Consider the following 72,089-nt stretch of genomic DNA (forward strand, 5'->3'; position numbering starts at 1 on the left):
GCCGTTTGGGCGCGGGGCCCAGGCCGCCAGGCGCCAGGCGGCACGCGCGGCGCCCAGTCCACACATTGTAGAACAGCTTTGGCTGGGCCTCTAGTATAGAAAATGACAAAGAGTTAATATCCAATTTAATTTTCGAGTATAGTTATTTTTTTTTTTTATATAGTTTTTTGTACTTTTGATCTATGAGTATTGTGGCACTGATAATTTTGATTTACAACTTTCAAATTTTGTATAATTGGCTCACTAGTATCAATTTCTTAATGTAAATGGTCATTTTAATTAAATCTTCGTCAATTTTTTACCCAAAAAAATACTTTCCGTTTATAGCAGGGGTATAATGGTCTTTTCATTTTCGTCAATTTTTAGTTTTACACTTTTGGTCCAATGAGTATTGCGACACTAACAATGTTGATTCACAACTTTCAAAACTTGCATAATTGATCCATGAATATCAATTTCTTAATGCAAATGGTCATTCCGATGAAATCCCCATCAATTTTTCATCGAAAAATTATTATCCCTTTATAACAGGGGTAAAATGGTATTTTCTTTTCTTTTTACCACCACGTTTTCTCTATCATATCCGAAAGCAGTTCTCTATATCTTTTCTCGGGATTATCCTGTATTCGGCATCACATCGGCATAGTCTTATTCCAGTTTGGAAAACATTCACCATGTACTTTGCGTTGGTGACTTGATCACCCCATTGCGAGAAGGTGATGGCCGAGGTTCCGATGGTGAGCGTTTCCATGGATGAATTCCACCCGCAATGATTCACGATACATGCCACGGAAAGGTGGGCTAGCACCTCCTCTTGCGGACAACATTGCACCATTTTGGTAAGCTCACCAGCATGAAGCTGAGCCTTTTCTATGTGGCCTCATGGACCACATGAAATGAACGCTGGAGTTCACTAACCCGTGAGCTATATGTCAACTCGGTCTTGTCTCAATAAGACAATACTACCGAATGATATGTACATCACATAATTGGTTATTCTAGTGAAACAATTGATGAAAATTAAAAGATCACTATAGCCCTGCTATAAACGAAAGATAACTTTTCAGTGAAAAATTGATAGAGATTTCATCGCAAAGGACTATTTGTACTAATGAATTGATATTCATGGATCAAGTGTGCAAGTTTTGAAAGTTGTGGATAATATTGTTAGTGCCACAATACTCGTGGGACTAAAAGTCAAACAACTAAAAATTGATGAAAAGAGAATACCATTATACCCCTGCTATAAACATAAAATAAAATTTTCGGGGAAAAATTAATGGAGTTTTCACAAGAAGGACCATTTGTGCTAAAAAATTGATACTCGTGGACCAATTATGTAAATTTTGAAAGTTGTGAATCAAATCGTTAGTGCCACAATACTCGTGGGACCAAAATTACAATTTTATTTTATTTTTTTAATTTAGTCCTAAATGACTTGTTGTGTTTAATTTGGTCATCAAGTTTGATGATTTTGTTCAATTGAATCATATGTTAAGATACCTTGATAATTTCACGTTTACTAATACTTAATTTAGTCCTCGACTATAGTTATTTTACCCAATTTAGTCATCGACTATAGTAATTTTTTCAATTTAATCATTGATTCTAACAGTCGATGACTGAATTGGGTAAAACTATCGAAGTCGATGACCTAGTTAAGCACATAAAACTATTAAAGACTAAATCAAGAAAAAACAATTATAGTCGATAACTAAATTGTGTATTAACTATGCAGTGTACATCTCTATGACATAAAATACTTATCCACTTTTTTGTTTAACCTACTCATCCACTTATAGATTCTTATGAAAAATAGTTAATACTACTTTTACTCTAAACTAGTAATTCACCCGCGCGATGCACGGGGAAAAATTATGTTATTATAAATATAAATAAAAAAATAAAAATATTTTAAATTGTTTAATATAATAATATTTTTGAGCTTCCATTGGTCAAAGTATTTATTATTTTTATAGAATACAAAATTACAATTAAAATTAAAATTAAAATTTTGTATTATTTTCTAATTATGTACATATTCAAATAAAATAGAGAGAATTTACATAATTACATTGATTTATTCTTAATTGTATTTCATCTATATTATAATTTTCACAATACGAATAATAACTAAGATAATTACATTTAGAAAACAAATTTCAAATTTTGTATGAGTAAATTTAAACTCTAATTGAACACATTTTTTTATATGATTATATAATATATTCTTTATGCATGCACATGTAATTCCATAAACCCAAATGTCATTCTATAAGCCCAAGACCACTTTTTGGGGAGATAATTCAAATGTATTTTTTTTCTTTTAAAAGTCCTAAGTTTAGAAATCCAGAAAAACATTAAAGACCCATACGATATATACATTTATATATATTTAAATTTTTATTTATGGCTCAAATGATTTTTTTTTTTAATTCTGAAGTCCAATAATTGACCCACGGCCCGCAGCATTTGCTTTCTTCATCCCTTCTCGCTTTTGCCATTTCTTTGAAGCATTTGAGAGGGAGAAAAATTATATGTAGAGGCTTGGATTAATTGCACTGTTTCAGATATCAAATAGGCTTTCATCGAAAATTTAATTAATATTGTAATCCCAAGAAACATCATAAATAACAAAAGCATATCAAATAGACGTTCATTGTAAAGCCAGAGATTTAATTAATATTGCATCGTTTCATATTTTCTATTAATCGGGAATCAGAATCTTTAATCATAATATCATAACATTTAATAACTCCATTAATTCAATAAATGTAATCCTTTGTTATGGGCGAGAAAAAAAATAGCTATTTTATTTTTCAAATTTTGTGCTTTTTTTTTTTTTTTTTTTTTTTTTTTTTTTTTTTTTAATATAGTAAAGGATGTTGTGGCTATTTTATATTAATAAGGATAGAGACAATAATTATAACAATAATTACTCACCAAAATAATAATTGTAACATTAATTACTTCACAAACCATATAGCTTTATTATAGTTAAGATTTCTACTTCATCTCTTTAAATTTTGATATTGATATTTTTTTAGGACACAAAATGAAAATAACTTATCATATTTTGTTACATCAAAAAATAAAAATGGAGTAAAAACAAGGAGTTCATGTAGTATTAATGTATTAATTATAGTGGAACTCTACTCTTATTATTTAGTAGAAGAAAAAATGATTATTTTCATCACTTTTTTCATAGCCTAGTTACAAAAAAGGACATTTTTCAATTATTATCTTTTAACCTGAGAATGACGATGCTTCCAAAAAAAGAAGAGGAGAATCACCAATCGTTATATCGTGCACAAGGACGCACAATGCATAGTTCGTTCTATCTCACAACGACGTTATTTTTATAAGTTGTGTGGGGAGTTGACTTGACGGACACCGTCCGCCCAATTTCATTACAATTTTTTATTTTTTTAAATACTTGTGTTGATGTGTATACTATTAAGAGTTTATGTGTATTATATTAAGAGTTCATGTGTATTAAGTATTATGTTAGATTATGTGTATTATATTAAGAATTTATGTTTATTTTATTATACAATTCTGTACATTCAAAACAGAGAAATTTTATTTTATTTTTAGAAGTTAACGATAGAAACAGAAAACAACGTGGTTTTGGCCATTGTGTGCGGGTGCACGATATAATTTGCCGAGAATGACGAAAATGGCTTAAAGCCCAATACAAAGGCCACATAGGCCCAATCCAAACATTCCCCAGCAAAACCAACCCGTTACATACACCGCATACTAGGGTTTTCCTTTATAAACCCTGTCCCTCCATCATTCCTCTCTGTTTCTCGATTGTCGCTTTTCTTCGTCGTCGGAGGCTATCAGAGATTTGGTCGAAAGTAGTCAAGGAATTCCCGAGACTCTCGGTTCAAAATGAGAGCTAAGGTATATCAGCCATTTCATTCCTCATCTTTTCCATATATCATCAATTACTCGGCCATGAATTTTCTGGATTTTCATATATTATTTATTCCGGAAATTGCAGTGGAAGAAGAAGCGTATGAGGAGGTTGAAGAGGAAGCGCCGAAAGATGAGGCAGAGATCCAAGTAGATTGCAGATTCTCATCTCTCGCAATCGTTTCTCTTACTTTAATTGATTACTGCTGTTTTAGGATTACTGTCTGGAATGACTCAGTAACATTATTATCGTAATGTATTTTAATGAATTTCTGCATCTTGGATTCATCGATATTTTGATATGGATTTTATAATTTTATAGTCTAAATGCTCATGTTCTTCTACTCTTCATAGTTCTCAATTAACTCCAAATCATAATCCTAATTGCTTCTTTTAAATTTTATGTTTTGATGTGGATGTGATTGTTCTTGAGGTTGTTTCTGAGCACACCGATAAGAGTTAAAATCAGTATTGATGCTGTTTATCTGTTTTGCCATGGATTTGAGGATACAATGATTTGTGTTGAGAGCAGTTCATATTATTTTTGAGATGTTTATGTGATGATATGCTGCATCTACTTCATTTTCCAGATTTTTTTGTTCATCCTTCTGTTTTCAATTTTTTTTTAAACTGCATTTTTGTTTTCTTTTATCCAGTTAGCAAATGATTGCTTATTAGATTTCAAAGTTGAGAACTGCAATTTTTTGTTTTTCTTTCTCCAGTTAGCAAATGATTGCTTATTAGATATCGAAGTTGAAAACTGCAAATTTTTGTTTTTCTTTCTCCAGTTAGTAAATGATTATTAGATGCCAAAATTGAAATTAACCCTGTGAATAAGAACATACTTTGATTTATGGGCGAGTCTGTAGCCAAGGAAAGCCTATGGCCATTATTTGAAGATCAGTCTTGTGATCTTTAGAACCAGGTTGCTCATAACTGAGGTTATCAATCTAATTGGGGTTGAGTCGTTGACCAAGGTTACCAAACTAATTTATTTGATCAATTTGGTTAGGGTTGCCCCAGAGATACTTGTTTTTACACTTGCAGACACATAGTTTTGTTACAATTTACATGTGTAATATTGAATGCAAATGAATGTGTTTAGATATCTAGTTAATGAAATAATGAGAAATGATATTTTGTCTCTAATTCACTTTCATTGTAAGTATGTCCTGCATTATCTGGGAATTACATGTTAGAGCTTGTTGATGAGAAACAATCTGGCCATGTGAAAATAGCTACATGGACTGATTACTAGGTACACAACATATTTCCAAATGGTCTGCTGTCTAAATGGCGTTTCTGGCAGCAATATCTGCATTTTGACATCTTACAACCTAATATCCTTGTAGAATCCTCCAATGAATAGCTATTGGCTTTCAATAGTTGTGCTGATTAGTTTTATCCCTTCGAATGCTTTCACAGTTTCTGCATCAAATCCCCCTGCAAACTGGATTCAGTTTGTGAAGTTATTTGTTTGCCATAGAGATAGGTAGGAGTAGGGGTGGGTGTCAGTTTGAGTGATACCCGAATTTGAATTGATAGTTAATTAGGTTGGGAGACTGCTGGTATATGAATGTATAATGTACCTGATGAACTCTATGAGCAAACCTTACTCCTTGAAGAATGAGGTCTTGTTTTTGAGGCAGTTCATGGCATTCCAACTCCATGGCTACCCTTCCCATGTACTGCTTTGCTAATTCCAACGAACTTAATTTCAACTACGAACGATATTTATTTGTGTTAGATCAAAAAATTCTAAAGTATTGGTTGACACTATATTGATTGGCAACGTGGACTTTTTGAAATCATGCATCTTACCTGACCAACAACTCCAGTGTCGAGCATCCAAGCCCAGGGAATATGAAGCTCCCTGTATCGCTTGCTTGCGCCATCTCTAACTCTCTCAATATTACCAACACTTCTTTCCAATCTGCACAGATCCACCCGAAACCTTACAGATTTCTACCAAGAAACCGAATGTAAATTCAACTACTTTGTAGTTTCCACACATACTTGCCTGTCTTGTAATGCCTGGATTTTTCTCAGGGACTGTGACAGCATCTGTTTAGGTTTATCCTTGAATGATAAAACCTCAGACTCGAGATTCTTCAACTCCCGGTAGCTGCAAGCGGCTTCCCTTAATGCGTCTGCTTTTCTTTCTGGCCACTGAGGAAAATGTTTCAGCACAGCCCTCTCATCCACCAAGCAGGATAGTTCTCCATCCAACCATTTCACAAAGGTTTCGACTTCAGAAATCTCTGTAAATGCTGCAGATTCTATTTCCCTCAGTAAGGCTTCTATGGCTTCCCCATGTGTCTCCACATCTGATTTTACCTGCATTCAAAGGAGAAGACAGAGCATGAGCCCAATCCTCGAATCTAAACTGGGGATGGCAATGGGGCGGAGCGGGAGCGGAGAGTATACTCCCCGTCCCTGAAACCCCGACCCCGTCTCCATCCCCGTCGGGGAATTGAAAATAGTTCACATCCTCGCGGAGAATTTGGCGGGAACGGGGAAACCCATCCCCGTCAATTATATATATATATATATATATATATATATATATATATATATATTTGTTTATTTATTTTTAATTATAATAATTTTTCGGGGACGGGGATACCCCTAATTTTTCGGGGACGGGGATACCCCTCCCCACGGGAAATTACATAAAATTTTCTCAATCTCCGTTCCCGTCGGGGATCCCCTCGAGGACGGGACAAATTGTCATCCTTATAGTAACGGTTATATCCATGCCCTTCAAATAGACAATTTGATCCTGATCTTCAAGGCTAAACGGACAGTAGGACTGCACGGCTATGTTTGAGCGGCCTTTTTAGCCTTCAAACCTAGGTTAGTTTACCTTGTTGTGTCAGTTAGTATCACAAAGTCAAGGAGTTTACTCAATGCACACCTAGGCTTTTCTTCGTAACCCAAATTGAAGGCTAAACTAATAGTAAGATGGTAAGATTGCTGGGTTATGTTCGATATCAAATTGAAGGATAGTGTTGTTGTGAACAAACTTACAGCAAGAAGATGAGTGGAGCGGTTCTCGATCTCTCCAATCATGTTCTTAGGATTTAGAGCCGCCATGGATGCTATGGCATTAGTCCTCCTTTCTTTCTGTGCATCCCTCTTGACAAGTGATCGGTAGAGCTCCATTACCGCGGGTACACGGCGCAGGGCTTTCGATCCGCCCGTCTTTGACGGCGGAGGTGGCGGCGGGGGCGGCGGTGCCGGACCTGCCGGCAGAGAGGGCAACTTACAAACAGGTTTCTGTGGGAATTGATAATAATAAGCTGGTTTTGTCACCATTTCCTTCTTGTTTGCCGGTTCTACTGCTTCTGTGGTCTCCGCCGGAAAAGATGGTTTCTGCACCTGTGATTTGTCGGCGATCTTGCTCTCCGGCGAACTCTGCACCTTCTTCCACAACATGGATTTCCGCTCGAGGTCATGCGATTTGAATGCATTATTAACCTGTGCTCTCAACCGAACTATTTCTTGTCTCAGCTCCTGATTTTCTTTCTCCAGAAAGTTCACCCTCGCCAATGAAGCTTCAAACTCTCTCTTGAGAAGGCTGATCCTCGACGACGATTCATCTTCTCCGACCAGCATCCTCTCTCCGGCGGCAACTGAAAGCTTGAGAGATAAGTACTCTCTTCCTTTCACTTAAGTTTCCATAGTTTATATATGCAGCTCAGATAAGAAATATATGCTTAGCTTAGTTAGTCATGTTAGGTGTCATTTCTTTTGTTCCATCACCTTTAGTATCCGGTAATCATGTTAATTAGACTATGACTAATTTTGTAGTTAAAATCTTTTGTTCCATGACCCTTAGTATACCACAACCACGTTAGATTCTGACTAATTTTTATACCGTAGTTAAAATATGATCATATCTCATTTAGAACGCGTTTTGCTATCGTTAAATATTTTATTCATGAATTTCAATCTTGAAACATTGTCCGGGAGAACTATATATACGTACTTCTTTTACTTGGATCATAAACCACTAGTCATTTTAGAGTGTAATTAAAAATTGTCGGTATTAATTATTACGGAGTATTAAAAATAAATGGAAGAAGTGTGATTTTGGCAATTCAACTTTTAGTACGTATTTGGTTGTTTCAGTCTATAACTATCATATAAATGAGTAAATGTCGCCTTTATAATTCTAAGTCATTGTAATTTTGACTCTTTTGCTAACGTTTTAAAGAAACTTTATTAGGGTTGTTAAACTACGTATGTTGCTTTGGATTTAAGAAATTTTATATTATTTTAGTGGTGTGACGCGTATGCTTTCTTAGCTTTAATGGGATTACTTCCGTTAGTAGAAGAATCAAAATTCCAACAATAATTGAGTGCAATATTTACTCATGTATAATAATTAGGGACTAAAATGACTAAACCCTAACAATCAAACATACCAAAATTGCAATATTCCCAAAAAAAAAAAAAAAAAAGAGGAAGCGAGACAAATACGTATCCTGGCCTGTTTCTTAAAACCTTAGTTTTACATGACTTAAGTAGTGTATTATACTTCATAAGACTATACAAAAAGGCCATTTCAACCAATGAAATTAGACTGATGGTGAAACATTAACTGTACGAGCCCTAATCACCTGCGGTGTTGGTGGTCGTTGAGGTGGCGGTCGGGGATTGGCACAGGAATGAGTAGGTCAAAGGGGAGTGATTGATCTGGTCAGTTTGGAAGAATTTTGATCACAGGTTTCTGCAAAATGAAACCTTCTACACATATATACAGGAAAGCATTTGTTGGAACTTTAAATTTAATATTAAATTTGCTCGCATGGCTTAGTTTAATGATTTAGTAGACAATATTTTGGGAAAAGAGATCAATGTTTGAACCTTGGCGACAACAGGGGATTATGTCTAAAGTGGACAGATCCCTCAACGACAGAGCAGTGTGTGGATTATGCTCAAAGTGGACAGATCTCTTGTGCGCACCGGCATTTGGCCCTGTCTGCTGAGCCATTGAGTCACCAGAATTTACATTTTCCCAAAAGCTCTGTTGGATTTTTGGGGTTGAGGATTTAACAATTCCTATTCTGACAATTAACATGGTAAATACAAAGTTTCAAGTTTAACTTCGATAGGAATTACTTATTGATCTTTTTAGTTTGAACGGACTAGCTATGAACAGTTAAGCTATTTTATCTTCTCGTGATTTTTTACTAGTTAAAATTATAAAGTATGCTTCGTGCAAAACCGACATTCACCCTAGGCATACAACTGATATTCTTTAATTTGCTTGTGAAGCAATATAATGTAGAAAGCAGAAAAGGAGAGGTAAATAAAGGTAACAAGTATGTATGCTGCTAGCTGCTGACAGTGGCAAAAATTAAAGAAAAAGAAAGGGTTTGATTGTTACAGCCTACCCATTATGATTATTACCTACTCGCTTTTAATTTCTTTCTGGCCTATAGCATAACAAAGAGTAAAACAATTGCCAAAAGTTTGTATAATCGAGTTAACATTACCATGTCTCTAGAGTTATTGCAGAGGTAAATTGTGAGTTGTATAGTCGATCCACGGGTTAAACTCTAATCTTTAATTTGTATTCAATCTATACCCTTCATCATCTTGAGCCTTTTTTCCATTCATGTTTTCAGTGGGTTTCGAACCCTCTCGCTTTCATCTTTAATCGTGACATTAAGTCAAACGACAGACCACTATGTTAAGCCCTAGAAGGCTACAATGTTAGATTCTTCTTTGTAGGATTGGCAATAGTATTAGGTTTAGCAAATGGACTTAACCAAGTTTCTTTTTGATAAAGAATTGAAAAAGAGAAAATAGAATGGAAATTAGGTTCTTTTTATATCTGGAAAAAGAGTAACAAAGAAGCTCGATATATACTACATAAAACAAGACCGCGCAGTCCCCATAAAGTTTTTGGTTAAGAGGGAGCAAATGCCGGACATAGGTTCAACAAACTCATGAAGGCCCGACTCTATATTTTGACTAAATGAAGCCATCCAGTGGGTATAATAGTTTAAAAAGAAAAATTAAATGTGTTTCTCTACTTTCTTATGAGGGTTATAGGGCGAGAAAATTTTGTTCATTTGTGGACAAATATAAAAGATAAGGGAAAATGAAAAAAGAATTTATATAAAATATTAGTTGATTAAAGACCATGATTGAGAATAGAACATGGAGCAATTAGGTTAGGAGCTAATTCAATCACCTTAAATGCAGTGTCTTCTCCAATGGATGAAGAACCAAAGCTTTCAAGAGGTAGTTTGGTGGTAGGTTTAAGTTGAGGACTTTTAATGCTTTGCCATCTTTTTATTATTATTAATTTTAGAATAAAACCATCTCCCTTGGCCAAGCACTTTGTACTTAGATGGCATGCATGTAGTGATCTCTTCTATGTGAGAGTTCATGAGATTGAGTCTCAGTGGAGGTATTGTTGACTCTTTGTACTTTATTAAGTTTAGAAAGTATGAACAGATACTACAATGTAATAGAGTGAGTAGCATTAAAAAAAAAAACACTATCTTCCTTGACTTAAATTGTGTTGCCCTATAATGAGGGAATTGTAAGGAGGGTTGATGGGCATGTAGTTTTGGATCCACCAAGAAAACATGTATATGTTGGAATGGAATTAATACAACAGTCAACAGTCAATGCCCTAAGCCAAAGGGAATTACACACCCCCCCCCCCCCCCCCCCCCCAAAATGACGGTTCCTTAATTAATGCCCTTCTTATACTTTGTCATTCTTCCCAAAAGTTTGAATCTTGAACTCCAATCCGATAGAGCATCTAGGAAGATGTAAATCATGGTAACTCAGCTGAATCATAGAGGCCAGCTCCTTTGCTTATTGCACACAATAAAAATCCTCTTTTGCTTATTGCGCACAAGGAACCACCTCACTTGCTGGTGAGACTCGATCCTTAATTATTCTTCCCAAACGTCACCCCTATGATCAACTGAGCTGCCCATTCAAACATACTTTGTCATGCTCTCATGTCCTTAGGATGCCCAAAAATGTTTCATTCCCCTTTTCCTCCAGTAGCTTTGAATATGAATGATTATTATTTTTCCTCCCAATGAATAACAAAGATTTAAAAAAAGAAACCAATTATATATATATATATATATATATATATATATATATATATATATATATATATATATAGAATTGCACTCAGGTGCGAATGAAGCGCCCAGGAGGGAATATGCGAACGAATCAGCGCGCGACATGTGTCTAGATCTAATGGATAAAAAAAAATGCTGTGGCATTTTCGTAAATAATTAAACATCGAAGTGTAAGTAAAATATATTACAAGTGCATGTAAAATGTATTATAGGTGCAAGTAAAATTTACACTGAGAATCAATACTAAGTGCACCTATAGTTATAAGTAGTTGCACCTATAGTTATAAGTAGGTGCATCTAGGTGCATGAATGTTTGCGGGAAGTGAATGTTAACAATGCAAAATCACATACACTTATAGGTGAAAGTAAGTGCACTTGTAAGTGATTTTACTTGCACTTCGATGTTCATATATATATATATATATATATATATATATATATATATATATCTTTTAATTAAGAATTGACTTATCCAATATATTTCTATCGCTATCTCTAATTAATGTAACACCCAAGTAACACTGAGACGAGGGTAGAGATACTGGGATACTTCTCCCTGTTCAGCATATGTGCCCACACAATTATAAAAAAAAGTCTCTCTATACTCACCCATGTAACCTAAACCTTGCATGGAAGTGAGTAACTAACTTATGTGGAATCAATGTAATATCTTTGCTTAACATGATATGAAGTACTATTTTTGCCTTCAGCGCAGTGGTCCAATAATTAAGAAGTTGCATTTAAAACGTGCTTCTAGCCGCAGTAGGGACGTAGGGTTAGAGTTTAAATTTTGATACTGATAATTTAGAGATAGGGCTCTAAGAGTTGGACATAGATTAAATTAGACCCCTTGTGCGCACAAGTGTGCAGGTAGAAATCTCCTCGGAGTTAAATTGAACTCATTATGCACAGAAATGTACGGATTCATTGGGTCTAGGAAATAGTACATGAAGCTGAGATATCTAGGTTATTAAAAAAAAGGACATCATTGCAAGTGAATTGTCTTCCCTTAGGACTTTTTACCAAAAACTGCATTCCTTTCAATACCTCATAAATGTCAATCAAGGAGTTGGTGAAATAGAATTAAACATGTTTCAAATATTCAGTGTACAACCATGAAAAAGGTTGCTTAAATAATTGGAAAGACTGACCAATTCAACTCTGAATTCCTCAAATCGCCAACACTAAGACACAAAGGTTGCTTCCTTCACATATACATGTGAATATCACAAGTTCAACTTAGATGCACCGGGTCATTATTTACGTCGACATGTAAGGGTGTTCATTCGGTTAAATTTGAAACAACCTTAAGCGCTAAGGTTTTTCGACACTGCCCTGATTCCTGGCTATATATTACATCACAATGTCATGTCATGTTTCTATATAACCTTGTTCAAGTTCAGACAAACATGCAGAATTATCGAGTCCCTCAAATGATGAAAGGATTGGTTTGAAGCCACAGAACAATCAAAACACTGCAAAAAGTATATAGTTAGGAAGATGGGAATCATCCACACTTTGTATAAGAATATCGAAAGAAGGAAGCACAATCAGCTCAACATGTCACTATGATCGTTCAAAGAACCGAGCTTTTTTCAAAAGTGATTTGGTTATGACCAATAATAATATAAGAGGCGTTTCGCTAAGACTTGGATCTGTTTGTAGCTTCTTCACCCGTTGGCTCGGTCTGTGCTGCCTCTTCTGCCTTCTCTCCTTTCTTGCCTGCATGTAGAAAACAACAAAATGTCATTGCTGTTGAAATCCTCGTTGAATATAAGAATGAGTTAAACTTTCTCCTACTAGAAAGAATTCACCAAAAAGACCCTCTTTTTTTTTTTTTTTTTTTTTTTTTTTTTTGTGGTTACCTTTCTTTTTCTTCCCCCCGCCTTTCTTCTTGGTCTTTGTTGGAAGGGCTAGCCATGCCTTTATCTCGGGATCATCTATTGGTTTTGTCACGTTCAGCTCCTGGAGTGGATGGGCGGTGATCCTATCAGACCCATTGGGCATTAAGAGAACCGTGAATTTTATATGAGCAACCAAATCACCTGCACGATAATAATGTGGATAGGAATGAGGATTATGTGTTTGGTGTATTTATAATTATCATTAGAACAAGGAGGATTTCCTATAAAGCCATACCGGGTTTCTCGTGTAGAACAGGATATGGCTGCAATAGGTCGTGGTTAACACATTCAACGAGTCCAAGACGGGCCCGCTTTTCCTCCAATTCCCTGCCACGATGATGATGAAAGCACTTAATTTCACGGTTTACTTATAGTCTTATAATAACAAGGGTAGTGCTGACAGACCTTGCGGTGAAGGGCATGAGCGGGAACTTCTGACTGATTTCGCTATAGATGAATCTTGATGCTTTCATCTTCAAGTTATAATTTTTGTCCACCGCTCTCTTATAAATAGTCGTTTGTTTCTCATCCAGTATCTTCGGCTGCACATTTTCATATCAAAGTATTGACAAATTCAAGAAACCGAACAGAAGGGTTCTCAATAAACAATAGAGCACAATTAATTAAAATTTAAAACCCAACCTTTCCTTCGCCCGTGCTGGTCACAATGTCAATTGAATAAACCTCGTTTTCTTCAAATTCCGCTTCATCAACTCTAGTTTCAGCGTTAGACACACTCAATACAACTTTGTTCCCGTCAATCACAAACTGCTTCATTTGATGACTCAAAACACCCTCGACGATCTTGCAATCATAGGCTGCAGCAACCTTCTGAATCGCTTCCGTCACATCTGAGTTCTGCACCGATCAAGGAACTCATCAATTAATAGAAGAAATACTAACGGTCCAAGAAACATTTAACAGCTCAAGACCCAAAAGATGTGGCCGCCAAATCATAAAGCTTAAGAGTTCCATACACACACGCATATTCTCTATCACACCAAAAGATCATTAGGAAAGATGAGCAAAATAACCGATAATTGTATATACATGGATTTTGTATTTATAGCATATATTTCTGATGCCCACACACCTTTATTGTGTTATGTAATTTAGCATTACTGCAAAACGAGCCAAGCCCATTTGTGTCAAGAAAGTACTATATAATTAAGAGGAAAAATTAACTTTTATAAATAAACATTCGTATTGAGGATTACCTTCTTTCCGGGCCTCACAAGCCTCATTGCAACCTCGGCAGCTGTATTGGCAGCTGCAATAACATCAGCAGCTCTACCGGTAACTGGCCCTTCCTGAAGCACGTGCGTGTGTGCAACTACAGCAATAAAACCGTCTATATGACACCCCATATCACTGCAAGAAAAAAAAAAAAAAGTGCAAGAATAGACAGGGGCATAAATGTTAGTTTTGGATAGTGTCGAGCTCTCTTCATTTCCACCACCAAAACTTAAAGATATCACACCAAACAAGCGTTTTGGATTTCTTATTCAAATTCGGAATTCAGAACCAATTAACCAAGCCCCTCCACGGGAAAAAACATATAAAGAGCAAACAACCACAAGAACAATTGGCTTAAAACGAGTACTTACATCTTCACCATATCGCCTTCTTCCAAAACCGCCTCATCATTAGACAAAGGAGAGAAATGGCAAACGGTATTGTTCACCGAAATGCAGGTTGGAAAAGCAACACCCCTCTCAATCTTCTTCTTTACGTTCTTGTACATATTTCCAGTTTGTCTATATCACAACCAACTCGATCAATTACTTACCAACACACATTCCACCAAAATCTATGAAACAACAAAGAGAAATAACCATACTCTCGGATAAAGGCATCGCCTTTCTCACAAATATCAACTACCCTGGCATTTGGTTTACATTGAGACACCACCAATTCCAGAGCCTCTGCAAATTGAAACACCAGTTTTCAATAAAAAAAAAAACAAAACTAAAACTTCAAAATTTTGAACACACAACAATTGAAATCAGTCCCCAAAATCCAATTTTCAGCAATCAAACATTCAAAAGACAACATTTTTTTCCACGAAAAATGCTCATTTCTTCCACCCACGTCGTAGTTTCGTAGTGTGTATGAATGGGTATATATATCTATTGAATACATACAGGTATTCAATCTATACACATGTTAGAGATAGGGATTAACTGTTAAGAATTTCGGCGGCGCTCTTGTACTTGGTGACGACCTCTGGGCTAGAGAGATCCAACTCCTTCTCTTCTCTCTCCTCGTCCGACATCTTTGTCCGAATTCACAGACTACACAACTGCAGAAACAGCGGCAGGGAAGAATGACATTAAAATTAAAATGTTGGAAAATCAGGAAACTAAAATAGGATTAAAATCAAAGAATATATAACAGGACAGAGGTGGTTACCGGAAAAATACAAAATCTTTTTTCTTTGGTATTAATATTGTAAGAAGTGGCAAAATGGGTTGAGCTAGCTAGGGTTTTTAGCAGCCGCAAATCAAGGCTTTGATGCGCAAGACAACATTGGTCACACTCTCACTGTGCAAATAGGTTTAATGTTGTCCGCAGGCCGCAGCTCTATGAACATTAAATAAATTTAGTGATTGTTTTTTTGATTGAATAATGATCAAATTGGACATTGGGCGTGAAAATGTAACTAGGTTATTGAATTATTTTTATCTTTTTTTAGTACAATCCATCTTTGATCAAGTTAAATTAATGTAATTATATCAAAATAAATTGTTCAACATGTTACAACCAATTTTATAATAAAGTTTTTTAAAATATTATTTCAATGACCTAATTACATTTTTTACGTATAAAGAGTGAAAGATTATCATTCGTGTCATCTACCATAGATATCAGATATTGTTATTTTTTGGATTAGACCATGGGATGTCATGAGTATGCCTTTTATATATATATATATATATATATATATATATATATATATATATATATATATATATATATATATATATATATGCTTAGGATCACATGTAAAAGAGCTCCTAAGTAAAAAATACACATAAATCTCAGTCATTGACTTAGTCAAGATTAACCATTCTTTAAAAAAAAAATTGACACTTCTAATATACAAAAATGTACAATAATGTGCACTCAAATGCATAACAATGTGCACTACAAGGCACAAAGATGTGCAATCGAAGCAATTATGATTGAGAAAAGGGGAATTCCTCACAAATCTTTTGTACATTTTGATATGTTCAACTCACAAATTTCATTATAAATTTAGTTATTGAAATAACTAAATTTAATAATCAAAGGCAAAAGATGTATACACAATGTATTGCTAGTATGTCAACCTTAATGGCATTTACTAATTTGTGTGTTGGTATTTAATTTAAGACCAAAACATGATCTTCAACACAAATTATAGACAGAGATTTACACGAGGAGAATGAAAACGTAAAACAAAAGGTATCCATGAAGTTTGCACTGTGCACAACAATGTGCACTCGAATGGAGAAACTGTGCTATAGAAGAGGGAAAAAAAAAACAGCACTCGAATAAGACAGATGTGCATTGGAATAAGAAAAAAAATACACCCAAAAACAACAAAATATGTTAATATGAACTTACACAAAATTACCATAATGCTACCACATTATTTTTTAAAAAAATTATCAATCTTCATTATGGACCATTGATCTAGACTAGATCAATGAATAATATTAAACCCTATTTTTTAACTAAGCAATCCTTCACATTTGATCCGGAATGTGTGAGCGCGTGCGCCAGTTTCTATTAACATTTGTTTTCACAATGTTTCCAATAACTAAGCATACTATGTATGCTTATATTTGCTACAAAAGTTACAAATGTTGATCATAACTTTAGGAATGCTCATATATTTTATATTGACGATTAGATTGTTGAATTATAAAGATCGATCAATCCTACTCAATCAAATATATTCATGTAGACACTAATATATGTGCAAATTGAATTACGTTTTTATTAATTTCTGAGTTACAAATCTTCTTTTAATGGTCTTATTTGACTTGTTTAATCTTCTCGTAATAAAAAAGAGAAAAAATTTAAAAAAAAAACACTAAAATAGTTCATATAAAAGGTTTTATTTTTTTTAGTTATTTGATTAATGCTATAAGAACTTTATATTATACAGAGTAATAATTATATTAATACAAAGGAAGGGTGGAACCCCGAGGAACAAAAACAAACTAGTCATCACGGACATGGGAGACCCCAATACAGTCATTCTGGACGCACTCCGCAAGCTTGGCGGTAGGGCAAAAATACAAAAGGGCCAACTTGTGGTCTGAGCCATAATTCTTCGCTAGCCCGTCCGCGACTTGATTTTGTTCCCGCAAGATGTGATGACATATGACATTCCAGTCTCTTTTAATCCAAGTTTTGCAATCTAAAATGATGTTGTCGAGGGTTCCACCACCTTTAGCATCAAAAAAGGGTCACTGATACGTTTGACCATGTTGACGGATGGAGTAATAATTATAATTTGCAATGAAATAAACATTTATTATAACACATTAAAGTAGACGTTTAATTAATCAATATTATCAAAATAATTAATGAATTAAAGTCTTAAATGTGATAGCTTAAACTTTTAAATGTTACATTTCAATGTATGAAGTGGTAACTTAAACAGTATGTTTTTATTTTATATTTTTACCTATCAATTTTTTATTTTTTCAAAAAGGTATTTAGGTGAGATTATGGTTTTCATATTTGAAGATCACGAGCTTAATTGTTACCAATATTTAGCCCCTATGGACGGTGGTTGCTAGTTTCCTTGTCACCCATCCAAAAGAAAAAAAAAATCAATACTTCAATCTACCAATCGTTATGCTATGGACCAGTGTCCAGCATGCATTGTGGATACGGTAACGGTGCCGTTAGTGGCACCGTTATCTTCCACCATTTAAAAAAAAAAAAAAAATTCAGACCACTTTGTTATAGGAGCATATGTTCATAATTTTATTACTATATGTTCATAATTGTAAGTTCATAATGTCAGAGCTTTGTGTTCATAATTCCATAACTGTACATTCATAATTGCGTAACTGTACATTCATAATTCAATCACTGTAAATTCATAATTTTGGAAGCTCTATGTTCACAATTTTAGAGCTCTATGTTCATAATTTTATCACTATATGTTCATAATTGTAAGTTCATAATGTCAGAGCTCTGTGTTCATAATTTCATAACTGTACATTCATAATGCCACAAACGAATAACTGCGTTAATGCCGTTAACGGTGAGACAAAATCAAATTATTATTTTTTTAAATTGGAAGGCCGCGTTTTCCCTGAAAACGTCGTCGTTTTGGACTCGTGTCCACAACAAAAATTTGCGTCAATCTACTATGTAAATTAATTTAATTGAAATTAAATTATAATTTACTCTTTCAACTAGTTATGCAAATTTTTATATATTCATGATTCAACTTTAATTTTTCAATCGTTATGCTGTGCATCCGTATGCACCATTCTTGGTGCATCCGGATGCACACGACGTCGTTTAGGAGTAACGGTGCCGTTAGTGGCACCGTTTCACTCCACCAATCAGATTTTTTTTTTAAAAAAAAAAAATATAAAACCTTGTTCCTTCGTTTCCTCTCCCATTGCATTTCACTTCCCGCACTTCCTTTCTTCTCCAACACGATACCCTCCCCAGACGCTTCGATCATCTTCATTTCCTTAGCATTTCTTCAGCATTTTCTAGGTTTCGCACACACTCGTCATCACTGTTGTCGCCGGCCTCCGATCATCACACATTCAACTGCGCTTCCTCTGTACAGCAGAGCTCATCTTCTTCCTATAATAGGTATAAATGCATTTTACGTTGATACATGATGCATTTACACAAAACAAGCATTGATTTTGAGTATATGTTTATGAAATTTTAAACTAGGGTTTTAGACTGTTTAATCTTGTATGAATGTATAATTATTTGATTATGAACGTGTATGGTTATGATTATGGGTTTATGAGTATATTTATAAGTTTATGGAACTGTAGTTGTACAATTTTGGAAGTATAGTTGTGCGTTTATGGAATTGTAGTTATACAGTTTTGGATGTAGTACTCTGTTAACCTTACTCTGTGCACCAAACTGCATTCATGCCTTTTTAGCATAATTTGCCTTGTGGGTATATTTATGGAATTGTAGTTGTACAATTTTGGAAGTATAATTGTGCGTTTATGGAATTGTAGTTATACAGTTTTGGATGTAGTACTCTGTGAACCTTACTCTGTGCACCAAACTGCATTCAAATCCTTTTTAGCATAACTTGCCTTGTGGGTATATTTATGAGATTATGGAATTGTAGTTGTACAATTCTGGAAGTATAGTTGTGCGTTTATGGAATTGTAGTTATAAAGTTTTGGATGTAGTACTCTGTGAACCTTACTTGATGTTTTTTATTTGCAGAAATGGAAGACTCAAATATGGGAGATGACACTACGCTTGGGCAATTTGTGAAGTCGGTAAAAATGACAAAAACCAGAGCAATATTGAGCTCACAGGCTGCTCAGCTCACCCCTGCCCAAGAAGATCCTGCAGAGCCTTCTACAAGGCAACAATCAGCAGCTAGGAAAAGAAAGAAGGCACCACCACCACAGCGAGAGCAAGTACGGGACCCTGACGTGGATTACTTCAGTACACGGATGGGTCTCAAAAAAATGTATGAGCTTGTCTAACGTCTAACACAGGAACAAAAGGATGTTGTGGTTGATATTGGTTTTGGAGGGCTGCTACACCTACAATTCTCAAGCAATTACTCACAACCATGGTTGCAGTAGGCGCTAGGCGCTAGTCGGGCGGCCGGGCAGCGCCTAGCGCCTAGGCGGTCTAGGCGGCGCCTAGGCGGATTCTAGGCGGCGCTAGGCGGGCACCAAAAAAATTAAAAAAATAGTAACAGACTTGTAGTTCGACAATTTTAATGAGGTTGTTTTCAACGTTCACTCAAATAACACATCTAAATAAATGAAATAATGATAATTTATAAGTCATAATGTCATAATAATATTAAAATCAATAATTAATGAAAGACGACATCGGTCAAAATCGAACAAAATCGGTCAAAAACGGTCAAAATCGGACGAAATCGGTCGACTCAGCCGAGTTGGCCGAGTTTGGCCGCCCAGGCCACCTAGCAGCCGCCCAGGCCGCCTAGCGGCCGCCTAGGCGGCCGAGTTTTGCAACCTTGCTCACAACTTGTTGAGTATCTTCTGAAAAGGTTTGATGTTTTCAAGTCAGACTTTATATTGGATGGTGACATTCTACATGTCGGTGAAGAGGATGTTGAATACACCTTGGGGATCCCCCGGGGAAAGAGAGATGTTGAGGAGGGTACAAAGTCTGAGGAAAATTCTACGGTTGCATATAATAAGCTCCTAACTGACTGGAGGAAAAGGTGGAATGTCAAGTCAGGGTCACCCATAACAACCAAGATGCCTGATGAGATAATCAGGAGAGGTGACCATGGTGATGCCTTCAAAAGAGACTTTGTGGTGTTTGCTGTTTCCTCTCTGCTCCGAGGAAACACTGGAAGATATGCCAACTACCGAGTTCTCAAGTCATTGCTCGACATCCGGGCAATCTCAAGACTGAATTGGTGTCGATACACGTACATGTCTTTCATTGATTCATATGAGATTTACAAAGACAGTCCTACAAGATCCTTTGGAGGTCCAATGGTATTCATCCTGGTAAGATCCCATTATACATAAACTGTTCTAATTATGAAATTATATTTATGCAATTATGTAATTGTAGATATGCAATTCTGGATGTGTGGTTATGCACCTATGGATGTGTAGTTTTGTAGTTATGGAATTATGGTTTTGAAATTATGGAATTATAGTTTTACAATTATGGAATTATAGTTATCCAATTATGAATGTGTGGTTTTGTAATTATGGAATTATAATCATGCAATTATGGAATTATAGTTTTGCAATTATGTAATTATAGTTATGCAATTCTGGATGTGTGGTTATGCACATATGGATGTGTAGTTTTGTAATTATGGAATTGTGGTTTTGCAATTATGGAATAATAGTTTTACAATTATGGAATTGTAGTTATGCAATTATGGATGTGTGCTTTTGTAATTATGGAATTATAGTCATCCAATTATGGAATTATAGTCATGCAATTATGGAATTATAATTATGCAATTCTGGATATGTAGTTTTATAATTATGGAATTATAGTTATGCAAATAAGAATGTGTAGCCATACAATTCTGAATATGTAGTTATTCAATTATGGAATTATAGATGTCCAATCATGGGTGTGTAACTGTGCAATTCTGGATGTGTAGTTATTCAATTCTTTAACATACTCTTCTGTAATTCTTGAAGCTCTTCTACTTTGACCGAGTAGAGTTCAAAGGCATGACTGTCAACCGAACATTCCCGGTGATCAAAGCTTAGACAAAAATGCTTGTACGAAAGCAAGTATCAGCTGAGATAAGATCAGGGGGTTTTGGTAAGGGCAAAGTTGTCCCTCGATTTCAGAGGCCTACTGCCATTGCATCAACGTCATCACCCCGACCTGCACCTCCTCCTGCTGCAATACCAAGGCCAGTGTGCAGCCCTGTTGCTACACCATCTATTCCAGCTCTATCTGTGCCTCTGTCTAATGTTGACAGAGTAACACATGTGCTTCAACGGCTTACGGCAGATGTCCTTGAGTTTGGTCAGGTCATGTCTGACATTGGCAAGCAAGGGGCCCCGGTTGACATCATGAAGAGGGCTTTTTCAGGAATCTCAACAATGCTGAGTGCTGCAAGCACAATTCAACCGACTTCTAGCCCAACTGCCTCGCAGTTGGATGACATCTTCTTTGGAAGTGAAAGCTTCACATCAGCAGTTGATTCTCTGGTAGAGGCTTTTGAAAAAACCAGAAAAGAAATGGAACTAGAATCCCCATCGTTTGAGCTACTTGGACGCTCTACACCAACCCCACCACCATCTCAACAGCAACCTTTGGACACCCTGGTGGATAACATTGTGAGGAGTGCGGGAGTATCAACCTCAACGGAGAAGGAAACAACTCCATTACTAATCAGAGTGTCATTCGAAAAATCCACCACTCCTACTACCCCTGCTGCCCAACCTGCTGCTGAGATTGATGAATTTGATAAGTAGGTTACTGCTTTCTTATACAGATTTAGACTATGAATATGGTTTTCAATTGGTCAATAATTATGAATATTAAGTTTGATTATTATAAATATATTCTTATTCAACTATTGACATTGATTGTTACAATTATGGATATGTAGTTCTCAAATTATGGACATATAGTTTACAGATTATGGAAGTGTAGTTATACAATTCTGGAATTATACTTTTGAGGTTATGAACTGCCTCTGTTTTTTTCTGAACAACAGAGCTATGGAAGAAAGTGAATCTGATGTTGAGGATGTTACTGTGAGAAAGAGACCTGTGCGCAAATTCAGAAACATCCCACTTTATTTGAGGTCACCATACTGGACTAAGAACAAAGGCTCCATCCATAATGCAACTCCCAAAGAAAATGTTGTTTCAAACTACGCATTTTTGGAAGCCTCAAGTGAGCACCCGGGAGGGTATGTTTCCATCCACCTATTTTATATAAATTTTATTCATTAATTTATGTTCTTATATTTATTTATTTATTGTATTGTAGAGAGATATTGTTCAAATATGGTGATTACTACTTGTCAAGGGATGATTTTGCAACTCTGTGCAATGGTGAGATACTGAGCAGCTTCTTAGATGTCTGGTCCCTACGTTTTACATTGCTAAACACGTCCCGTGCGGTTGGGGAGACAAAGCGGGTCTACTTCTCCACCCTAGTACATGTAAGTGTTTACAAATTATGAATATATAGTTTTCAGATTATGGATATGTAGTTATTCAGTTCTGGATGTGTACCTGTGAACCCCTGGTTTTATAGTTTTGTAATTCTGGAATTATAGTTATGCAATTATGGAACTATAGTTATGCAATTCTGGAAGTGTAGTTATATAATTCTGTATGTATAGCTTTAACATTTTGAACAAATATTATTTGGATTATGACTACTCATTCCTGCATTTGTGTATACAGCTTCAAATTGATCCCAAAGACCAGTGGATGAAGGATCTCCCAGCTGACATAAAAAGGAGGAATTTCAATGAGAGATTGAGCTATGAAATAACCAGCTTCGGGAACCTAGACATCAGCGATGCAGATCTGGTAAGTTCTATTACCCATGTCCAATTTGATTTTATCATGTCCAAAAAATACTAACATTGCTTTAATTTTGAATTGGAATTAGACATTTTTCCCAGTTCATCGCCATGATCACTACTTCTTGGTCTGCTTCAACGTGAAAGAACATAAAGTACAGGTAATGGACAACAAGGAGTTACCAGCCGATGTTTCAGAGAAGGACAAATATGGCAACTGCCCACACTTATTGGTAAAATTGATAAAAAAAAAAAACCTTGACATTCTTACCATTACCTATCTATTGACTTAAAAGCATTATCAACACTAAACTAACTTTTTTGACCAGATTGAAGCATTCAGTGGTTACCTTAAGGCCGAGTGTCACTCCTTGTATGTGAAATTGCAAAAAGTTGCAATAGAGTACTTTAAGTTGGACTGGGCAAACATTGAAAATGTCACTGATTGCGGAATCTATGTACTCCGGCATATGGAGACATACCGAGGGACTCTACAAGACTGGCAGCCAGGATTCAAGAAGAATATGCGCTTAAATGTAAGACTACAATACATATTATACTTTCAAAATACATTTAAAAAAATAAAACTGCAAATGACTAATTACTTAATGTTCTTTGTTTATAGGCAAACTTCATGTACGAACTGCGAGCGAAATATGCTGCCAATCTCATAAAGTGGAGGATGAACGCAGTCAGGGGGGAGGTTCTACAAGCGGCCAAAAGTGTCTCCAAGAAGAAGTGAATGAATATTCTTCAACATGTTGACTGAATTCTAACAATGTGAAAGTTTTTGTGATCTACACTGACAGTGTGACTTGTCTCTGTGAATGCATGATGTTAATAGCTGAATACCAATTTACATATGATCTATGCACCTCTTTTTTTTGTTTTGTTTTTTTTTTTTGTTTTTTTTTTCACGTATCAAATCTATAATTGCATGACTACTATAATTCCATAATTGCATAACTATAATTCCATAATTTCAAAACTATAATTCCATAATTGCATATCTACAATTCCATAATTGCATAACTATAGTTCCATAATTGGGTAACAATAATACCATAATTGCAAAACTATACATCCATAATTGCATAACTATACACCACAATTTGGTAACTACAAATTCCATCACTATGGAAACTACACATGCATAAATGCATAACTATATTTTCATAATTGCATGAATATAATTTCATAATTGCATACCTTTCATAATTGTATGACTATAATTCCATAATTGCATAACTATAATTCCATAATTGCATAACTATAGTTCCATAATTACAAAACTACATATCCAGAATTACAGAACTATAAGTCCAGAATTGCATAAAATCAATGATAACAACTTGTATTTCTCAATCTACACCTACATTGTCATCTAAACCCTTACTAAACTGAACAAAATTTGAACTCGAAGAACTTGAATGTACGAGGTATCCATCCCCAGCAAGCTTGGATATGTTTTCCAACACCAAAGACTGAACAACACCCTTTGTACTCAATGTAGCTTTATTTGCAGCACTCCTTCTCCCCCTTGCAAGACTGTACTTCTTTTCAATAACACCACTCCTCCTTTTATTACGCTCACCTTTCAATCTCCGGCTTGAAGGATTTTGTACACCACCACTTGAAGATGAAACACCACACTCTTCAATATGCACATGCCCAATCTCGGCTTCAACCTGTTTCTTTACATCATCAACAGCTTCGTCACACAGTTTCCTAGCTACACTACTATCTTGACTAGAAACAACTATTGAAATTTCCTACTAATATCGAACACCCAAATTGATGAAGGGACACCAACATTATAAACCATAGAATCAATGTTGACATTCCTACCATCAATGACCTTTTTAGTCCATCTTTTAAGGATATATTTGTCGGGGATACTAGAAACACAATGTACATGAATAATGCGTAGACAATGACAACATAGAATTCCCAACTCAGAAATCAACTTGCAACTACAAGAAATGTCCAAGTTGGCTGGGTTAAAACTAACCTCATGCCTTATAATATCTATATCTGGCCGCCACACGTGATACTTCTGTTGACGGCCATCATTCAACACCATCTCTTGATGACAGACACTGCCTTTCATGAATTGTTCCTCAAACAGAAAATATATCTCAATCGTGTATACCTCTCTAGCATGTGAAAGAAGTTTCACATGCTCCATCATCATAGCGGGTACCCCTTGAGCACACCGAAAGTCTTCACCATTCTCTTTACTTCTTGATGCGATCCTGGTTGGCCCGATCTTCTCTTCACACTCTGACTAAAATAATATTTTAGAACAATTTATTAGGCTAGGTGAAATCTGATTAAAAGGTTTAATTTAGGTTGGAAAAGAGCTAATTTTTGGGTTTTGATAATTCCTCGGCCACACCGGGTTATAAGGTGATACGTAGGATTTAAGACGACGCCACAAGTGAGGTTTCACACTTGATAAGTCAGGATCACCATGACTTGATCATGGTTGAACTCTCTCGAGTTCTAGAAAACACTCAGTTTCCTATCTCAAAAATTATCAACTCTATATTTCATTATGCATGCAATGACATTAAATAGCCATTAGCAAGCAAATTACAACCACATGAATGAGATAATTATTAATAATATGATAATCTAATCCTAACCAACAAACTAAGATAAACATAAATTATAATATAATTCTAACAAACTAAATCTAAAACAACTTTAAGATAATCATCCTAATTAATTAATAAAACTAATTCTAAAATATTCTAACTTTCCATTGTTGATTCTCGTGCCCACAACACTTCTCCATTTAGAAATTACGCTTACAAACGATGAATAGAAATCACAAAGACCTGCTGTCTTGGACAACCTTCTAGAAATCGAATTATTTGTAGTTTCACTCCTTTGTGACGATAAAATGCCCCCAGAAAAATAGTCCTTGTTAAATGCTGGACACCACTTCTCCCTACAGTCATATAGCTTTTCTAACCAAGTATTCTTGTGACATTTATAGTCAGTCACCAACCTGAAAATGGTAAGACAAAATCCCAAATGTTTATGAAGCAGAATATTAACAAACAGCATCACCACATCTAACACATACTCAGAATTTCTACTGCTATATATACATAATTGGAATACTATATGTCCATAATTGATAGACTATATATCCATAATCCATATACTACATTTCCAGGCACCACCAGTAAGTTCAACTGCTATATATCCATAATCGAAATACTATATATCCATAATTGATACACTATACATCCATAAACTACATTTCCAGTGACCACCAGTCAGTTCACCTGCTATACATCCATAATTACTATACTATACATCCATAATAGTTAAACTATACATCCATAATTCATATACATCTGTAATAAATATACTAAATGATCAGAACGGCTAATACTACATACATATGAAATATAATCCAATAAAAACGATTAATTACTAACATACCTTGTCAAATAGAATTGAAATTCAGCTTCGGTCTCTGTGTATTTCAACACGTAGTTAAACATATCCAAGAAATCCTTATTGTTCCTTAACGTCTTGATATGCTTCTTTGAATTCTCACCAATATGCCATATGCAAAGACGGTGACGTGATGTTGGAAACACTTTAGATATAGCAGCAGCCATAGCTGCACATTGATCTGTCATAATAGTCTGTAGACACTTGCCACTCATAGATCTTAAAAACGCTTTAAACAACCACACAAACGATTCTATCTTCTCGTTCATCAAAAACCCGCATCCAAACATTACATTCATGCAATGGTGATTCATCCCTACGAAAGGGCCACAAATCATATCATATTTGTTTGTGCGATATGTCGTATCATGCACTAACAAATCCCCAAACACCTCGTAATCTCGTCTCATTTGACCATCCCTCCAAAAAAAACTGCACAATCTTGCATCCAAATCAAGTTCAAAATCAAAGAAAAAATTAGTCTCGATAGACTGCCTCCTCCTAAAAATTTCAATTAAAGAGTTAGAATCCGTTCCATCCAATCGCTTGACTGTATTCGCAGCCATTGAATTATAAGCATCTCTATTGGTGAAACCAACTAAAGGGGACCCCCTGATTGGTGTTTTAGGAACCTAATACCATCTGCAAGTGCAAGTCCACTGTCCTTCAAACCTTGTAAATATAAGAGCTCATTATCTCCGACACTCCTATGTGAACGAAGTAGATGACTCTTGTTGAACACACATAACTCGTGATTGTGCACTTTCTCGTGTTTTGTAACTGTCCATAACTCATCATCACCCACGTCAAATTGAACAAACGCTCCACACCCTGTCCTTGTGTCAATTTTGGAATAAGCCTTAACCCCACTGTTTGCCTTATAACCAGCCTTAGAACAACAAAAGTTCTTCATTTGAATTGTGTTCGTAGATCCCTTGTATCGTTGATGACCATTCCTCACACTAAAACCAATTCTATACGCATAACTGTTATACAACTCAAAAGCCTCATCAACATTACTTACTATCAAACCAACCAAATCTTGATCAACTGCAAATATAACACAATAATAACCATTTCCATTAACATATAATTCCTAACCAGAATTTGCTAATTAAAAGGTAAACCACTATGAATAAACCTGGAATTGATGAAGATCCATCAACATCTACATCTACTTGATCTGAACTCACTGAACCATCCACAATGCCTTCACTAACTACATTATATAGACATGGTGAACATTACTTCAAACAGTTCATCAAACAGCAAAAACAGAGTGCCTACACATTCTAGATATATAGTTATGTGATTATGGAAATATAGTTATACAGTTCTGGATACACAGACGCAACAAACTGCCAAAACAGAGTACCCCGCTAATTCTGAATATATACACATGCAATTCTGGAAATATAGTTATGAAATTATGGAATTATTGTTTTGAAATTCTGGAATTGTTGTTATACAATTATGGAAATATACTTACTTGATTTTGTATACATATTTGCACAACTAATGGCAGATTCTAGACACAAACATCACTGCTAACAACAATTGTATCATAATGAATCACAGAATCATACAAAAAAGCAAAGGAACAAATGCAAAAACAATAACAAGATCACCTTGAATCGAATGCCAATCACCAACTGCGGAATTCGTCTGCTCTGTTCCATACTCCATCTAGCAATCACTTTGTAATTCTGATCCCAACTGCGATTTCGATTTGCGATTGCGATTGAGATTGCGATCGCGATTCCGGTGATATCGAATGCCAATACCACAGCGAACAACTGCCAATGATCGAGTTTGAAACTTGGAAACAAACTCAAAAGGAAATAAACGCCGTTAACGGAATTTTTTTTTTATTTTATAAAATACCGCGTCCTTAGTCTAAAACGACATCGTGTGCATTTGTATGCACCATACAGATGCACAACATAATTTGCCTCAATTTTTGAACTCACCTAACTAGTCAGGTTGGGCTAGTTTAACTTGTTTATAAGGTGAATTAGGTTCAAATAATTTTAGATAGTCATGTATGAGTCGCAAATTATATGAGTTGAACCCATATATCACATGGGTTATTCACTGATCCATTAATATAAGTAAAAATAAAAAATCAAAACCATTTTCACTGCCTTTTACAATTTTTTAAAAAAGATTTGATGTATAATGCATAATATAACATACTAATAATTTGTAGTTACAAAAAATAATAATAATAAATTATGTTAATATTAATATATGAGATTATATTTGTATTTTTAAACAATCGTTATACCCTGCACTTGTGCGCCTTCCTAAACGACGTCGTTTTGGGAGGTGCGGTAGGAAGTTGACATGATTATGTATATTTGTTTATACAATTATGTATATTTTTTATTATGTATATTTTTTATACAATTATGTATATTTTTTTTTATACAATTATGTACATCCGAATCAGGAAATTTTTGTGTATTATGTTAAGAGTTGATGTGTATTATGTTAAAAGTTTATGTTTATTATGTATTATGTTAGATTATGTGTATTATCTCTTTTAAAAAAGAGTATGTGTATTTTGTTATATAATTATGTACATTCATGTATACAATTATGTGTATTCTAGTATAACATTATGTACATTTTTAAACATGAGATTTTTTTAAGGAAAATTGACTGCCAAACACTGAGTAGTGAAATTTAAAAAATAAAAATTAAAATTAAAATGATGTCGTTTTGAATCTGGGCGCACAATGCAACGCGCGCCATAATGCAAGATATAAATTGCGATTTTTAAATTTGTTGAGGCTAATCCATTTACCATCTATCCCGCCACTATACTCTACAGTCTATACACGCTGGGTTCTCAAAATTATAACGTTTTTTAAAAGGTTGGCCTAGCCCCTATTGATACGCAAATTATGCCCCGGACCCGTGTCCACAATGCATTGTGGACATGAGTCCAAAATTACATCGTTTTCAAGGAAAACGCATCATTTCAGTTTTTTTTTTTTTTTTTTTTTTTTTTGTCTCGGCGTTAACGGCGTTATTCGTTTGTGTCATTATGAATGTACAGTTATGAGATTATGAATGTACAGTTATGGAATTATGAATGTACAGTTATAGAATTATGAATGTAAGTTATAAAATTATGAATACAGAACTCTGACATTATGAACTTACAATTATGAACATATAGTGATAAAATTATGAACATAGAACTCTAAAATTGTGAACATGGAGCTTCGAAAATTATGAATTTACAGTTATTGAATTATGAATGTACAGTTACGGAATTATGAATGTACAGTTACGAAATTATGAATGTACCGTTATGGAATTATGAATGTACAGTTATGAAATTATGAACACAGGGCTCTGACATTATGAACTTACAATATGAACATTTAGTGATAAATTTATGAACATAGAGCTCTAAAATTGTGAACATAGAGTTTCGAAAATTATGAATTTACAGTTATTGAATTATGAATGTACAGTTACGGAATTATGAATGTACAGTTATGCAATTATGAACACAGAGCTCTGACATTATGAACATATAATGATAAAATTATGAACATATACTCCTATAACAAAGTGATCTGAAATTTTAAAAAAAAATGGAAAAGAACGGTGCCACTAACAGCACCGTTACCCGTGTCCAGCATGCATGCTGGACACGGGTCCATAGCATAACGATTGCTATTGATACAAGAGTTATACCATGGACTAAGGTGGACTCGGCTTCAAAATACATAATTCACATATTGGATATTCACAATTTATATATTGAATTGAATGTTCACTTAGCTATAGTTGTCAAACCTAGCTGAAAAGGTAGTTGAAAGAAGGAACTGAAAGCTGAAAAACTATAAGCTAGGAGCTGAAAACTGAAGAGTGGTTAAGCTAGCTGTTATGCTTGAAAGTGTTTGGTAAAATTAGCATTTTGATAAGCTGATAAACATAAAAAGACAAAAAAAAAAAGAAAAAAAAGAAAAAAAAAAAGAAAGACATCTTCATAAGATTTAAATTAATTTGTTTACATATTAAAATTTAACATTTTGCCTTCAAAAGAAATTAACATTTTGAAATAAAATTATTAGCATAATCATGATCTAGCATCACATAATGAAGTAGCAATATTGTTGCGAATCTCCTTCATATAATAATAATAATAATAATAATAATAATAATAATAATAATAATAATAATAATAACAATAATTGTGGTGAAAGTTGCGGATAAACGAGAAGAGAAAGAATTTTAATTGGAAAGGGTAAAGCTAAGGATGTTATTTCTTTTAAGTAATAAGGACAAAGATAGAAAAAAAAAGTTAGGAAGCTAGTAGCCTATTTTGAATGATAGTGTTTCAAAATAAGCTCTTATTTTAAGCTACTAGCTTATTTGGGAACATTACCAAACAAACTTATAGTTTATTAGTAACTTAAAATAAGTTATAAGCTCTTAAATAATGTTCACAATTTACCAATAAACTCTACCAAACAGAGTCTTAATATTCACAATTTACCTTTTACAAAATTGTAAACATTCAGTATATAAATTGTGAATATTTAATATGTAAATTGTGTATTTTGGACCTGAGTTCACAGAATAATTTGCCCTATTGATTCATCACAAGTTGTCTCATTTTGACACCTTTACTTGGTATTCTAAATTTTATAATATTAATTTGTATAAATAATCTAGTTTTGACTAAATTATTGATTTTTATAGCTCATCCAAACAAGTGCACTAAAGTGCTAAGGTTTTCTGACATTATCCAAATCCTGCTTATATTACATCAAAATGTCATGTAAATTATCTATATAACCTTGTTCACCTTTTAGAAAAATATGCAGAACTTTTGAAGCCTCAAATGGTGAAAGGATTTGAAAGCATTGGTTTGAACCCACAGAACAATAAAAAAAAACTGCAAAAAGTATAGTTAGGAAGATGGGAATCATCCATGCTTTGTATAAGAATATTCGAAGAAGGAAGCACAATCAGCTCGACATGTCAGTATGATCGTTCAAAGAACCGAGCTTTTCAGAAGTGATTGGTTATGACCAATAATATAAGAGGCGTTTCGCTAAGACTTGGACTTGTTTGTAGCTTCATCCGTTGGCTCGGTCTGTGGTGCCTCTTCTGTCTTCTCTCCTTTCTTGCCTGCGTGTAGAAAAACGACAAAATGTCATGGCTATTGAAATCCTCGTTGAATGTGAGAATGAGTTGAAGTTTCTCCTACTAGAAAGAATTATGTTGAAAGAATTCACCAAAAAGATCGTCTTTTTTTTTGTGGTTACCTTTCTTTTTCTTCCCCCCGCCTTTCTTCTTGGTCTTTGTTGGAAGGGCTAGCCAAGCCTTTATCTCGGGATCATCTATTGGTTTTGTCACGTTCAGATCTTGGAGTGGATGGGCGGTGATCCTATCAGACCCATTGGGCATTAAGAGAACCGTGAATTTTATATGAGCAACCAAATCACCTGCACGATTATAGGAATGAGGATTATGCGTTTGGTGTATTTACGATTATGATTAGAACAAGGAGGATTTCCTATAAAGCCATACCGGGTTTCTCGTGTAGAACAGGATATGGCTGCAATAGGTCGTGGTTAACGCATTCAACCAGTCCAAGACGGGCCCGCTTCTCCTCCAGGTCCCTGCCAAGTGAAGAAACAGTTAACTAAAAAACGATGAAAGAATTTAACAAAAAAACAGTTTCACTGTACTATAGAGTCGAGGCTTGTTAGGGTGGTGCTGGCAAACCTTGCTGTGAATGGCATGAGCGGGAACTTCTGACTGATTTCGCTATAGATGAATCTTGACGCTTTCATCTTCAAGTTATAATTTTTGTCCACCGCTCTCTTATAAATAGTCGTTTGTTTTTCATCCAGTATCTTCGGCTGTGTTGAAAATAAAGAGTTAGTTTTATCTATAGGGTTGCGTCTGTTTATGAATATGTGTCAGTTTATGAATAGGTATTTACAGCTATGTATTTGTGTATATATATGTACTGTGTTTCTATATTAGAAATAGAGAATACTAATATAATTTCAGTCTTATATACATTTCCTAGTCCTTGATTCTTCATATTGCTTCCGCCTAACTGGCGGGTGGTATTATTCTCCACCCGCCAGGCCATTCCATCTTCCAAATTCAACAGGCTGCACATTTTCATATGAAAGTATTGACAAATTCAAGAAACCGAACAGAAGGGTCTCAATAAACGACAAAGCATGATTTAAACGAACCTTTCCTTCGCCTGTGCTAGTCACAATGTCAATTGAGTAAACCTCGTTTTCTTCAAATTCCGCTTCATCGACTCTAGTTTCAGGGTTAGACACGCTTAGCACAACTTTGTTTCCGTCAATCACAAACTGCTTCATTTGATGACTCAAAACACCCTCGACGATCTTGCAATCATAGGCTGCAGCAACCTTCTGAATGGCTTCTGTTACATCTGAGTTCTGCATCGATCAAGGAACTCAACGATTACTCGAAATGTAAATACTAATCGTCCAAACATGCATTTCCCATCAATACAGAAAGCTACTACTAAATTGAGACCCAATGTACTTGTTTAAATTTTTATTAAACACCCATTTGTAAGCATAACCTCTATATTCCATAGAAATAATAAATGGTATGATTTTCAACTATAACCACTAATGATGTTTAGTCATTGGGCACGACACTTCACACAATGTGTGCGCCCATGATAATTTGGGTAAAGAAAGTACTCCGTGTTGAGCATAAAACTATTAATGTGCCATCCAACTATTAGCTTAGGCTTTTAGTTGAGAAAAATTGAGATGGAGCACCTCACCCGATAAGCGACTACGGTCCACGTGTTGCTTGGAACCCACCGCACACGTGAGGGGGCGTGTTGAGCATATAACCATTAATATGCAATCCAACTATAAGCTTAAGCTTTTAGTTGAGATAGAGCACATACTTCAATTCTCCGTAATTAATTTAAAAATAAATTACTTTTATAGATAAACATTCGTATTGAGGATTACCTTCTTTCCGGGCCTCACAAGCCTCAACGCAACCTCAGCAGCTGTATTGGCAGCTGCAATAACATCGGCAGCTCTACCGGTGACTGGCCCTTCCTGAAGAAGGTGCGTGTGTCCAACTACAGCAATAAAACCGTCTATATGACACCCCATATCACTGCAACAAATCTTTTACCGTCAGACATTTCACAATGAAAAGATTAGAAAAAAAAAAAAAACGAAAGTAAACAACAAAGCACTGCTTGTAGGAGAATAGAAGGTGCATAAATGTTAGGTTCGGATAGCTATAACTTAAAGATATCATACCAAGCAAGCATTTTGGATTTCTTATTCAATATATATAACTAAAGAAACAACAATTGGCTTAAAATGGGTACTTACATCTTCACCATATCACCGTCTTCCAAAACCGTGTCATCATTAGACAAAGGAGAGAAATGGCAAACGGTATTGTTCACCGAAATGCAGGTTGGAAAAGCAACACCCCTCTCAATCTTCTTCTTTACGTTCTTGTACATATTCCCAGTTTGTCTGTGTCACAGCCATCTCGATCAATTACTCCAAAATACGTTTAACGGTTTAACCAAAACCAAATGAAATAACAAAGAGAAATAACCATACTCTCGAATAAAAGCATCGCCTTTCTCACAAATATCAACTATCTTGGCATTCGGTTTACATTGAGACACCACCAATTCCAGACCCTCTGCAAATTCAAACACCAATTTCCAGCATAAACTATTTAAGCAATCAAACATTGAAAAGAGTGAAAAGACAACATTTTTTTCCACGAAAACGCCCATTTGTTCCATCCACAAATCGTAGTGTATATGAATGCATATGAATAGAGATAGATATTCGATCTTGCAGATGTTAGAGATAGTGATTAGGGAAAGGGATTAACTGTTAAGAATTTCGGCGGCGCTCTTGTACTTGGTGACGACCTCTGGGGTAGTGAGATCCAACTCCTTCTCTTCTCTCTCCTCGTCCGACATCTTTGTCCGAATTCACAACTGCAGAAACAGTGGCAGCGCTGATTAACATTAAAATGTTGGAAAATCAGGAAACTAAAATAGGATTAAAATCAAAGAACAGAGGTAATTACCGGGGGGAAAAGAAAAAGAAAAAAAAAAAGTTATTGGTTTTAGTATTGTAAGAAGTTGGGGTAGGGGAAGAAGCGAAAATGGGTTGAGGTAGCTAGGGTTTTTAGCAGCCGCAAATGAAGGCTTTGGTGCGGAAGACAACATTGGTCACACTCTCACTGTGCCAATAGGTTTATGTTGTCCGCAGTTTAGCTAAATCCACTGATTTTTTTTTATTTTTTTTTTATTTTTGTACCGAAGATTATAGGTGGCCACTGGCCAGGTGGGTTTAAGAATTAGGAGTGTTTGGTAAGATGAAATTATAGTTTTGTTCTTATCAAATTCTATTCTATGAAATTACGTAATTTCATGATTTCGTTGGAGCGCGGATTTGCAATTCGTTCTGAATAGATTTGTGATATAAATATTATTATTATTATGGCCATTATTACAAGACCTTTCATTTGCCTTAAATTTATTCTATTATTTATGTTATAGAAAATGAAGAGTTATATGGATGTATATATATACATGTTCAAGGCATAATGAAATAGAGTACTTGTGCTCTTGAGTTCTACATTCTTGTGTTATATTTTTCTCTCTACTCTTCCATTCCATATTGCAATATTCTTCATACATATAATCGATGCGTTACCGTATAACTATCACGCGAGAACTAACGAGTTGATAGGCCAAATTACAACACGTTATCAGCACGAGTCTCTATCGTAATCTTCGGTGAACGGTATGCCTGAATCTGTTACAATACATGTTTTTATATAATACATGTTTTATATGGCACATGTTGATTCTACACCTCTTGGTATAATTATGAAATGCATGATTGATATGATACATATTGATTCTAAAATTTGAAATATGAATTGCACATACTAGTTCGTATATATATGATTGTGTAAATTCCTATATATATTTCCAATTTTATTTTTGATTCTTCAAATTGAAAGAAAAGCATGTGATATATATGTTTGTGTAAATAGAAGTGGTTTTTCGTATAAAGATGCAATGTATGTATACATATTATTTTCATTTCGCATACTTTGTATGTTATATACCTTATGCTATAGTGCATTGTTATGTTTTTATGGTATGCCATTTGCATGTGATTAGCAATTCATTTTTGTGCCTAATTAGGCAATGAATGAATGGTTTTTAATTAAGATTGTTAAAGTTTATTTTGTGGAAACTTAAGAGTGAGTGAGACTTTAAATCTTAATTGATGACTTGGGAGCATGAATTCGGTGTATTGGAGAGTGAAGCACTACTTGTTGCCTGTAGCACAAGTTGATGCTATAAACACGAGTCGATGCTTGCTGCATCAATTCGGTGTTTGCCGCACCGATTCGTGCCTTGTTACTTGTAGCACGAGTTGATGCTATAAACACAAGTCGATGCTTGCTGCATCAATTTGGTGTTTGCCTCACCGATTCGTGTTGCACCATTTCGGTTTTAATTTGTGTATATTCGAAAGATCAATTTGTTTTTAGATTTTATATTTTGACTTCATCCCGGAAAGTTCGTTTGCATCTAGAAGATATTAAATTCTTTATTTTGCTATAAACATGTGATATTATGAACGTATATGAGAATTTATGATATATGTTTTGTAGATTACGTCTTCCATTGTCAAATGTGAATTTATTGAACTTGCTTATGAAGGAAGCAATTGTTGGGTTCTAGATATTGAAATTTATTTGGCATCCAAAGAATTGAGCCAAGCTTTTTTTGCTAAGTCACAGAGCATCGATGCCCAGAAGGCACAAGCTCTCATTTTCATATGTCACCACTTGAACCACGATCTTAAAAATGAGTATCTGATTGAAAAAGAACGCTTTGAATTAATGGAAGTCCCTGAAGGACTATTCCGACCAAAAGCCATCAAATGTTCTTCCCCAAGACACATTTTGACTAGTTTAATCTCATGTTTAATTTTGAGATTATAATGTAAGTCAGTGATTAAATATAATTCAGCTATGCACAAAATAGTCTCGCAACTGAAACTCTAAACAAGAAGTTTCAGATAAATATTTAATTGGAAAGACATTGCCAACTTTTCATGCGAGTAATTTGTACTCTAGCAGTAGTACAAGACAACAAATTATGCGAAGTATCCTAAGCTGATTTTAGCACTCCTTGTGGCTAAGAATCATAACTAGTTGTTGATGAATGATCAAAAGTGCATGTCTGGTTGATTTTGCACAGGTGATTGAAGCACATAATGTTACCTAGTTGAGTAACTTTATAAGGGGTTACAGTCGAGATTATAATCGGTGTGGTATGAATTTCGAGCTTAGAATAAGAAACAAAGTGATCAAGATATTCAAGGACAACCAAACCCATCGAGGCAAAATCCTAGCCAGAAGCGGGTTTGCTAACAATTGGGTCTGAAGGGTATTGATCCCTACGTGCCGCGCACCAAAGCATTTGCTTATCGGAGAATGAACCTCATCTTGATGATTCTAGCTAATTTGCCTGAAGCAAATATTGCGATAAATGATGATAATGAAATGACGAGGTATTGATGAAGAAATGATTGGTGTCATGATAATGTTTTGAACAATGCATGAAAATATATTCATGGCCAAAAAAAAAAAAAGTTAGTTCATGCCTGAAGCATGAAGTATCCGAGTAGTTAGCTCATGCTTGAAGCATCCGAGAAGTTAGCTTATGCTTGAAGCATCCGAGAAGTTAGTTTATGCCTGAAGCATCCGAAAAGTTAATTCATGACGGTAATATTCGAAAAGTTAAGTTTTTTTTGGACGCAAACTATTATGAATGCAAAGTGATTTTACTTTGCTGTTTTTCACTTTTTCCTTGCTAATTTTACTACTCGAAGTGACTATTCGGAAAGTTTACTTCTATAAGCTTAACTTTCTAATCTTACTTCTTGAAATTTTACTTTTCGAATGTTTTTTACTTTCTGGAACTTTATTTTCCGGAGGAAGTTTACTTCTCGGAGTTACTCCTCTTAGTTTGCATGCTTATTTATGAAATTTTTTTCTCATGCATGCAACATGATTCTCGTATGAAATTGACTGGTTGCTAATTCAAAATTGAGTTATTATCAATCCCAGAAGGATTGCTATTATCAATAAATTATGATAATAATCTTTTGACTAAATTTAAGATGTCAAAGTGTCGAATCCCTCTCCGAGTATGGCTTAGTGCAATTCTGTGTTATTTAAGGGGTAGTATACTATACCCCTTTATAAGAATGATCCTTGACTTATGCCTTACATGATATGATTGATTTATATGTTATTAATTTGAAAGATAGAAGAAAATGATATCATATCAGTTTGCCCGAAGCAAACGAAGGAATAAATCATTTCATATTAGTTTGCCCGAAGCAAATGAGGGAGTGAATTATATCATGTGAATTTGCACGAAGCAATTCCCAAACCAGTGAGTGAACTAATGTAAAGTTGAGGATAAGGATTTTTGGGAGATCTTGAAGATCTATTTTATTTGACAAGCTTCACAACTTCCCTATGATTGTTGTGTACCCTTATAATATCATTTGATATGTATGCTTTCATATCTGATTATATATTTTCTTGTTGGGGACATCAGTTTTATATGATATTGTGGTTATCACAATCTCACCTACTGCATATCATAATTATTCCCCCTAGAACCTAGTACGTGGTATAAAATCAAACATTTCCCATCTGCGTTTTATTCACAGTGTGCAGTCTTTTTCCTATATCACCACCATAGCGTACCTTTGTGGGCATGTATATGTTGATTATAAACATCCGTCTGTTATTTAAATTCTTAGAGCCCATGATAAGGGATCAATATATAATTAGGTACGCTGATTGCACACTTTATGAAGATCAGTTCACGGCATTAGAGGGAGATAAGAGCTCAAATTTAATAGAATGCCGAGAAATTCTATTGATGATTGATGAAAAAGATCTTCAATATTTAATCCACGTACTAGGTAGACTGAACTAGAAGTTCAGAAGAAGTAAACTGAACTAGAAGTTCAGAAGATAATTAATCTGCCAATATATATATATATATATATATATATATATATTGATCATAAAAAGAGTGACTAGGTCCTATATATCTTTCCCAACTTGGACCCTATGTATCTACCAGTGCTCCTTGACGCCAGAAGCGTGGAGACATGTTGGTATAATCCACCGAAAGCTAAATCTAGTACAAAATGATGTCACTCTTGAAATCGATTAAAAAAGCATGTCCAGAAGGCGAAAAAAAACCCAATAAATTTATAGGTGCACCCAAAATCATAATACTGGGGATGCGGAACGACCAGATAAAAATATCTTTGAGAAATGTCTAGAGTCTGGTTGAATTAGAAATTTCCATTATTTTATATATATGGGAGAGATTTATGAAAAATGTTATAGTTGTCGACAACAGAATTGCCTTTACAAATTGTTCTCGTTATATGAGAATCTGGATCCAGAGCTAGGCACCAGTTGTGCCTTGGTATTTTTTATGTATAACGGAGCAATTAAGGCATGTACAGCTCAGCTCGCTAAAACTGTATTCTCTTTATAACACGTACACCATTTAATGTTAACCATGTAGGTTACAAATGGGTGTTTGTACGAAAGAGAAATAGAAACAATATGGTGGTATAATATAAAGCGAGACTGGTAGCTTAAGGGTTTACGCAAAGACCCTGAATTAATTTTGATCAAATATTCTCTCCCACAACATATGGCATTACGTTCCGAAAATTAACATTATTGGCAGTGAATTATGAATTTAGATATGCAATTGATGAACGTCATGACCGTAATTTACTGGTCATTAGACGCTAATATTTATTTGTAAATCCCAGATGGATTCAACACTTTTGGAATGTGGAAAGTGAAAATCGCAACGTGTATCATTAAATTACAAAAGTCTTTGTAAGAATTGAATATTATATATTGATTGAGTGTTTTTCCTCCTGAAGAAGGAATGCATATTGAATGATTGAGTTGACTGTGTATTTTTCCTCCCGAAGAAGAAATATGCAAATATGTACCATTATGTGTTTGTTAAAGAATTGCTAATGGAGTTATTTGTTTATTATCATAGTCGATATTGATGGTTTAAATATCATTGAAACACATAGACAGCTTGGTGATATCAGCTCATGCCGAAAGACGGAGTTTTGAAATAAAAGACTTGGAAATCCAAGTATTGTCTCGACCTGAAGATCGAGCTTCTCCTTGAAGAAGTTTTATACACCAGTTAGCCTACTTGAAAAATGTCATGAAGATGTTTTATATGGATAAGTATTATTTACTTATCACACAAACGGTTGTCCAATAATCTCTTGAAGTAGATAAAGGACCATTTAGACTCGAAGATGATAATGAGGATATTTAGGGACTGGAAGTCCATTACTACATTCCTATTGGAGCACTATTATTGAACTAGAAGTTCCATAATCGCATCAGGCCTGATATTGAATTTGCGATGAAATTGCTTGCAACATTTAGTGCTTCCCCCTACAATGAAAATTGGAATTGTATTTAACATATCCTCCAGCACCTTCGATGTACAAAGATTTTGACATTTATGTGAGAAACCAATATGTGGTTTTGATGGGCTACTTGGGCAATGACTCTTTTATTTGATCCCTATGATGCCAAGTCCAAAACTGGTTATGTTATATTTTTACCCCCAATGTCTCATATGAGGACAAATAAGATTGTGTTGCACAAGCAAGTAATAGGTTTGTTAAGAGGAACCTTACAAAACATATTGCACCTAAGTCCTTCTACACACATGAACTCTAGAAGAGTGGTAAAATTATTGTTGAAAAAGTTTATCCCAGTGAACAATCTTGCAGATACGTTCACTAAGTCTCTGCCTACATCCACTTTTGTGTAATATGTTCATAAAATTGGGATGCATAGGCTTAGAATATTGTTATCTTCAGGGGGAGCGACAACCCCTAGCTACACTGGAATGGACAATCTAGAAGGTCTTTCGAAATCCTGAATATTATGCTACGAAAGCATATGGTTGTACTCTTTTTTCCTTAGCTAAGTTTTTCCCCACGGGGTTTTCTTAAGCTAAGGTTTTTAATGAGGCAATTGATGTTGGTGCACTTGAGTGGATAGTCCTGAAGACCCTTAGAATTTTGAAGATTATGCCCGGAAGGCTTATGGTCGTACTCTTTTCCTTAGCTAAGTTTTTTTCCCACTGGGTTTTCTTAGGCTAAGGTTTTTAATGAGGCAACCGGTGCAACACATTGTTTGACATACTTCGTGTACTCTTTTCCTCGTCTAGGTTTTTCCCACTGGGTTTTCCTAGCGAGGTTTTTAACGAGGCATGAGTATAGTTTGATAATGGCCAAGGGGGAGTGATATAAATATTATTATTATTATGGCCATTATCACAAGACCTTTCATTTGCCTTAAATTTATTCCATTATTTATGTTATAGAAAATGAAGGGTTATATGGATGTATATATATACATGTTCAAGGCATAATGAAATAGAGTACTTGTGCTCTTGAGTTCTACATTCTTGTGTTATATTTTTCTCTCTACTCTTCCATTCCATATTGCAATATTCTTCATACATATAATCGATGCGTTACCGTACAACTATCACGCGAGAACTAACGAGTTGATAGGCCAAATTACAACAATTTGTAATTTTTATGGTACTTTTTAGAATTGTAATTTCATGAGATGCTTGGTAAGATGGAATTGTAATTCCATGGTTTGGTTGACGGTCGCCTTAGGAATTGTAATTTATGTTGAATTATTTCATGAGATGTTTGGTAAGATGGAATTGTAATTCCATGGTTTGGTTGACGGTCGCCTTAGGAATTGTAATTTATGTTGAATTACTATTTGATCGGACATAATCCTGACTAATCCTTTTGTTAAATTGTAGACACCTCTTTTGGGTGAGACAGTTGACCTGAAGATTTAAGGTTGCTCCATTATTAAAACTAAGGATTGAACCTTTGATCTTTGGTTAATGATGAATGAGTCCCTTTCACTCAACCACACCCTCCATGTTAACTTTCAATCATTATAGTCCTTCATATCAAATAATGTAATTTAAATTCTCACTTTATTCTCTTCCCATGGAATTACAGTTCATTTCAACCATAATTCCCTCATTTCAACCAAACACCCTATCATAGCTTGTGAAAGTGTAATTTTAAAATGAATTACTACTTTGCCCTTATTATTATTATTATTATTATTATTATTATTATTATTATTATTATTATTATTATATAATAAAAATAATAATAATAATAATAATAGTATTTTAATTTTTATTTTTTTTTCACTTCTTTCCTTTCAATTTATAATCATTCTATTCATGTTTACCAAACAATGTAATTTGAATTCTTACATTATCCTTTTACCACCAAATTACAATTCTTTTCCTCTAAATTCTATCCTTCCAACGAAACTCACATTTTAAAGATAAGGGGAGTAAGGGCCAAATAATTCGTTGAAAGTGCAATTAGGCATTTGAATTATAAAAAACTTTAATTAGATACATGAATTTAGAAAAAAAAATGTAATCAACCTAATTTGACATGTTATTGTAAGTAATTTTCAGGTTAAAAGTGATTGATCACAAATGTCACATTAATATGTTTTAATTACTTCGATGCCTAATAATAATAATTAAGAATTAACATATTTAATTTTTTTTAATAAAAACCTTGGTCGCAGTGAATGCAAATGGCCAAAATATGAGAGCTAAGGAAGGTACTAGAATGCAACCGAAAAGCTCGGAAGGTACTTAAATGGTAAAAGCTTGGCAAAACACACATGATATGATGGCATTATCAACGTTTGTCTTACAAAATGTGTGCAGTGCAGTGCATCTTACTTGAACTTCATGTACATTTTTACTGAGGTAGATGTTCATTTTGAATTCTGGTGATTGTATTTATCACTATTGAACTTCATGTGCATTTCTCTTTAATGTGTCATGTGTGTCCATTTATATTGAACTGTTTCTTGGCCTTCTAGGTTTGAGCTACATCTTCTGGTTGCGGGTTTCCCTCATCACTAAATAAAACAAATGTTGAACCCTATCTATAAGTTAGAAGAAATGAAAACTAATTGAAACCAAAAATGTCAAAGAGACTAGCTTGCTGCCGTACCAACAAGATTCAAACATGGAAAGTATAACACTATTGAATTGAAAGGTTACCAGTAATCCCCACAAGAACAAGATCCATCTTTGAAATGGTGGAACCTGTTGATATCTCTAATGATGATTTCTCTTGAGACAATCTTGCAGATGAATTTGAAGGCTGTGTGGCAGTCCAAGCAAATCCTAAGGTTCTTCTTCACCCTAATGGGAGCTCCAGGTGGAGTAGCAATCAACCCGAATGCCACAGCGAGTTTCTCGCTGTGGTAAGAGAGGAGGATCTCTTTTTGTCGCCTTTCGACATCATGGAGATCTACCTCTACCATTGGAACATACCCAGCTTTAACCATTAGGTCTCCCAACTCCTCGAGTTTCGCGTATATTTCTTGGCTTCTAGGATGGCTTCTGTCGCCCACGATAAATGAGTATACCGCGTCCTTGACTTCAATCCAGCTCATCCCAGGTTCCTTCTTTACTTTGCTATCTTTCATCAACCTTCTCACCTCTGCTACATTCCCCCACAGCCCAACTGATGCATAAATATTTGCAAGAAGAACATGTGTCCCAGATTTCTCTGGTTCAAGGTTGAAAAGCTTGTGTGCAGCTTCTTCGCCTAGCTGCACGTTTTTATGGATTCTTGCAGCACCGAGAAGAGCCCCCCATACAGATGCATTAGCCTCGAAAGGCATCTGATTAATGAGATCAATAGCCTCGTCCAGCTCTCCTGCTCGCCCCAGGACATCAATCATGCAGGCGTAGTGCTCTTGTGTTGGTTCCACTCCAAATGTCTCGTTCATCGTCTGGAAATAGTTTTTTGCCTCTGCAACTAAACCAGCATGGTTACATGCACAGAGGACACTAACGAGTGTTATGTGATTGGGGGAAATACCATCCCTAAGCATTTCGCTGAACAAATTAAGCGCCTTCGTTGCGTGTCCATGCTGGGCAAGTCCCGCAATCATAGCTGACCACGAGACAATACTTTTGTTTGGAACCTCAGAGAAAGCACACCCAGCGTCCTCTATGCTTCCACATTTGGCATACATGTTTACCAGAGAATTGCCAGCAAAGGTATCAGACATGAACCCGTGTTTCATGACATGAACGTGCATTTGTTTCCCCTGTTCATACGCTGACAGATTTGCACAGGCATTCAGGAGGGAACTGCAAACAAATGAGTCGGGCATTATACCCATATCTTGCAACCTTAAATATAGCTTCAAAGCTTCTTCACCTTGTCCATATTGAGCATAAGCTGTAATCAAAGAGGTAAACGATGGCAAATCTACGATCGGGCATTCCTCCAAAATTTTAGCTGCATCCACCAGCAGGCTACATTTTCCGTATGAATCAATGAGACTATTTATCACAAATGCATCAGACTGAAACCCTGACTTAACACAAAGTGCATGGACTTGTTTACAGACATCAGCAGCCTGCAAGCCGGCAGTGGAGTTGAGGACTACTAGTAAAGATGTCTGATCAAATATGATTCCTTTCTCGTGCATCTCAGTGAAAAGGGTTAGACATTCTGAGTCTGCCTCGTTCTGTGAATACCCAGAGATCATAGCATTCAGCGCAATCAAGTCCTTCTCAGGCATCAAATCATAGATTAGTCTTGCATTGTTCATCAGACCGCATTTGCAATACATATCAATAAGGCCAACACTCACAAATGGATCTAATACTATGTCTTTCTTGATTAAAAGAGAATGCAATGTTTTACCTGTTCGCTGCAGCTGCAGTGCAGCACAAGCTTTTAGAGCGCTTGATAAAGTGAACATATTTGGCCACATTCCCGACCTTCTCATCTGGCACAGCATATCCAAAGCATGGTCATGACACTCACGGAGAACACATCCAGCAATTAAAGCATTCCAGGAAACAATGTCGGGTTCTGCAATTCCCTGAAAAACAGCAATGGCATCCTTCAAGTCCCCCAATTTCGCATACATGTCTACGAGTGCATTAGAGGAGAAAGGGTCGGAATCATAACCGAGCTTTAACAGATAACCGTGGATTTTCTTCCCTAGACCAATATCTGCTAATCCTGTACAAGCATTCAATATTGTGGATAAACTGTACTCATCTGGCCTTATTCCACACTCAATCATTTCTTGAAACAAGCACACAGCTTCCCCGAAATAGTCACTCTGTGTGTAACAAGAAAACAAAGCATTCCACGACACAACATTCCTTTCCGGGATCTCCTCAAATAGTCTCCTAGAATCCAGTAATTCCCCGCATTTCGCATACAAAACAACCAATGTGTTGGCCACAAATACATCAGATCCAAACCCAGTCACCATCACAACCCCATGAATCTGCTTCCCAAGCAAAAGATCCTTTTTAAGCGAGCAAGCCTTAAGCACACTAGGGAATGCAAACTCATTACACTTAAGTCCCAAAGAATGCATCTTTTGGAAAGCTAAGGTGGCCTCTTCCCCAAGCCCATTCTGGGCATACCCAGACATCAAAGAAGACCAAGAAACCAAGTCTGGTTCGGGACTTTCCTCGATCAGCTTGTGGGCATGCCCAAAAACCCCACATTTTGAATAAAGATTTATCAAATGGTTTCTATGTTTATTGTCTTGGGACAACCCAAGCTTCGTTACACACGCATGGATTTGTAGACCTGGTACTAGAGACTTGATCTGGGAAAGGTGAGAAAGGAGCTTTGTGTAGGATGGCAAAGTAGAAGTGGAGTCAAGAGTTCCGGTGAATCTCGGAATAACAGGATTGTGAAAATGTTGAACTGCGGAGAGCGTAGAGATGAAGGCAAATCTTGGCGATGGAGAATTGAGTTTGAATTGCAGGTAAAGCCGTTGGATAAGAGGTTTTTGATCATAATAGAGGTGCCAAAGATTTGTCACAGTCCATATCATTTCTATACTGAAAAAAAATACAAACACTGTCTGTTATCTTTGCTATCATAATATCTTTAATGAATGTCTCATATCATTACGGCTAAAAAACTATTCATATCCCACCAAAATATTAAAAACTATAATTTACTACTATGAAGAAACTCACAAAATCCGGAATGATAGGTAACAAAAGGAAACAATTAACAGGAAACAAAGGTAACAGTTTACCTTACAACTGTTTTCTCTTTTTAGGCTTTTTGTTATCGCCATATGCTCACAGCGGGGTCTTCTATCACATAGTTTTAGCAATCCTAAAACAAAAATATTGTTGAACACTTTATCAGAAACTGTATTAGATAAATAAAAGCATATATTGGTTGATTTTACTAAGAAATTACAGTACCCATCAAGGGCAGATCCAGGATTTTATTTGAGTGGGGGCAAAGACTTGATGTTAAAATCGTTTTAAAAATATCCATGACAAAATATCAAACACCAAAAAGATTAGTAGTCACAGTCTCTAATTAATAGAGAAAAAAATTAGTAGTCTGTCAATCTCTAAAATTAGCACTAATACACAGATTAGAGACAATATACTGATTATAGGGAAAATATGTCAATATACAGAGTAACACCATCCCATTGTTCATACACCATCAACTGAATCTGGAGCCTCCATTACACTTATCCATTTCAAATTTTACTGTTTTTGGCATTATGCAATTGAGTGTATAGTTGTATACAACAAGCTTTGAAGTAAAAAATGCCAAGGACAGTTGAGGATTTTTAAAAATAGACCAAAAAAAAAACAGTCACTTCAATCCAAAAAAATTCAAATAAACTAATTTCTAAAGCTTTTCACAATCTCGCTCCCATAGTCCCATTGAAGAAATCCAAACCCAACCATTTATTGAGTACAGCTCAAAGGATTCTTACACAACTTGATGGTGTATGAACAATATAGGAAAATCGAAATTAAAAACAAAGACATAATAAACAGTAAGAACTAACATTATTATAGCAAATTAGCACTGCAGAAACCAGCAACTAACATAAAAACTCCAAAAAAACAAAAAAAAAAAAAAAAAAAAAAAAAAAAAAAAAAAAAAAAAAAAAAAAAAACAAGTGCTGAAGTGCACTGCGCTGTTGTGCACAACTAACATCAGTACATCACCTATCTGTCTCTCTAATCTCTCTATCCTCAGCAGTCAGCTCTCATCGGCAAAAACAAAATTAAGGAAATTAGGGCAAAATCAGATTTCAAAACTCAATACTTAGGGCAAACAATTGAACAAAATATTGAAATTAAGATTTATAGTCCAAGGGGTGAGAAGTTGAGAAGGAGACTAAGAACCTGAGGCGAGGCGGCGACTGGACGGTGGTGAAGACGGAGGCGGCTCACGACCGGCGACTGAGGGATATTGTCTCAACAATACCCAATACAAGGCCCAATGCTGATGGGTTTGCAAAAGCCCCCCAAGTTATTGTTTTGTAAAAGGTGGCATAGCCTATATTTTGTGGGCAAATTATTGTATGGACCATGGTCCACACAATGTTATGTGGACTATAACAAAAAGTATATTTTTAATGTACTAAATGTACATTATTTTTGTACTGAATGTACATTATACAATATAATGTACACTCAGAACAAAAATAATGTACATCCCCTATATACAATGTACATTATCTTTGTACTAAATGTACATTACTTTTGTACTGATTGTACATTATTTTACAGAAGACAAAATATGGTCCACACAACTTGTGTGAACCATGGTCCACACAATAATGATTGATATTTTGTGAGATTTGACCTCTTGTACGATTTTTGCAAAAATTTTAAGATGTCAAATAGAAGAAAATAGATGGAATTAAAAAAAAAAAAAACACGAAAAATGAGATTTTTTTTTAAAAAAAAAAATCAATAGTTAACATGTCCAGCGGCGCGTGGAGTGCACGCTCCTGATTGGAAACTTCTGATGCACCTCACACACACCAGGGAAATGTTATGTTGTGCAACCGTGTGCACCATGTAAGGTGCACACGGTTCCAAATTTATAATTTCTATACTATAAATTCATAATTTCTATACTCTAGATTCATAATTTCTATATTATAGATTCATAAAATCTATACTGTAGATTCATAATTTCTAAACCGTAGATTCATAATTTAAATACAGTAAATTCATAATTTCTATACAGTAGATTCATAATTTCTATACTGCAGATTCATAATATCTGTACTGTAGATTCTTAATTTTTGTTCTATAGACTCATAATTTCTAAACTGTATAGTTATCAAATTATGAACATATAGTTATGTGATTTGTGAATACAGAGTTCAGCAATTGAGAATATGAACATTGAAAATTATGAACATAGAGTTCTGTAATTGTGAATATAGAGTTCAATAATTATGAATATGAAGTTCAAAATTATGAATATATAGCTTTATAATTATGAACATATAGTTCAGTAATTATGAACATAGAACAGTGTGCACCATACATGACGCACACAGTTGCACAACATAATTCGCCTACACCAGGAGCTACTCTTTAATTATTTGGTGGGGCCCATATTAACGCAAATTATGATGTGCAACCGTGTGCACCATGTATGGTGTACATGGTTGCAAAAACAACGTCGTTTTGACTAAAAATGCGCGCCCCACTAAAAAAAAAAACATTCAGGTTTGATTTTCGGCAATAACATTTTTTTGTGCATAATTTGAATTAAATATCCACAAATTCATAATTATATATCCACAAATTTATAACTATATATCCACAAATTCATAACTATATATCCACAGTGAATGAATAACACAAAATCCAGAATGAATGAACTAAATATCCACAATGAATGAACTAAAAATCCACAATGAATGAACAACATAATGCTGTTGAGGGGAATCGAAACTGAATTTCTTTTTTTTTTTTTAAATAGAACACGCATTTCTAGTCAAAACGACGTCGTTTTGCAACCGTGTGCACCACGGAAAACCAAAATCTCTTGCAAAGATCTCTCACTTTCACCTCATATGTGACCCCACAAAAAATCCATTCAAAAATAATTTATTGAAGATCCTCTAAGGTACTATACTACATAGTAGGTGCATTTGATTCAGACTAAACTTGATCTTATTTTTGATCGATCTAGTTTGTTGCATAGAATTTTTCTAATGTAATTTTCCTCCTTTGTATAATTTGCAAACTATTGTGCAAAAATAGGGTTTACTCAATGCAGACCACCAAATAATGACTACATATTTTTCTTGTCATCCAGAAAACAAAAAATTACATGTAACTTGACAATATTACACTTAAACAATCAACAAATAACAATGAATCATGAGTGAATCCCTTCACAAGAAAGATCAATGACATGTGAGTTAAGAGGAAGATTCTTACCATTTGTAGTTAATCAATCAATACAAGAATCCGTTTTCCAAAACACATGCCATAAACTAAAATCCAATCTCTCATACCAACTCTATAATGGCACTAATAATATGGCAATGGGTATCCCATACATTATTCACTGTGGAGTCACTTTCAACCTCTATATTATGATAATTTTTTGTCTAATTTAGACGTATCCCACGATAAATTAACTATAGCTCCACAATAAAATTAATTGAGATCGATATCCACCCAATATTAAAGTTCACAAATTTAGACCACCTTAACAATCTCTCAGCACACCGCTAGTTGTAGCCCGTTCATCTCAATTAACCATTCACACTCCCGTCCACATAATATATTGTAATGGATTAATATTAGCGGTATACATTCAATAAAAATAAAAAATGATAAGATTTTATTATTATTATTATTATTATAAACTTCTAAAGTCATGCTTACGGACACGATTACACCATTTCTTGTACCGATTGAAACTAGTGAACTAAAATAAAAACCTTTTCTTGTTATCATTTCAAAAAAAAAAAAGAAAAAACCTAAACCAACACGAAAAGTAAACGACACATGGCACGAACCCAGAACATCCATGGAATTTATCCTCGTTGACAACCACAATTAACGTCGTTAGCAGTTTGGTAACGATCAACCCTAACGACGAGCCACGTTTCATAACTACAGACGTTACAGCTGTCATTATTGTAAAGCTGCTCCCGTAAGGCAAGGCATGTCCGTCAATAATTACGTTCAGATCTGCGCTAACATAACCGGACCAATCTAATGTATTTGGATCCAGATTAATTAGTATTTTAATCCCAGGATTAAGTGTCCATAATTGGTTTAATTTGGAATCATGGTACAATGTTTGGCAAAGCTGAGGAATCTTTGATTAGTTGGCGCGGCTTTGGATTTAGTGCCTTCATTCATTTGGGTTAAGTTAAAGTTGGTGTGTATGTGCAATGAATATTTACTTTGGAGCCAATAAACATTGCTCACAACTTCAATAAACATGTATGGAATGCTTTTATAAATGCTAATGATATTATATAATATTTTCAACATGTGTTGAAAGTTAACTTGATCATTGATGATAAGGATTCAATTGATAATGAGAACTTTTGGAGTCTACCAAAACTCCATCAAAAGTCAATTGTTAATGTCTCAAATTTTTTACAATAATGGAGGTATTCGGGTTGGGTTTGTTACTACGTGGGTGTTTGGTAAATAGCTGTTAGCTGATTGAGTTAGTGGGTTTAAGTAGTTGATAACATTAACTGATTGTAGAAAGATGTTTGGTAAATAAGTAAATTCAGTGTTGTAAAACTCGGCCGCCTAGCCGCCTAGGCGCTAGGCGGCCACTTGCCTTGGAGTTTTGGCCTATAGGCGGCCAAAACTCGGTCGGCCGCCTAGGCGGCCTGGGCGGTCAAACTCGGCCGAGTCGGTCAACTCGGCCAACTCGGCCGAGTCGACCGATTTCGTCCGATTTTGACCGTTTTGACCGATTTTGATCGATTTTGTCTGATTTTGACCGATGTCGTCTTTCATTAATTATTGATTTTAATATTATTATGACATTATGACTTATAAATTATCATTATTTCATTTATTTAGATGTGTTATTTGAGTGAACGTTGAAAACAACCTCATTAAAATTGTCGAACTACAAGTCTGTCACTATTTTTTTTAATTTTTTTGGTGCCCGCCTAGCGCCGCCTAGAATCCGCCTAGGCGCCGCCTAGACCGCCTAGGCGCTAGGCGCTGCCCGGCCGCCCGACTAGCGCCTAGCGCCTACTGCAACCTTGAGTAAATTAGATGTTAACTGATAGCTTATTATTTGCAAAATGACTTTCTAAAAAAATTGATAAAAAAAATTACTGTGAGCCGTTTTTTGAATTTTAGCATTTTGGAGCAATAAAATGTTACAAAAAGCTAATTAATCAAACACTTATATTGAATGTTTAATCATGTCAGACAACTAATACTGGTCAAATTAGTCAAAATTGATTGATAAGCTAACTATGTTTTGAGTGACGGGGGTAATTCACAGCTACTAGTCTACTACACAGGACTCTGCACTAGATGTACTCTGTTCTTATGTAATAACTCGCAAACGACACAACAAAAATAAGATCACATTGCTTTCTAAATGAATTAAAACCATAAAATTATTGCTAGTATTAATCAGATAACATTGCATTTTCATTCTTTTAATTTATACACAATGACCATGCATCTATTTTAAAGTGATGACTGAGTAGGTGAAACATGATTCTCATAATAAAATATCATGAATTTAATTTGTGTCGACATCCTTATGAGATTTAATCAATTCACATCATAAGGTAATAGAAGCTGTTAATGTGTCATTGGCAACATTTTAATTTGCTAGCGTGAAAGGGTGTAACAATAGTTGTTGCTTGGGACAACAAGTGTGGAGAATTGAAAGATATTTATTTAATATGAATGAAAGATGGTAGATAGTACGGTGTTAGACAACTCAAAGGAATCTACACTCAAATCTTGATGAGTTGTCGCCAGTTTTGGATTTAGCTCAACAATTAACAACCAATTTAAGTAGAAATTGGAAGAGATTAACCACCACCTTATGAAATACTCTGTATTATACTTAGTAGGTAACTCTGTCATATATTATATACTCTGTATTAGTTTAATTTTAATTTTTTTATTATGAGAAAAATTCATAGTTATTATCTGTCAGTGTATGTGCACTACGTAAATCTCGCTCTTGTGAAATAACTCATAAATTATATAAGAGACAGATGTTAAATCGTTAATTACATTATGAAGACCTTGTGCAACTGAGAGGAAAATTCCGTGGACTAGAAGGGAAATTTAGAACTATTTTCACAGTGTCCAGAAGGGATGGTTGTTGTTTTAAATTATAGTATTATTATTAGTGTTTATCTGAAACAAAGTTGATGGAAATGAGACAAGTCATCTTTCATAGGAATTGACTTGGAAATGTTCTGTAAAGTTCTCAACAGATCAAAAGCTTTCATACGTAGTACATGCATTCCAATTCCAAGTTACTTTGCTTCTTTGTGTTCCAAAATTCTTACGTGTGAACAAGCTCTTCCTTACTCACTAAGATGTTCATTACTCCTCACCACAACATTCATCGCTTCCTTTTCCATTGTACATGCTAATCCCATCCTCCCCTTCCCTTTCCACCATTATACTGTATGTGGACCGTACTCCAAATTAAAAGATCAATTTATGACATATAAATTCATAATATGTTACCAAAAATTGAATCTTTAATACATCAAAAATAATTTTTTAATAATATATTAAAATTGAATACTTATTAGTTATTCATCATTCAATAGGGACCATGTCCAAAGTCTAATTTGTCACTCTTTTTTATTCAAATACTATTCTAATTAGCTTATTCATATTCCACTCCTTGCCCACTCAAACTTAATTAGTATAAGCCCAACACAATTGATATAATTTTTAAAAATTTTGTACAATTAACACGAGTGCTAATAGTGTCATGTATATTGTTCAATCATTATACCGTGCATATGTGCGCCTCGCGCCTCTCAAAACGATATCGTTTTGGTAAGTTCTGTATTTTCAGGTATAAAATTCTGTACATTCTATTATATAATTCTGTACATTCGAAACATGAGAATTTTCAGTTATAAAATTTTGTATTTTCAAATATAAAATTCTGTGTTTTCAGGTATAAAATTATGTGTTTTCAAGTATAAAATTCTGTGTATTCTATTATACAATTATGTACATTCGAAACATGAAATTATTTTTTAAGGTGTTAACAACAGACACACGAAAAGGTTCAAAACGACGTCGTTTTAGGTCAGGGCGCACAATGCATTATGCGCCCTGGTGCACAATGCATTATACGCCCCGGTGCACAGTATAATTTGCCTATATTGTTGGTACTGATATATTTTTTTCAGTACAAATGTACATGATTATATAAGGTATTATCGATACAGTAGATAAATTTGTAATCTCTGGTCTACTTGGACCAATATATATCAAATAGAGATGGGATAAAAGACGGCAAAATCTAAAGTTAAAAATTGTATGCAGTTGTTGTGTCCGAAATAATGACTTCTTATAGATGTGATAAAAACAGGGAAGAATACAATTAGTAAAACATGTGTAATAAACAGTAATTAACAATGTCATTAACAAAATAATCTTAGAACATATGTACACGTGGAATTCATCATCACCGCGCGCCGCTCTGTGGAGCATCCGTGAACGGTGAGATGAGGTTTGCTGGCAGTAACTGTCTCCATGAATTTCGGAATTTAAACATTCTTTGCTCCCACTTGTACTCGTTGGCTCCGCAACGAAGATCGCGGTGGAATCAGAATATTCCGAACTGATGCTTTCCCCTTCTGTCCTAAGAAAATTTGGATATTCCGAGCTTGTCCCTTCCCGAACCACCACCCAGCCGCCAGCTGTCCCCTCCCAATCCGAATTTATTCCCGAAGCTAATTTCCCGATCCTCTCCTTTGCCGAGAAGTTAACGGTTTCTCCGGAATCCTCGGTGTCGGAATCGGAGTCCGAGTTGAACCAGTCGAGCACGCAGCGGGGAGAGGGGAAGGCGGCGACGGCGACGGAATCCGGCGGAGGGAACAGTGAAACGAATGGGTGGCGTAGGAGCTGATCGGAGCTCCATCGCTTCTTCAAATCTCGTTGCAGGCACTTGGATAGGAAATCGCGGCATAATTCCGATGACTGAGTTGGGAGCTGAGGCAACTCGTCGGAGTAACCGATTCGGCAGAGTGTATCGGCGGCGCCGCGATCCTCCCACGGCCACTTTCCGGTGATCATCTCGATGACGGTGCAGCCGAGCGACCAGACGTCGGATTCCGGCCCCTGATACTCGCCGCGGATGACCTCCGGCGCCATCCACAGTGGACTCCCACGCGGCGGCGCAGCCTTATCCGGCCGTCGTCCACTTCCGATCTCCACCGCAGTACCGAAATCCGCCAGCTTGGCAAGGCCGGCGGCGGGGCCCACCAAAACATTCTGGCCTTTGACGTCACAATGCACAATGCCCTTTGCGTGAATATACCTCAGAGCTTCAACCAGGCACCGGGCGTAGCTCCTCACAACCGCTTCGTCCACGTCACCGCCGCCGCGCCGTTGCGCCAAATCAGCGACGGTGCCACCTGGCAAGTACTCCAAGTGCAGGTTCCTGTACGCCGCCGCCGCCTCCCACGTCGAATCGTCGCCGAGATACTTCACGACGTACGGCGAGGAAATCCGCCGGAGAACCCTAATTTCGTTCTCCAAAGCCTCCACCTGCGACGGCGAGCAGGAAGCCACGTCGACCGACTTCACCGCAAAAACACCGCCGCCGTTCCTCGCCAAGCTCACCGTCGCGAACGACCCTTTTCCGATGCACCTCTCCCGAACCCAGCTCCTCTCCACGTTCAGCTTCTTCGCCATTTCTGTAGAATTGTGTTTGAAAATGAATTTTCTTTTTTTTTGAACTTTTGAAATTTGGGTTTGTGTTGTGAAAGAAAGGGCCCTTTCGCGGTATATATATGGGTGGGCGAAGCCAAAAGAATTAGTAAAATTATTTTTTTTTAAAATGAAAATTGAAATTATCCGTGACCACCGTCACGTCAAAGAGAAGCCCGTTGACGATGATACGGTGTTTTATCCTTATCCATAATGGTATTCCGGAGGTTAATCCATTTTTCTAGAATTAGTAATTTCCTAAATTTTTTTGGTACAATTTTATGTACTTATGTCACCCACCGCAAATAAAATCCTTTTAATCTTATTCCAATTTTTTACGGTGTGTTGTTTAATAATGGTATATATATTCTATAAATTTGTATTATATAGGTTGTCATCAAGGTAAAAACAAAAAACTAGTAAATAGTATCTGAAAGGCGTAGTTAAGTTGTGGAAGAATCAAAATTTGTCAAAATTGAACTCATGACTTTCTGGACATTGTCTCTCTTTTATATAACAATGCGAAGGTTCAAATCCTTCTCATCTAGATATAGCTTTGATGTCAAAATTTCGAAAGATATATTTTGTTTCAATTAATTAAAAGTCTAAAGTAATATATAATTAGATTAGACATTTATTTATTTCTTATATTATATATTTAGCACACCCATTTACACGTGTGGTGGTCAATAAACTAGCCTAAGTTGGTTTTGAACATGTGACCTTGTAGTTACAAGTGTAGATCTCTTGCCATCTCACCTAGGGTTACTCCACAATCTCTTTTTTATCGGATGACGTGAATATTCAAATCACTATCATCTAGATTTGGCTCTAATGTCGAACTTTTTGAAAAAAAAAATGTATTCTATATAAATTAAAGTTTGACCTAATAGTTGAACAACACATTTATGTTTTATATATTAGATATACTCGACACTGATTACATTCAGACTTACACGACTTAAATTTGTTTGACTTGAATCAATGCCTTTCAGTAATAAAATTAAACAACATCGTTTTGATCCAACGTAACGAACAAGTTAATATAGTAATATTTAATGAGTTTTGATCCAACCAACAACCATCGTTAATATTTAATGAGTTTATTAGAAAAGTATGGCATTTAAACATGTGGTGTTGGGAGGGTTTGTAAATGTGAGTGGAAGGTAAGTGATGAGGTGGAATTAGGAGGAAGTCTCCACAAAGTGGCATGAAAATTAAAGGTGTGCATGTGAACGTAGCCGCAGATTCTTTGTTTATTAGGCGCCATTAGACTTAATGCGACGCCTAATTATCCACTCGGTTTACATTACATCCTAACTAGATTCTTCTTATTGGAACCTTTTGCTTTAATGGATCATGACTCCAATTTTCCTCCTCCTCTACCTTATACTTTTTCTATTTTTCATATCTTAATTTCCAATGTTCTGTCCCTTGTTTCACCGTACCGGCCGACGTAGCAGTACACGTGGCGGCCACCAACTTGAGGTGTCGTGTCAACATTTATTTAGAAGTGAATAATAAGTTATTTTTAAAAGGGTTGCGCCCTAGTCTCGAAGACCAACGACTACTCTTTAGTTAGAATATATACATCTAATTAATCAAAACTCAAATACTAATTTACTCTAGATTACTATTACTTTACATCTAAATTTGTATCGATTCATCTAATTTCTCTTGGTAGCTAGTATAATAAGTCAAAATCATGAATGATTAGTATTTAGTAAATCATGAATGGTAGCTATTTCTTTATGTTAACATCTTAGTCATTATTATTATTAATATTATTGAAAGGAATGAGATTCTATTGATATGTCATATCTCGAACAAGTGCTTCTCTTGTAATATTGATTGCAAAAAACATTTTCAATTTCACCAAGTAAACAGCCCACCAAATGATGTTTGGGAAAAATGTATTAAAGAAAAAGATTGAAAAAGAGGAAAAATGAAAAGCATGAGGTAGCCAGCCGACCACATGGAAGAGGGGACACCAACCTGTGATGTGTTTTATATGTTCGAGAGTTGGGACAAGTAGAAGCCAGTGGGGCCCACCCCCCCTGCAGAGGTGGCAACTGGCAAGGGAGATCGATCGAGTTGGGCAGCAACAGAAAAAACGAGAGGCTGACGAGAGAGATGCCAAATGGATGTGGTGACAATGAGGCATGCACAAATATATGTGGTTCACCCTTGTTTGTTGCGTGCGTTTACTAACGGGAGAAATTTTACGTTATTTTACTGATAAAATGAAATTGATAGTCATTATCAAAAAGTTTACGCTTGATAAATTTTATTTTTGTGTAATAATAGTTCAAAAATTATTGAATAGATAAATTGCACTAAAAAGACCTGTGTAATGAGATCGACCATAAATTTTATATTTTTAATAAACAAATATAGAAAGGAAAATACATAGGAGTGTTTGGTAAATAGTTGTTAGTTGATTGGATTAGCGAGTTTGACTAGTTGATAGCATTAGTTGATTGTAGAAAAATGTTTGATAAATTAGTTGTTAGTTGATTTTTTTTTTAGTATACCCAGAGTTTTCACTGTCGAACACAGTGACTAATCCCTTCGCTGAATTGTAGGCACCTCATTTAGGTGGGACAACGATTGTTAGCTGATATCGAATACATGCAAAATGATTTTCAAACAAAAAATTGATCAAACAGTTGCTTTAAGTAGCTTTTTAAAGCAATAAGCTATTACAAAAAGCTGATTAACCAAACACTCATATTTGTTGTTTAACCAAGTCAAACAACTAATAGTGATAAAAAAAAAATTGACTAATAACCTAACTATGTTAGCGAATAGGGCCATAATATATTTACCAGCACAATTTTTCAGTTCGAAGAACAACAAATTGAATAAATAAATAAAAAATTAAAAAAATTGCATAATTAGCAACCTTATATTTTATATTGTTTGAGTGATGGATCGGAGGAGCTTAGAGTTATTATCTGAGGGTCTACACTGAGTAAAGAAATTACAGAATTGAAGTAAATGGAACCTTAAATGTTTGGCTCGGTTTGCATGTTGTGTTCGTTGACGTGCATCCATTGTTTCCACTTGAATTTTCTTGTTTCTTTGTTGTTTTTTAATGATTTTTTGGGTGATATTTATTTCTCCACCAATCAAACTCTGCTTTTTTCGTTCTTTTTCATTTACCCATCCCTCTGAATATATATTATTTATATCATTTATTGCTAAAAAACAGATATATTTATCCACTCGTATCTCTCAAAAGATCGCCGCCACGTTCCGATACTGAAGTCCCACTTGAACTATGGATAGTTACTTCCCATCATTGGCCTACCACAAGAGTTGTTCGACCTTAGCATTTGCTAGAAACATATGCAACCATTAGCTAATAAATGATCCGACAAGTCACAACGAGGTATTAATTGTTGGTTATTAATGTGTTTTATTACAATGTTAAATTTAATTCAAATGTCATTATTTTTGTTTCTAGCCAAAAGAAAGAGCAGAGAATAATGTTAGTATTTATGTATGTGACATTAGTTAATTAGTTCTTTTGTATTTGATTATTAAATGGATTGCATTTTAACTCGTGATAGGTTAGTTGCTTCATAATGCCAGGGACTAATAAATATAAAGAATTTTATTGTTAAATAGTGTAAGTTAGATCAGGGGCATGCATGATTGCATGAATATGATGTTTAATTTATAGGTAGTATATAGAGATAGAGATAATATGTTTTATTACTGATCAAAGTACAATAAGGACATTATGAGGTCAAGTAGAAAGAGGTTGTAGAATGGGTCGACCAAGTATGATTGAGTAGCTCTGATTAGATATATAATAATATAATAATAATAATAATAATAATAAGTGAATATGAAACATAATACGGTGTGAGATATGATAGATGAAGCTGATCTAGTGCATATAGGTTGGTAGGATTTAAGTTATTTAATTTATGTTATGATGACACCTTGCAAGTGAGTTGACGTGATACTTTTTAGTTAACTATAATGGTCAAGCAAACAAGTGACGCAACAAAATCCTCATATAACTATAACAACCTATGTTAGCCTATAATAACTTAAATTGGCTAATTTGACAGTTGCAAACCTACTTAAGCTAACCTATATGTATTTTCTAATCAACCAGATCATGCTCAAGTCGATCTTTCAAAAAGTTAACTTTTAAGTCTAAAAGACTACGTTTTTTATACAAATTATTAAACCAATTGAACGATTATATAATCTTATCGAAATTTTTACTCAACGAAAAATTATATATATATATATATATATATATATATATATATATATATATATTATATTTATATTAATATGTATATACAAGTATAAGTTAGGATAAGGGATCAAAGGTGGGTAGTTGGGCACTTCCTGCGGTGCGGTGATTTGTGATAACTATGTCTAGTTGATGAAACTTAGGAGAAGTCTTCTCATCATTTCCAAATGTAAGTAGCAATTTCTTATGAGGTGTCATATCATACCTACATTTTTGGTCATCAAACGTTTTTTTTTTTTTCCTCAGGTTTTTCAATTTGATTTTAGTGAATTATATTCTGAATCAATCTAATTTTGGAATTCAATATTAAATTGTACACTTCTGTGCATAATAAGTTCAATTCAAATCGAACCTTCAATGTTCGTGACAAGAATCGAAGTCTTAAGTGATACTTTTCATCCACTAGATCAATGCCCTTGAGGCTCAAACATCTTTATTTTTTCTTTGGGCCCCGAAAGAGATGGGTGAATAAGCTAGTATAACGGAGTATGATTCTTATATCTGAAGATCAATTCTTGTCAGCGCACTCTCAGCTCGATTAAATCCGTTGCACAAAATTTTCTATTATGATTTACCCCTCCTAAATGATTTATGGGCCGTTAAATAATAACAGTATTTACCAATGTAGAGCTCAGATATATAGCGATTTCAAAGTTTTTTTCCAAAAAATCTAAGGGGCATTTGTCTATTTGTGAGGAGGAGGAGAATGAAGTGTCCAAACATGTGAGGATTTGCCATTTCTTTTCTTTGGGGTTTCGTAGAAGATTTAGGAAGTACGTAATTGAGCGGTGACGAAACTAAAAGAATGGGACAGGGAAATGGATAAGCTAGCAGGTGGAAACAATAGTGTTTGTTTGGATCTACAAATAAAGGGAAAATAGTGTTGTGATTCACCACACATTTTCTTCCACAAATGGGTTGCCGGAATTTGGAGGAAATCCACTTTTCCCCATCCCCACCATTTTTCAATCAACCAATTCAATCCTACGCATACCCCCCCCGCGACAAATTCTATCTATACATTTATGATTGAGCCTTTTAACTTTGTCATGCGCGTAACTTGTTTGTGACTAAAATTTATGAACAAAAATGACCATTCGCACAATTGTATGTAGAACCTACAATTTTTGTCAATAATAAACCTTTGATCACTTTTTTTTTTTTTTTTTTTTTTTTTTTTGGGAAAATAAACCTTGGTCACTTCTAACTTGTAAGTGATCTAACAAACTTGAGGTTTTCAAAAAAAAAAAAAAAAAAAAAAAAAAAAAACAAACTTGGTGAAATATCCCTGAAATAAAATGACCCAAAGTTGAGGAAAATGTTAAGAATATCTGTGGCTGACATCTTTTGTTTCTGGTTTAGGTCTAGTTATGCTCCTGTTGACTAGTAGTGTCCTGCTATCTTCTCTCCCTTGTATGCTATTTAAGTCTGATTGTTTTCATCAATAAACTTGTTCAGTTCATAACCTTTCATGGTATCAAGAGTCTAGTTTCTCCTACGATGTTTTTTTTTTCTTCACTTCTACCCAAATGGCTTCAACTACTACAACCACAAATACAATAATCCAATTAAATGCCCCCACGCACTTCCCGATTAACTAACTACCATGAACTTCCCGGTGTGGTGACGTCAAGTTCATGCTACACTTGTTGGGTTCAATCTTTTTGGCTATGTTGATGGTACAACCAAGGAACCAGCCAAGTTCACTGATCCCGCTCAAACAGTTGTCAACCCGGAACATTTAACTTGGTATCGTCAGGACCAAGTTATTGTCAGTGCTCTACTTGGAAGCTGTACTGACACCATTCAACCCCTCATCTCCTCGGCTACGACCGCCCATGATGCGTGGCAACGCCTTGTTGCTAGTTACGACAGTGCCTCTCAATGACGTATCATATCCATCACCACTTATCTCAACGACATGCGAGCCATAGCTTATGATCTGTCGTTGGCTCAATGTCCCGTGTTTGATGAAGATCTAACCGTTTATATCTTGACTCAGTTAGGGGAGGATTACAACTCCATCATATCGGCTGTTCGTATTCGTGAGAAGCCTATCTCTTTTGGCGAGTTGGCAGGTGTGCTAGCTGACCATGAACGTCAATTGAAGGACGCAGATGATTCGCGGATGTCCTTATTGACTACTGCCAATGCTACTCAACGCACCTCACCACCCCCGCGGCACAACCAGCCGTCCAGTTTCAACCGAAGGGCTCGCAACAATAACAATCATTACGGCTCTAATTGACAGAATTGGCAACAAGGGGAACATAGTCGCTCCAGTATCATTTGTAAGTTCTGTCATCTTACAGGTCATGAAACGAAGGTGTGTCGCAAGCTAGCCCAGTTTCTAAAGGAGCATAATGTTTCTCATGTCCAGTCCTCTACATCTCCTACAGCCAATTCGATGACTGGGGTTTCTCCTCCCTGGATGTTTGATAGTGGTGACACCAAACCTCGCTCCTTTGCAGACTTTCTCGGAGTACAGTGGGCTGGATGAAATACGCCTGGGTGACGGTAATTCCTTACACATATCCCATGTTGGCCAGTCAGTCATTCCCACTCCCTCTAATGTCCTCACTCTAGACAATGTCTTGCGTGTCCCTCAGTTACACACTAATTTAGTTTCCATTTCCCAATTATGCAAAACTAATCGTGTGTCTATTGAATTCTTTGATTCTCATTTTCTTGTCAAGGAACTTCGAACGGGGATTCCACTACTATAGGGGGGGGGGGGGGGGGGGGGGGGCGCACATTAATGGTGTCTACTTTGGACCAGTTGCCTCTCACCCAACAATTCATGCTACGTAGTTGTCTCGTCTGTCTCAGTGGCACCAACAACTTGGCCATCCATCTAATAAGGTGTTGCAACGCTGTAATGTTCCAGTTTCTATGTCGTCTCTGCAAAAATTTTATTGTTCTTCCTGCAATGTTCATAAAAGCAATAAACTGCCTTTTTCAAAAACTTCACTTGTTAGCACTAAACCACTACAACTAATTTATATTGATGTATGGGGACCTACTGAGAACTATGTTGGTGATTTGTGCTATTATGTAATTTTTGTAGACCACTTCGCAAAATACATATGGTTGTACCCCATGAAACGTAAATCGGATGTATTTATGATTTTCACTCAGTTCAAACAGCTAGTGGAAAAATACTTTGGCCTGTCAATTATTTCCATTTATTCAGATAATGGAAGGGAGTTCATGAAACTTGGACCATTTTTTAATAATCACGGTATATCTCATTTCACCACCCCGCCACACACTCCTGAGCACAATGCTATCGCAGAACGATGACATAGGCATGTCGTGGAAACTAGCATGTCTCGTATTGACTCCGCGTCTTTGTCATCCTCGTACTGGGCCTATGCCTTTCAGACAACCGTTTATCTCATTAACCGGCTCCCTACTCCGGTTTTAGGTAATCAGTCTTCGTTTTATGCCTTGTTTCGACAATTGCCTAATTATGTTAAGTTACAACCTTTTGGTTGTTTGTGTTTCCCCTGGTTGCGCCCCTATAACACCACGAAACTACAACCGAAGTCATGTCCGTGTATCTTTCTTGGCTATTCACCCACTCAGTCTGGTTATAAATGTGTAGACTTCAACTCTAATCGTGTTTATGTATCTAGACATGTTCGGTTTGTGACTCATGTGTTTCCTTATAGGGATTTGCAGCAAATGTTTACCAGCTCTATAACACCCTACTTTTCTAAAATCTAAATCTCAAATACTTTAACTTAAACAAGATAGATAAGTAATACTAATTAACTTAAAACCAACCAAACCAACATAAACGGGTGTCACCGCCACAGCCATCACTCACGGTGATTGCAGAGGTTACAAAAGGATAACTAACAAGAGTCAAGCTCAACAAAAACAACTCTAACTACTTGGGCAACAAACCCCGGTGTCCAGGCACCAACAAAAGGATAAGTCAACATCATCTAAACATCAAATATCCAAAGTAAAATCTAATCTAAAATCTACCATCTCATAACTACGCACTAATCTATCTTGTGCGCTCTCAAACACTGGGCCCACCTGAAAGAGGTTAGAAAAACAAGTAGGAAAAATAAACCCGTTAGCAAATTAATGCTAAGTATAAAGCCACTCAACCCTGTAAAGTACTATAGATATAAATTTGGAAAACATTTGGCAATCACACGTAATCTCAAGTACTTACAACACTTAAACAACAATCTCTATACATGCTCATAAACAACTCTATATGCTTGCACCATATACTTCATATAAACAAGTTCTTCTCAAATACTCAACTTAATCACAAATCTCATGCTTTAAATAGATATCTCTAGTCATAGCTCATCATGCCATACTCATGCTCAAACTGATAGATAAAGAGATACTTAAAACTCAACAAGCAAGTTCATGCTATCATGCCAACTCATAAGCAACAACAAAGTACTATACTTCTCATCATACTCTAAATATAAATCATGCAAGTCATACAACAGGAAATGTTATGATGCGATAAGTATATACCTATATATATATATATATATATATATATATATATATATATATATATATATATATATATATACTCTCACTCTTATGTAAAAAGAAATACTTTTTCTGTGGAGGTTTCTATTGAGTCACATAGACTCGCTTTTCTCTTCTTTCTCTTGAGTCTCTTAACTCATTTTTCTCTTCTTTACTTTCTTGCTTTCTTTCTGTACTCGTGGGTGAGGTAGGAACTTCATGAATTGTGAACGAACCTATCCGGGCTCGGCATCTAGCCGACCTAATACTCATCTCGCTCATAGAACCACTCTCTTAGTTCTTATCTCAATCTCTGTGGAATTAGATATCGTACTTGTCAGTGTGCACACCCCTAACCAGGATTCCAAGCCCGGCGGGTAGTATCCAACCTAGTAACCCGGAAATATCGACCAAGTTACTTCATAAAATATGTCGGTCCTCTTTGACCGTTTCTTTCCTTTCTCAAACTTTCTTTCTTTCTCTTTTCTTCCGAAAGAACCAAGTCTTAACGGGCCTCCAAAATACTATTTTCTAACAATAGATAACATATAGATATATCTCATGCAACTTCTTTCTCATGCAACAAACTCTTGTAATATGCAAGCTTTGCAATACACATAAATCTCAACAACTTCTCTTTCTCACATTTTGGAAATCAAATATCATGCAATCTTCTCAATGCAAAGTAGATAATGAGTTTCCAAAATAGATATAAGTTTTTGAAATAGATCTTAGGCTTTACTTAGAGCCATTTATGCACTTTGCTCAATGAATCATGCTAACATGCTCTTTACTGTAAAATGGGAAAGATATATTGCTTTATGCCAAAATCTCACAATTTAGCAAAACTTCTCAATAAATACTATCAAGTATTAAACATGCTTCTCAATCAAATAGCAATACTCAAATGCTACAAGTTTCCTGAATGAACTCGGTTCACAGACAACAACAACAACAATAGAGTATTCATTTCCCACATTTCTATATGTAAATCATGCTTCCTAACTCCAAATCAAACGTAACTAACTTCTACTAGTGCGTCGTAACGAGCTCGAGTGTCCGAGCCTCAAGGGTCCACGAGTTCCGATCCGAACAACGCATAGATGAGTCATAGAGGGCCCGGCCAGAACCAACTTTGGCCTGGCGGAGCTTGGTGACGGGGCTTGGGAAGCCCCACTTGGCTCCGCCAAGCAAAGGTGCAGGGCAACAGATCCGATGGTGCACACGGTTGCGAACGACGTCGTTTCACTATGGTAGAGTACCGGTGCCGTTAGTGGCACCGTTTAACTCCACCAATCAATTTTTTTTTTTTAAACTCCAATCGACGGGATTTCCACCATTTTTGGTGTGGATATATAGTTCACTAATTCTGGATATATAGTTCACTAATTCTGGATATATAGTTCATTAATTATTGATATATAGTTCACTAATTCTGGATATATAGTTCATTAATTCTGGATATATAGTTCACTAATTCTGAATATATAGTTCATTAATTCTGAATATAGTTCATTCATTCTGAATACACAGATGCAGCGAACTGCCATAAGCCAAAACATAGTACCAGTAACCCGTGTGTGGATATATAGTTCACTAATTCTGGATATATAGTTCATTAATTCTGGATATATAGTTTAAATTATGCATAGCATAACGCCGTTAACGGCAATCGAAAATAATTTTTTTTTTTTTTTTAAGTCGGGCGGCGTCATTTTTAATCAAAACGATGCCGTTTTGCAACCGTGTGCACCATGATGCATGGTGCACACGGTTGCACGACATAATTTGCCCATATACTAGCAAATGTAATACTAAATCAAGAAGAAAATGTTTACGCCTGCATGGGTAGCTCAACTTGTCATAGAGGTGAAAATTTGGAAGAAAGAATAAAATGTTTATTACTTATATGAGAAAATGTAATTTTTTTTTTTAAAAAAATGTAATACTTTTACTTTTTGATGTAAAAGTATTACATTTTTCTTTTTAAGTGCAACATTACTTATAAGGGAAAATAGAATACTTTTGATAAAAAAAAAAAAAGTAATATTTTTACATCAAAATATAAAAGTATTACATTTTGTCTTATAAATAAATTTTTTTATTCCTGATTTAGTATTACATTTATATGCATATTGACTCGATCCGATTCCCGGATAAAGATTCGTGTGATAGTCTCATATAAGCCTGACCCTTCATGTTAATGTCGATCATGAATGGGTCGATGATCATTATTGACTAATTAATGTCGATCAACATGTTGCTCTTTAACATACATATTGAACACCTTTTATATCTTTTCTTTTAAAAAGTGGGTGAAAAAAAAAAAAAAAATCTTTTGGCAGTCCAATTATATTGCAGAGAGTGATAAGCCACCACTGAATAGACAATGGGAGGTTACGCTTTGTTGGGTTGACTGCAGAATGGTAGGCGTTCTTCTCTGCGTTCCATATCCTTTGTCGCCGGAGAATTAGACAACGAAATTTACGACAAAATCGATCTGCCGGCCGACCGACCGAATCTTAATCATAGTACGTGAATGAATGGTTAACAACGTTAGTTTCTCCTAATTTCATGCACACCTTACACTCCCTATCTTGATAGCGTGATGTGATTTATGTTTCTCAATTTTCGCATTTGACGTTTCTTAATCCTATATTTCCATAAGCTTTTCTTTCCGAGCTACCAAAGGTAATAAAAATTTAAAAACATTCCGTCCTTTGTCGAATAATGAGTTATTATAACGGTTAGAACTATAAAAGTAAAAATAAAATGATCGAATATCCTTACATTTACAAAATCATTAGCTTTTCAGTTAAATTGTCTGCGATTGACCATATTTAATTACTCTTCTAGTACTCTAATTATCGAGTTGTACTTGCTAAAGGATTGGTGCACCATCTCTTGATAGATGAAGATCAACTTAAAAATGTTGCGGCTATGCATTCTACCAAATAGTTAGACATGCGCGCCGGACCGATGGGACATATAGAGAAACAAGACCACCTAGTTGTCGACCACGAAGACTGCACTTACCATTCCCAAATCGCTAAAAACTAATTAATAACGTGAGATGTTTGGTGGGGAGATGAGAAAGGATGGCATGTGAATAATCAAAGGGTTGTGTCTTACCAAATTGTATCATCATCAACATATGTATGGCCGGATTACCTAGTGCATGTTGTGGACAGCATATCATTTTGTACGATTTTCTCCCCCTTATTTAATTCACGAAACCCATCAAGAATCCTATGATGCAAGCTACTTGTGATGTAAGGAAGAAATAGACTTGTGAACTTTGAAGCATAATTTAATGGGTTAACTAATTTAAAATGAGTAAATAGATATATTTTGTTTAAAAATGGGTATTGCTATAAAAATAGGTCTCCTTGAGCACTTTAATTGCTACTTATATGATAAATTGTGAACAATGATGCAAGATCGAGACTTGGCAGTTGTAGTGCAAGAGTTACACCTAATGTGGTAGACTTCTTGTAGACATTAGATACTAGTCCTCTTAGCTAAGTGATGTTGAGCCGTTAAAGTGTAGGAACCCTTTGGGCAAGGGATTTCGCTTTTATTGTGAGCAAAAATAGGTCTAACCTATTGAATTCACTCGTTTAACCCGCATTTTTGTGGGTTGAGTTAGAATTTTTTTTAGTTGAAAATTCTCGAACTGATTTGACCTGACATGTTTAACTGCAATTGTTATACCATGGATCAAAGTATATCTTGCATTGTGAATTCTAGTTCAAAAATTATGTGTGACGGTAAATATGCTACCGGAATAATTATAGATAGTAGTTTTGGTGGACACACTCTGAAACTTTGTACTAAGACTCTCAGCAATATAAAACTACTTTATATAATTATTCCGGTAGCATATTTACTGTCATTGGTGCTTTCATTGAGAGTGTGGGCTCTTGTAACGTTTCACTTGCTTTGCTCTTGGCTGTATTGTTTGACTATCTTTATTGCTTTGACGGGTTAGACTAAGAGCGCCAGGTCGGATACTTGTCCAATTAGCCTGTCAATATGTTTGTAATTGACATATTTTGTATCTGCAGCTAGCAATTTATGGGCCTATAAATAAATTGAAGGCACATAATATGCTAACTACAAACACATAAATTCTTAATTGCTGGTACAGAATATGTTAATTGCAGACACATAATATATATCCTTTATATAATAAAGCTATATGGTTTGGGAAATAATTAATATTACAATTAATGCCACAACATCCTTTATTATAAAAAAAAAAAAAAAAAAAAAAAAAAAAAAAAAAAAAACAACATTTAAAAAATAAAATAGCTATATATTATATAATCATATAAAAAATGTGTTCAATTAGAGTTTAAATTTACACATACAAAATTTGAAATTTGCTTTCCAAATGTAATTATCTTAGTTATTATTTGTATTGTGAAAATTATAATATAGATGAAATACAATTAAGAATAAATCAATATAATTATGTAAATTATCTCTATAAGTTTATTTGAATATGCACATAATTATAGATTATATTAACCATACAAAATTATAATTTTAATTTTAATTTTAATTGTAATTTTGTATTCTATAAAAATAATAAATACTTGACCAATGGAAGCTCAAAAATATTATTATATTAAATAATTTAAAATATTTTAGTTTTTCTATTTTTTATTTATATTTATAATAACATAATTTTTTCTGTGCATCGCGCGGGTGAATTACTAGTTGTTAAATATAACCCAACAAGGTAGCTCAAGTGGCAAATGAGCTCTCTTTGTGGGGGAGAATTCCGAGATAACCCGAGTTCGATTACCACAAGTGACGATCCCCTTTGGGCAGCTCCCGTACTTCCCGGAGCGAACAGTGATTAGTCGGGTGGACCATTTGACAGGATAATTCGGCTAGATCTCAGGTAGGTGGGCGGGGGTGCTACGATGGAGACAATGTGTCAGGGGCTGAAGGCCAGCGTGCATGTAATCCTACCCCAGCGTAAGAATAGCAATGTATTAAATTTCCGATGCACTAACCCATAAGGAGGTTTAATTCATTATGCATTTTTAATTATAAAAGATACATAAACTTATATCTCCCTCGCACCCGTCCCCAAGTGTCCCTCGCAACCGTTCCCAAGTGTTATCCAAAAAGCACTGCGTGAAGACGAGCTTGGGCTCCTGTGTGAGGCTTCAGCTGTGAGGATCGTTTAACGATCTTAGATGTACCCCTCTTCTTTTTCAAAAAAAAAAAAAATTAAAAAAAAAATATAAACTTATATCTCCCTCGCACCCCCTATACTAGCACGGGTTTACAAAATTTCCCCCATCGGTGCACCCATTATCTTGCTTGTCAACAGCGGCAAATTATGCTGTGCATCCGTATGCACCATGCATGGTGCATACGGATGCAAAAACGACGTCGTTTTAATAAAACGCGCGTCTCCCCTTAAAAAAAAAAATCAGGTTCGATTCCCAGCAACAACATATAAACTAAAATTCCATAATCGATGAACTATAATTCCATAATCGATGAACTATAATTCCATAATCTAATCTATGAACTAAAAATTCCAAAATGAATGAACTAAAATTCCATAATATATAAACTAAAATTTCAAAATCGATGAACTACAATTCCATAATCGATGAACTATAATTCCATAATCAATGAACTATAATTCCATAATCTATGAATTAAAATTCCAGAATGAATGAACAATATAACGTTGTTGCTGGGAATCGAACTTGAATTTTTTTTAAAGGTGATACGCGCGTTTTTAATAAAACAACGTCGTTTTATGGTGCATACGGATGCACAGCATAACGATTGGTCAACAGCCAATGGGTCATAGAAAACGAAACCAGTTTTTAAAACATGGTCCAACTTGCTTTTATCTTGCGTGTCAAAAGCCAACCCAAACAACCCAAGTTGGCCTATTTTGACAGCAGTAGCTACAAGTAGCATAAATCAATTCTTATCGGAGACAGTCCATTTTATAAAATTGGTTCTCTTCCAAATATTATAATTCAAACACACTTAAAAAAAAACCTATAAAGTATAAACTATTAATTAAATTACTTCTCGTAATTTATCTCTCCATTCAAATTTCAAAATAAGGATACCAAAGATTTTTAGAATAGGATGAGAAGCAATGTTTTGAAAAATAGAGTTGTGAAAAGGTGGGGTGATTGATACAATGGTTGAATGCCAACCATAGTACAGTTGGGCCCAAGATTTAGGTAGATCAACATTACACATGCTTTGGTCTTCTTGTCCCTCAAAGACCATCGTCAAAACCCCCTCCAAACCTCCTTTCGGAGTGTCGAATAGCCACCCACGATATGTTGTGCATTATATTCACATACTATATTTTATACATTATATTCAGCTTCTATTGTCCTAAGGAATATGCCTTATTTTTTTCACACGGGCTCAGTTCACTGGTCCACTAGGTAGTATTTAAGAAAAGAGATTAATGTTTGAATTTCGACAGCGATAATGTGAGGATTATGTTTAAAGTGAACAAATCATTTATGCGCACCGACATTTGTCCATGTCTGTTGAACTATTGAATTCGTGATTTACATCCTCCCAAATGTTTTGTCACACCAAAATGTAAAGACCTTTAGGGTTGGAGAAATATGCTTATTTTTAATATTATTATGATTATTATGATTATCATTATTTATTGTCTTGTCAATCAAGTCCATCTACTATGAATCAAAGAAACGTGGTTTAGTCCATTCGATGTACCTATACTTTTCACACTGTGACGGCAACTGCAAAATGGGGCAAATTAAACAGCGTAACTTCATGAGTTGTTCATTAAAATCTTTTATATCGGAATGAGCCCACCTTAGACCTCTTTGTTTTTAGTTTTGACTCAATCTCTCTATCTTTTCTTCCTTTAAAGAATATAGATACTAGGGTAGGGGTAAGTATTTTAGTTCGGATTATTAATTAAGTCGAGTCGAGTTGAAATCGAATCAAACAGTTAGATTTTGATTCATTATTAAAAATTAATCGGTTCTATGTGTTGGGAAACATTTAAAAGGCAAATGTATTTATTTTGTTTTGTCTTTATCTAGTTGTCCCACATTGCTTGGCTAACCCATTTTTTCTACCCTTTTATACCCCAATCCTTTTTAAAAGGCTTGAAGTGTTATGGAGAGGGAATAAGGGGAAACCATGCGTGTTGCAATTGTTGCTTGTTAGGTTTATTAGTTTGCACATGTGTTGTGATTGGTATTTTGCACTCTGTCATAATGTACGACCCCTATTTTTGTGGAAAATTGGTCACCCTGTCCGCATTCCATTCACAACTGTGGAACGTGCGTGTACATGGAGTTGGTCATCTCCACCCCATCTTTATGGCTGGTATGGGATGTGCGGTTATAGCTAACAGTATATAATCGCCTTTCCCCTTCACTCTGGAAGAACGAAGAAAGCCTTCTACCTACGCATACATTTTGCTTGAATTTATACAGGTTCAGTCATGTTCATATGTGTGTCCTGTCGAGAGCATGCAATACCCTGACCGTAAATGTTTTTAAGGTAGTGTTCACGAACACGACACAGATATCAACTTCTTTTCTGACGTTCATATCCCAGCCACATTAACACAATAGCCATACTTCCTGCCTACAACATTGTAGTTTTTCCAGTCCAGAATTCACCTTTCAAACCAAAGGTACAACACTATATGTTGGTAAAACATTTAAAGATGAAGGCCTTTTTGTCTTTACTTGTTGTCCCACATTGATTTCTTAACTAACCTTTTACTCATTTATAAAGCTCAACACTTTAATTTCTCTCATTCATTTTTTGTGGCTGGAATAGAGAGAAATGTTATATTGTTTAGTATATAAACAACCATTTTCTCTCTTTGGTAGACACACCTTTTTCCATTCGCATTTCTCTTCCCCTTGAATAAGGGGAAACCATGCGTGTTGCCGCTGTTGCTCGTTAGGTTCAGTTTGCACATGTGTTGTGATTGGCATTTTGCACTCTATCATAATGCTCAACCCCTATTTTTGTGAAAACTTGGTCACCCTGTCCGTATTCCATTCACAACTGAGGAACGTGCGTGTACATGGAGTTGGTCATCTCCACTCCATCTTTATGGCTGGTATGGGATGTGTGGTTATAGCTAACAGTATATAATCGCCCTTCCCCTTCACTCTGGAAGAACGAAGAAAGCCTTCCACCTACGCATACATTTTGCCTGAATTTATACAGGTTCAGTCATGTTCATCTGTGTGTCCTGTCGAGAGCTTGCTATACCCTGGCCGTAAATGTTTTTAAGGTAGTGTTCACGAACACGACACAGATATCAACTTCTTTTCTGACGTTCATATCCCAGCCGCATTAATACAATAGTCATACTTCCTGCCTATGACATTATAGTTTTTCCAGTGCAGAATTCACCTTTCAAATCAAAGGTACAACACTATATGTTGGTAAAACATTTAAAGATGAAGGCCTTTTTGTCTTTACTTGTTGTCCCACATTGATTTCTTAACCCACCTTTTACTCATTTATAAAGCTCAACACTTTAATTTCTCTCATTCGTTTTTTGTGGCTGGAATAGAGAGAAATGTTATATTGTTTAATATATAAACAACCCTTTCTCTCTTTGGTAGACACACTGTTG

General features: G+C 35.4%; 5 protein-coding genes and 1 long non-coding RNA gene across 13 annotated transcripts in view; 1 reads left to right on the forward strand and 5 right to left on the reverse strand.

The window, feature by feature from the left end:
• Nucleotides 1–47, reverse strand: part of LOC109173792 (6-phosphofructo-2-kinase/fructose-2,6-bisphosphatase) — an 8,779-nt gene extending 8,732 nt beyond the window's left edge. For both annotated transcript variants that reach the window (XM_019323096.1, XM_019323095.1), the window contains exon 1: nt 1–47. This exon is cut by the window's left edge and continues 372 nt beyond it. The gene's annotated coding sequence lies outside the window, so the exon portion shown is untranslated.
• Nucleotides 48–3,729: 3,682 nt separating this feature from the next.
• LOC109173794 lies at nt 3,730–4,265 on the forward strand. The gene is made up of 2 exons (XR_002052963.1): nt 3,730–3,909; nt 4,010–4,265. It is a non-coding gene; the product is annotated as an uncharacterized LOC109173794 (long non-coding RNA).
• A 778-nt stretch (nt 4,266–5,043) lies between these two features.
• On the reverse strand, nt 5,044–7,654 carry LOC109173793 (protein CHUP1, chloroplastic). Its single transcript, XM_019323097.1, has 5 exons — nt 6,952–7,654; nt 5,942–6,258; nt 5,743–5,854; nt 5,511–5,642; nt 5,044–5,371 (listed from the first exon to the last, which is right to left on the reverse strand). Exons 1-5 carry the CDS (start codon nt 7,537–7,539, stop codon nt 5,291–5,293), a joined length of 1,230 nt encoding a protein of 409 aa, XP_019178642.1. The 5' UTR covers nt 7,540–7,654; the 3' UTR covers nt 5,044–5,290.
• A 4,844-nt stretch (nt 7,655–12,498) lies between these two features.
• On the reverse strand, nt 12,499–34,943 carry LOC109173816 (ERBB-3 BINDING PROTEIN 1-like). Of its 6 annotated transcripts, none has more exons than XM_019323125.1 (10): nt 34,793–34,942; nt 15,134–15,254; nt 14,790–14,874; nt 14,557–14,706; nt 14,167–14,320; nt 13,592–13,807; nt 13,355–13,491; nt 13,185–13,276; nt 12,911–13,090; nt 12,499–12,767 (listed from the first exon to the last, which is right to left on the reverse strand). In XM_019323125.1, the coding sequence occupies exons 2-10, from the start codon at nt 15,222–15,224 to the stop codon at nt 12,688–12,690; spliced, it is 1,185 nt and encodes a 394-aa protein (XP_019178670.1). In that variant the 5' UTR covers nt 15,225–15,254; nt 34,793–34,942; the 3' UTR covers nt 12,499–12,687. The 6 variants fall into 6 exon arrangements, with proteins under 6 accessions (XP_019178670.1, XP_019178672.1, XP_019178669.1 ...); XM_019323127.1 differs by having other exon boundaries at nt 15,134–15,274; XM_019323124.1 differs by having other exon boundaries at nt 15,134–15,251; nt 34,776–34,942.
• A 7,862-nt stretch (nt 34,944–42,805) lies between these two features.
• Nucleotides 42,806–47,230, reverse strand: LOC109173843 (pentatricopeptide repeat-containing protein At5g04780-like). 2 transcript variants are annotated; one of them, XM_019323174.1, is made up of 3 exons: nt 47,107–47,230; nt 45,981–46,063; nt 42,806–45,777 (listed from the first exon to the last, which is right to left on the reverse strand). In XM_019323174.1, the coding sequence occupies exon 3, from the start codon at nt 45,768–45,770 to the stop codon at nt 42,942–42,944; it is 2,829 nt and encodes a 942-aa protein (XP_019178719.1). In that variant the 5' UTR covers nt 45,771–45,777; nt 45,981–46,063; nt 47,107–47,230; the 3' UTR covers nt 42,806–42,941. The 2 variants fall into 2 exon arrangements, with proteins under 2 accessions (XP_019178719.1, XP_019178720.1); XM_019323175.1 differs by lacking the exon at nt 47,107–47,230 and having other exon boundaries at nt 42,806–45,772; nt 45,981–46,151.
• A 5,864-nt stretch (nt 47,231–53,094) lies between these two features.
• Nucleotides 53,095–54,710, reverse strand: LOC109173523 (mitogen-activated protein kinase kinase kinase YODA-like). Its single transcript, XM_019322764.1, has one exon. It carries the CDS (start codon nt 54,634–54,636, stop codon nt 53,095–53,097), a length of 1,542 nt encoding a protein of 513 aa, XP_019178309.1. The 5' UTR covers nt 54,637–54,710.
• Nucleotides 54,711–72,089: the final 17,379 nt, after the last annotated feature.

This window comes from Ipomoea nil, unplaced genomic scaffold (genome assembly GCF_001879475.1).
Source record: "Ipomoea nil cultivar Tokyo-kokei standard unplaced genomic scaffold, Asagao_1.1 scaffold0482, whole genome shotgun sequence".
Lineage (NCBI taxonomy): Eukaryota > Viridiplantae > Streptophyta > Magnoliopsida > Solanales > Convolvulaceae > Ipomoea > Ipomoea nil.

Excerpts from the sequence above, each read along its gene's own strand:
- LOC109173816 (XM_019323125.1), bottom strand. The coding sequence starts at position 15,224 with ATGTCGGACGAGGAGAGAGAAGAGAAGGAGTTGGATCTCTCTAGCCCA. Across the intron at positions 14,707-14,789 it reads GGCGATGCCTTTATCCGAGA|ACAAACTGGAAATATGTACA; the intron begins GTATGGTTATTT and ends GTTGTGATATAG. Across the intron at positions 12,768-12,910 it reads CGGGGGGAAGAAAAAGAAAG|GCAAGAAAGGAGAGAAGGCA; the intron begins GTAACCACAAAA and ends TTCTACATGCAG.
- LOC109173523 (XM_019322764.1), bottom strand. The coding sequence starts at position 54,636 with ATGGCGAAGAAGCTGAACGTGGAGAGGAGCTGGGTTCGGGAGAGGTGC.
- LOC109173843 (XM_019323174.1), bottom strand. The coding sequence starts at position 45,770 with ATGATATGGACTGTGACAAATCTTTGGCACCTCTATTATGATCAAAAA.
- LOC109173793 (XM_019323097.1), bottom strand. The coding sequence starts at position 7,539 with ATGCTGGTCGGAGAAGATGAATCGTCGTCGAGGATCAGCCTTCTCAAG. Across the intron at positions 5,855-5,941 it reads ATCCAGGCATTACAAGACAG|ATTGGAAAGAAGTGTTGGTA; the intron begins GCAAGTATGTGT and ends GGATCTGTGCAG. Across the intron at positions 5,643-5,742 it reads ACACTGGAGTTGTTGGTCAG|TTGAAATTAAGTTCGTTGGA; the intron begins GTAAGATGCATG and ends TATCGTTCGTAG.